The sequence below is a fragment of the Panicum virgatum genome, chromosome 1K (genome assembly GCF_016808335.1).
Source record: "Panicum virgatum strain AP13 chromosome 1K, P.virgatum_v5, whole genome shotgun sequence".
Classification (NCBI taxonomy): Eukaryota; Viridiplantae; Streptophyta; class Magnoliopsida; order Poales; family Poaceae; genus Panicum; species Panicum virgatum.
In genome coordinates, this window is record NC_053136.1 from 35,428,499 (window position 1) to 35,500,435 (window position 71,937).

The 71,937-nt window shown below is 47.7% G+C and overlaps 2 protein-coding genes and 2 pseudogenes across 4 annotated transcripts; 2 read left to right on the top strand and 2 right to left on the bottom strand.

Annotated features, from left to right (window-relative positions):
* Positions 1-1,653: 1,653 nt before the first annotated feature.
* On the bottom strand, positions 1,654-26,988 carry LOC120704408. Of its 3 annotated transcripts, none has more exons than XM_039988800.1 (6): positions 26,862-26,988; positions 6,134-6,374; positions 3,653-4,172; positions 3,037-3,499; positions 2,623-2,947; positions 1,654-2,519 (listed from the first exon to the last, which is right to left on the bottom strand). In XM_039988800.1, exons 2-6 carry the CDS (start codon positions 6,343-6,345, stop codon positions 2,360-2,362), a joined length of 1,680 nt encoding a protein of 559 aa, XP_039844734.1. In that variant the 5' UTR covers positions 6,346-6,374; positions 26,862-26,988; the 3' UTR covers positions 1,654-2,359. The 3 variants fall into 3 exon arrangements, with proteins under 3 accessions (XP_039844734.1, XP_039844726.1, XP_039844718.1); XM_039988792.1 differs by lacking the exon at positions 26,862-26,988 and adding an exon at positions 23,842-26,849; XM_039988784.1 differs by lacking the exon at positions 26,862-26,988 and adding an exon at positions 20,784-20,934.
* Positions 8,601-9,840, top strand: LOC120654781. The gene is made up of 2 exons (XM_039932429.1): positions 8,601-9,615; positions 9,692-9,840. Exons 1-2 carry the CDS (start codon positions 8,601-8,603, stop codon positions 9,838-9,840), a joined length of 1,164 nt encoding a protein of 387 aa, XP_039788363.1.
* A 16,879-nt stretch (positions 26,989-43,867) lies between the features above and the next one.
* On the bottom strand, positions 43,868-48,870 carry LOC120704424 (annotated as a pseudogene).
* An 18,471-nt stretch (positions 48,871-67,341) lies between these two features.
* Positions 67,342-71,937, top strand: part of LOC120654796 — a 6,672-nt pseudogene continuing 2,076 nt past the window's right edge.

Genomic DNA, 71,937 nt, shown 5'->3' on the forward strand with positions numbered 1-71,937 from the left:
ATCTACCAGAATGAGAATGAGTACCTGCGGCTTGGTCCCAGGCCTTGGAAGAGATGTCTTCGCCTCCCGAGGATTTTCCTCCTGGATTCATGGCTTCTTCAACAGAACTCATCTTGTAGTCTCTCTTCCCGAACTCATCCTCATCAGGATACTGTGGATCTTCGCGCCTGAACTGCCCCCGCTGCAGATTGCGATCGATTCGCTGCCAGACATTTGTACACGCCGAGTTCCATCCAGATCCCTGACCATCACGGCCAGAGCCAACTCCATCACACCGTCCACCGCCTTCCGCCATCCCCGATTCGGGGATAGGGGAGCGCACCACCTGCGCGTAGGTTTTGGATTCTTTCGGGAGAAAGTAGCTAACAAATTCGTCGATGGATGAAAAGTGTGGAGGGGCTTCTGATGGGGGAGGATTCGGAAACCCTTTATCACAATGGATTCCATCGTAGACCTGGTACTCTGATGCGGATGCCTCAGAGTCGGGATGGATTCCATCACCGCCCCAAGGATCCTCACTCCGCTCACCACCCCTAGTGATCTTGCCGCGTGTCCTGTGCCTCAGATCAACGCCCAGAATTCCTTGCTCGATGAGACATGGAGGAGGTGACCGAACCCTAGGGGGATTAGACGGAATCTGTCCATACCTGGTTCTGTGAGGGTCATAACGGACTGGAGCATCTCTCACTGACCACGATGGCCCGCCATGGATGCCGTTTGTGGTCGTGGAGGCCTTCTGAGAGATGGGGTCCTTCCCTTCCGCTTGTCTAGCATCCTCTCCAACTGGCTTCCAACAGAAATTGATCAGAAGGTCCTTGAGCTTGATCGAGTTGCCGTCTAGCTGCAAGAGGGGGAAGCGGGAGGTTGACGACGCAGGCCTGAAAGCTCGGGAGGAGACGTCGACGGGGAAGGAGATGGTGTCGCCCAGCGATCGCCCCGGAGGAAGAGGACGACGAGACATTTCTATTGCAGAGAAGCCCCTCTGCCACGCACATTTACACAGTGCATATACCACAACATTGACACCTATGATGACTGCCATATACAAGCTTTCTCGCTACGGGCGCATGGATGATCCATAGACATATTTCAACAGTCCACACCTCACACACAACATTTAAGAACCCAAATCAAATTTGACCGAGCCTGCAGCCAAACTTTATAAACACGGATCTATACATCCGTGATGGGCCTCTCGGGACGCCAACGGCGCAGCATTTTTCTAGTTCATATTTAATTTTCCTCCATCAATGCCACCACTAATTACCATGCCCTTTACCATAGATATGCCAAACGCACCCTGGAATGATACAACCACATCTTGAGGGCTTGAACCCAAGCTGACAAATTCCACTGGAAATAACCTAATTAATTGAGCTATATACGCTCAGCCCATGCAGTTTCTAGTGACTGAACTCTATAGTAGGCATATCTACAGCTCTTGCAAATCATCTTTGGTTATGCGTCCTAAAATAACTTAATATCTGGCTATACACCTAAACAAACAGCGCATACAGTCAGAGATGCAGTTATCGTAAACTAGGGTTATAAGAGATGACTGATGACAGAAGGCCAGTACTATAAGAGTGCGGTCTGCTGTTAGTGTTACAAGCATATACAAATACAGTGTGGTTTGTTGTTCACAGATCGATCACCTCCGTAACAACATATTACATACTTATTCAGATCAAGCCATCAAGGATATGAACGCACAATCTGGCCCCGCAAAGGAAACACAGCAATGCCGGCCACAAATCACTTAATCAGGCACACTAACATGGTCCAGATCAATGGTGCCCAACAGTCGTGTACATATACTACTCCCAGTGTTCTGTATATAAAAATAAAAAAAAACTGGAGATTTCACGGCATATTTAACTGATGCCCAATGACAATAATATCTGATGAAACAGCACAAGCACAACACAGTGTGTAATCGGTACTCAGTAGGAAAGTACAATGCTGGTGGACTGGATCTTGAGAGCATGCACACAATGGAAACAAACCAGCTCTTCTATTATGGAAATCTACCGAAGGTCCTGGGGTGTGGTGTGGCGCTGTGAGCAAATAGACCTCCTGGCTGGAAATATTCCAGCACGTACAGATGGTTGCCGAGCATACTGCCTCCCCCAATCTGTACCCCATCCTGCTTCTTAATGATAACCCCCACATCGTCCATTTCCACTCGCACCCCGTACTGGATCGAGAGCTGGCCAACCGAGACAAGGTTCACCCGAGAATCGGGAGCAAGCAGTACGCCGTCAAGCATGATATTATCGCCATTCAAGTAGCCAGATCTTGTGACTGCTACAGATCCAGCAATCCCTTGGAAATATCGTGTCGGTGGCTTGGTATGATTTCATAGATACTGAGGGTAGTGAAATAGAATAAACCCTTTCCATGTCACGTGCAAGGATGCGCCCGAGTCCACTAGAAATTCTTCCAGGCGTGTTGTCGTCGACGTTGGAAATGCTTCGGCGGGAAGCTGGCAGCACCGGTACCCAGTCGGGTCCGTAGTCCTGCAGACACACGCACATATATATACACACACGTCACAAATTTATCAAGAACACATTTTCCTTATATATATAATTATTAAGATATAATGCAGCATGTACGTACGCATCAAATCGCGATAGCCCAAACAATTGCTTGTTACACTCTTGATGAGATAATTCTCGGAGATAAGCTCCCCATTTTTTTTCTTTACTCTTTCCGCCGTCTCCACTTGTTCCTCGAAGCAAAGACCTTATCTGTTTTAGCTTGCTGATTGTGGATTGCATCATGCAGGTTTTTAAAAGTTGCAAGCCCAAAATAAACAGGACCCAAAATCCAGCTAGACTGTGGAAGTCCATATACAAGATTGTTACTCCTGCCCCCCAGCTTGTATACGGTAGCAGTATGCAAGCTGCAATGCAGAATATGCAAACAATCCACAATATGCAAGCTATACAAGAACGCAGTCAGAAAGTTAAAAGCAAATAGAGCATTATAAATAAATGAATATTTTGTACAATGCAGTAGTTAATTTCGTACCTAATCGTGACATGCCAAACAAGCCCGTGTGCGGTGGAGACGAAAATTGTCCAAAATTTTGCCCTCCTCTTTCTCCTCCTTCTCCTTCTCCTCCTTCTGCTTCTCCTTCTCCTCCTCCTCCTCCTCCTCCTCCTCCTTCTCCTTTGTCGTTTATTTCTCCAATCTCCTTTACTTCGTCTTTGTCGTTCTCATTCATTTCCTGGATCTCTTTTTCATCACTGTCCTCATTTATTTCGTTAACATCTCCACTAGTGGCTCCACTTCCACTGGCTTCTTCCTGGTTTCTAGCTCCAGTCTCTGTTCCTCCTCCCCTACTACCATATCTTCCACCTCCTCCACGCCTTTCAGCCATGCTATCGCCTTCTCCATTACCTTGTTCTTGGTGGTCTCTACCTCCACCACCTCCTCCATCCGCTCCATCACGGCGATTGCGTCCACTTTCTCCTCCTCCATCTCCTATGCACTGGACGTGCAAATGAAAGATTAGAATTAGCGTTACTCCACCATGCATAATGAACACATGGATGTATCAGTCAACACTAAATGTTGCTCGCAGAGCCGCAGGATATGTGACTCAAGGTCATTCGAAAAGAGATGGGGGGGCATGTGTACATACTTGGCTGACGATGCGCAGAGAATCCAGCATGTACATGCCGTTGCATAAGCGGCCCTCGCCAACGATCTGCCCGGTCTTCTTATCTTTGACGTGGCAAGACGTTGGCTCAAAGACCGTGACCAGGCCATGGTCACGAGCGAGCTGAGACACTGAGACAACATTCCTTCTTGCATCGTCCCCGTCAACAAAACAGACGCCTGGAAACTCAAAACACTCCGTCCGTACACACCCGCGGCCCTGGACATGGACATGTGGGGCGTCGTCGTTATTGCCACTCGTCGGCGTCATAGCATTTTCTTTGTTGTCTATCTCATCCTGAAACTGGAAGCCGCCGCCGTCAAGCAGGAGGCCCAGGTTGGAGGTATGGTGGATCCACGCACCGGAGTCCAGAACCCACTTCATGGCCTCGTCATCACGCTGGCGTATTAATAATTCCTGATTAATCTCGGGCCTGACCCGTACCGCCACCGGACGACGACTCGTCATGATCGTGATGAACTCAAAAAATGGTTCTAATAACCTGCACCAAAAGCAAAATTGGACCCCATAATATAATACACATGTTTTTTTAAGAATGCATAAAGACAGAACTTTTCGAAAGATCACATCAAACCCAATAGTAGGGCTATATTGTGATGCTAAGAATGAATCTGCATTCATGCAGAAATGCTGGCATTCAAACCCTCTTACCTGTGTATAGCACTATTTTGAAAACATAAGGACCATATTTGCAACATAATAATGCCCCCCCCCCCCCCCCCCCCCCCCCCCCCCCCAAACCAGGTAAGCGGGTAAGAAAATATATTTGAAAGCTATGTCATTAATGTAAACCCTAAATCCTAAATGCAAGGCGATCAAGTACTTAGATTAATTCAAGGCTAAGGACCTTTTTCTAGAGCCAAGTATGCAAAAGGAGATGGAGAATACTTCGGTAGATAGGTTTTGCTAGCTTATTGCTTGACTGATAAGTTCCATGAGCTTAATAAAGGAACCAATTTTGACTTCAAACCTGAGCAAGAATGATGGGCTCCACTCCACCATGGAACAGCTAGATTCACAACAAATCTATATAGATTTTCTTGAGTACTCCTTTTAGTCCATAAAAATCTATGTTGCACGGATACGCGGATACGGATACCGATACGCGATACGACGATATTCCGATACGCCATTTCTCCCAAAATGCAGATACGTGGATACGGCAATATATTTTAAAAATAAAAAATAATAAACCCATAAAAATTAGAAATTAGCTCACAGACCATAAAATATTACATAACAATAACATTATTCAGGACATAGCGTTCAACGGTTCTAGGTATAACGTTCAGGCCATGAAGCCATCATTCAAACTTAGGTTCAATAGACACATAACATAGCAACTAGAGCCCACCTACTTGTGCGAGGTGGCTGTACACAGCTGCACATATTGCTCTTATATGTAGCGAATGAGTACTTGTTTCAAGGTATCCCACATGTATCGGTAGGGTATCTAAGAAGTATCCAGTTTATTTTTATTATTTGAAAATCACATAACTTTCTAATACTTACAGGATACGTATCCGGAAGTATCCGTGGAGTACGGATATCCGATACCGGTACGTGAGTTTTGTGAAGTATCCGCGTATCATAGATAAAAACTCTGGAGTTGGCCCCTCAATTCCACGGTTTTTTCTAGAGCAGGGTTCGTAAAGTTGTCCCTGTTTTGGCTAGTGGAGTTTGGAGCGACGTTAGAAAAGGTGGAGTAGAGCAGTTCCATATAAGCCCTAAGTTAAAATCAAAATAGAATCATTGAACTGGTTGGACTACCCCGAGGATCTGGTTTTTCACCATGCTGGAACAAATGGAAGCGGTGTTTAGTGACATACTTGAAAGTTACTCTCTCCGTCCCTAAAAAAAATATAATTCTAGATTTGGGACAAGTAAGTTATATTTTTAAAGTTTAACTGAACTTATATAAAAAATAATAATATCAACATTCATATCTCAAATTGATTTGATTAAAAAATATTCCACTAATTGTTAATCAAATGATACTTACCCCATTATAAAAAGAATGTAATTCTAGATTTAGGATAAGTCAAACTTTTTCTGAGACGAAGCATCGTGAAAGGCCCTATTGTGCATGTGTTCAGTACCAGTGTGGTACACGCTAAGTCCCGTACCAATAGAGTGCTGGTAATATATACTATACATCAACTTCAAAAGACTATCTATATCTTTTTTCATTGTTAGAAATAGAGATTTTGACGAAACAACACCTTCCAACAGCTTCTCTAAGTGGTTATTCAAATGTAGCCATCCTCATTTCCACATTTCTCGCTAGCCAAAGATAAATAATGAAAATAGCTATCTAGAGTGTATACAAGATATAGAAAAACTGTTATAGAGTGAAAACATATAAAAATCGATTTTTATGTAGAAATCTCTTCAAATAATAATTTAGAGAGTAGAATTTAGAAAGACTCTTGAAGATGTTACCATTGCAACAGATATATTCGAATATTAAGCAGCCATTCGAGAATATTAAGCAGCCATTCGAGGACAGGCCTCCTGTAAAAACCCCCACCAACCACCTCCGGCGGTACTTGTGATGACCCACCACCTTCCGAAAGCTTAGCAGCTTGCATAGACCTCTTTCGTACGTGTTGACGCGCCCTGCTGGACCAATCTGGATTTCCGGTGAAGTACATTGCAGGCCAATCCCAATCGTTGTCGACACCTGAGAGAATTAATCAACCAAAGTAAGCTAATTAAGTCCGCGTTACTCTCTCCATACTTGAAAAAAAGTCATTTTAGACAATGACACGATCTCCAAAGCTTAAATTTGACTTCTTATTTTGACAAAAATATTTATCACAAAGTGATATATTTATATTTTTATAAAAATATTATTCAAGACAAATCTATTCATATGATTTTTGTATTTTGAAACTCAACAACTTAAAAATTATTCATGATATGTATTTCCAATATTTGATACAAACCTTATTCAAAACGACTTTCTTTTCAAATATGGAGGGAGTACATTTTCCCCCTTCTTTATTTTCGATCCTTATTACATTATTAATACGGTAAAGACTCCAACCCAGCCGGTCGTAGTTTTGCACAGCGAAACGGCCGATCCCCAGCTTTCATCAAACGGGTGTGCGAGGGGACACTGCACGACCGGGCCCACATTTACAGAAGGGGAGGAGCAGTTTTATTCAAACATCGGGGAGCTCGCCGGTTCATTTCTTCTCGGCCCCTCTCTCTCTGGGGTTCCTCTCTCTATCTCTCTCTCTCATACACCGGCGATTTTTTCCCCGCACCACCACGCAATTTCTAGATCTCCAGGGTGCAGGGGGGGTGGGATCTGAGCGGAGTGAGCGGGAGGGGGAAACCAGATTCAGGTGAGCGAATCCCCCCTTCTCTCAGTGACTCAAAGCCATGCACCCAGCTCCATCGATTTGATTCACTATTTTGTTGTTGTTTTGGGTGGAGGTTATCGCCTTATCGGCGTTTTGGATTCCAGCGAGGCATCCGCGGGCGTGGGAGGGGCGACTTGAAGCATCATCCAGACCAGGTAATTCCTACGCACATGTGCTGTGATGTGTGTGTGTGTGTGTGGAGGGGGGGTTTGGGTGCAGTTTTTTGCTTCACACTCCGGGGGTGTCTATTCACCGCGCGCGCGAGTGGAATCGATCCACTCGCAGAAGGCGCTTCGTCCTCCGCCCCCGCCCCGCGTCCTCCGCCCCCGCCCCTTCGTCCTCCGCCCCGGCCGGCGGCTCTCGCCGCCGCGCCGTCCGCCCACCAACCACCGCCGGCGCATCCCCGTCCTCCCCTAACCTCTCCGGCGCCACGCCCCCGCCCGGGACCTGGCCCGGCCGCCGGCGCCCACCACCCCGGCCGGCGGCACGGAGCGCCGCCTCGCCGCCCGCCCACACACCACCGCCCACCGCCGGTCGATTCCTCCCCCCACCACCTTCTCTTCTAGGTCCGGTGGCCATGGAGCTCTTCACCGCCGCCGCCGCCACCCCCAGCAACCCTAGATCCTAAGGCCGCCGCCGCCGCCCTCCACCACCCCGGCCGCCGGCGACCTCGCCGGCGGCCGCTCCCCCCACCAACCACCCCTCGGACCCCGGCCACCCCCCTCCCCTAACCCCGGCGCCAACCACCATCGCTGGCTCGAGATTGAAGAAGCACAGTCAGCTCGCCTCCCTTCTGCGACAGCTCGAGCTCCAGTAGCGCGCGCGAGGAATAGACTCCCCCTCACACTCCACAACAATGTTTCAATTTGGCACCCACAAGGTCTGGAAGCACAGTTTTACGATGTTGTGCGTGCGAATATGCCCCTCTGCCCACCTCTCGGTTTGTGTTTTTTGTGACTAATTTATGCACGTGCAGTTGTTCACCCCCACCCAAATTTTCCATTTTCGCCTCCATAATCTAGGATTTAGGGGAGCCGAAGGGCAGGTTCACAGAAATCAGGGATTATCGAAACCATTTTTCGGTGTGCCCTGTTGAAATAGCTCACAGATTTTTTTTAGAAAATGGACGTACAGTGCAGCGATGTGCCCCAGAATGGAAGTGCCCACACGGGGGGCAGTTTGATTTCAAACATTGTCGATTTGTAGGTGTTAGACATTGTATATGTGTGTGTTGCGTGATGGGCCCTGGCGTGTACTGCGCCTGGGCTATGGCCGGCCATTGTGGCAAGGCCCAGTTGATTAGGTCGGCAGGGGTCTGCCTTTAGGGTTTAGGCTTCCAGCCTATATATTTGTAACCCTTGTTTTACCCTAATCAATCAATCAATTCCACGCAATCTCCATTACTTTCAAGGTATCACGAGTCCGGGATCCCCACGATCCCGCTTCCGCACCCTAGCGCGCGCCCCTGCGCCGCTAATTCGCCGCGACCCCTGCGGCGCTACCCATCTCGCACCGATCCCTGCGATCGTCGTTGCCCGATGGCTGGCCCTTCTTCCCTCACCTCCGAGGCCCGCAGGAAGGCCGACACCGACGCCCAGGCGGCGCGTGACGCTGAGGCGCAGAAACAGGCGGACGCCCGCGCCGCCCGTCAGGCCGCGCACGACGCCGCCCTCGAGCGCGCCCGTCTGGCCGAAGAGGAGGCCGCCGCCGCGTCCGAGGAGCGCGACGACGCCGACGCCCGCGTGCGCGCGGCCCTGGACCACGCCGCTCTCGAGCGCAAGGCGGCCGCCGACCCTGACGACGACGACATCGACTCTGCCTCCGAGGTCTCTGTTCCTGGCGACGCCGGCGGAGACCTGCACGACGCCCTCCTCATCCACGAGGTCGCCGCCTTGCTGAATCTGCACACCCAGGCGGTGGCAGTGCAGAACATCAAGAGTCTTGTCCCCGTCGTCCTCGACATCAACTCCTCCAGCTACTCCAGATGGCGCGAACAATTCCTCCTTACTCTCGGGAGGTACCAACTACAGGACCACGTCCTGCAGGACAGACTTGCGCGCCTCTCCCCTGACTGGACCCTGATGGACTGCGTCGTTCGGTCGTGGCTCTACGGCACCCTCTCCAACGACCTCGTCCTCAGCAAGAGCGCGCACGGCTCCACCGCCCGCACCACCTGGCTCGCCATCGAGGCCCAGTTCCTTGGTAACAAGGAAGTGCGCGCTCTTCATCTTGATGCCCGGTTTCGGACGTTTGTGCAAGGTGATCTCTCCATCACCGACTACTGCAAGGTGTTCAAGCGTATGGCTGACGACCTCGCCGATCTTGGCGAGCCTGTCACTGACCGTACGCTCGTCCTCAACGTCCTTCGCGGCCTCAATGAGAAGTTCGCCTCCATCGGCCGCCACCTACGCCGGGGTCGTCCCTTCCCCTCCTTCCTGGAGGTGTGCGACGACCTCATTCTGGAAGAGATCACTTTGGCGGAGAAGGCGTCTACTCCATCCTCCGCCCTCCTCGCCGGCACTTCCTCCACCCCCTCAGCGTCACCCCCTCAGCGTCAGTCCAGCCGTGGCTCTGGACGTGGCAAGGGGACCGGGGGGGGCTGGTGGGTCTGGCGGCCCCTCTTCATCAGGTAAAGGTGGCCGCGGCAAGCACGGCAAAGCGACCAAGGGCGGCGGCCCTCCTCAGCCTGCCACAGGCGGTGGTGGCTCCAGCAGCCACAACTCCACCGCGCCCACCCAGGCGGCCAACGCGCAGTGGCCATCATTCTACAACCCCTAGACGGGTGCCATCCAGATGTGGCCCATGCAGCGTCCGCCCGTCGCTCCACCGCCTCAGCCTGCTGCTGCTCCAGCCCAACACCAGGCGCAACAGCATGCCCTGGTCGCCCACCAGCAAGCCGCGCAAGCCCAGCAGCAGGCACTGCAGGCGCAGGTGCAGCCTGCCCAGCTGCCCTACTACGGCTTCATGATGCCTCCTCCGGTCTACGGCACCATTCCGGCACCTGTTCCGCAGGCGCCCCCTGGCTTCTCCAACCCCATGAACGGCACATCTTGGGATCAGCAGTCGCTTGCTTCGACCTTCAGCACCATGTCCCTCCAGCAGCCTCCGCAGACTGACTAGTACTTCGACTCAGGTGTTACCTCTCACATGACCTCACACCCTTCCCACCCTTTCACATGTTTTACCTCTGCGGTACCCTTTTCCTTCATCAATTGTTGTCGGTGATGGGTCTTTACTTCCTGTCACTATCACTGGCGCTACGGTTCTTCCTGGTAGTCTATCTCTTAATAATGTTCTTGTTTCTCCTAGACTTATTAAGAATCTTATTTCCGTTCGCCAGTTCACTTCCGATAACAATTGCTCTGTTGAATTTGACCCCGCTGGTTGCTTTGTGAAGGATCTGGCATCTCAGAGGGTGCTCATCAGGTGCAATAGCTCCGGTCCGCTGTATCCATTGCAGTTTCCCCAGGCGCTTGCTTTCGCTGCCACATCTTCGCCTGCTCTGTGGCATCGCCGCCTTGGTCACCCCGGTCATGAGGTCTTAGCAAAAGTCGCTTCAGTCGTCCTGTTCTGTAATAAAGAACCTAGATCCATCTGTCATGCCTGTCAGCTAGGTCGTCATATACGTTTGCCATTTCAGTCATCGAACTCTCGTGCTACTAGTAATTTTGATCTCATTCACTGTGATCTGTGGACGTCACCAGTTCCTAGTGTTTCTGGATTTAAATATTACTTGCTTATTCTCGATGACTGTTCTCATTACCTGTGGACTTTTCCTCTACGTGTTAAATCTGACACTTTTTCCACATTGGCAAACTTTTTCTCACATGTCCGCACACAGTTCGGTGCTATGGTTAAAGCCGTCCAGTGCGACAATGGACGTGAGTTCGACAACTCCAGCATGCGCACCTTCTTCCTCACCCACGGAGTCCATCTGCGCATGTCCTGCCCTTACACCTCGCCTCAAAACGGTAAAGCTGAGCGCATGATTCACACCATTAATAATGCTGCTCGCTCCCTATTGTTTCAGGCTAGCATGCCTCCACCCTATTGGGTTGAGGCTCTCCACACAGCCACACATGTGCTAAACATCCTCCCAACTAAAACCTTGCAATCATCCACCCCTCACTCCGCTTTGATCGGAGTTGCACCCACCTATGGTCATCTTCGGGTTTTTGGTTGTTTGTGCTATCCTAACCTTTCAGCCACTGCAGCTCACAAGCTTGCTCCTCGATCAGCATCGTGTGTCTTCCTTGGATACTCAGCCAATCACAAAGGGTACCGCTGCCTTGATTTACAATCCAACAGGGTTCTCATCTCCCGCCATGTGGTGTTTGATGAAACCTCGTTCCTGTTTTCTTCGCAGCCTACCACTCCTGCTACAGCCGATTTTGAGTTTCTCTCAGATCGCACTGACTTTGTACCGGCTCCCATAGGACCCGTACAGTCTTTGCCTGCAGGTACTCCATTGGCGCCAGTTGCACGGCCACGTGCGGTCACGGTCGTGCCGTCCCTTGCGCCCACAGTGCAGGCTACGTCGGGGCCGCCCCTTGTTGTGGGCACTCCGGCTCCTGCCGCATCTCCGACACCGACGTCAGGCACCCCTGCTCCAGGCGCCTCCCCGACGGCTGCGGCGCCCACAGCTGTGGTGCCAACGGCTGTGGCACCCACGGCGCCTTCGGCTTCTCCAGAGGCCACCGTTGTGCCTTCACCTGCACAGCGCTCCTCGACTCCGCTTGTCTTCACCAAGCGACCGGTGCCACGCCCACTGGTCATGGCCTCGCCACCGACCGGCTCTCGACCTCTCCGGAGTTTCGTCCACGTCTACTCTCGACGGCCAGTCAACGGGCCGGTTGCTCCGCGACCGCTTCCCCGTGGTGCTGTCCCGATGCCGCCGGTGTCCAACCAGCACGGGATGACCACTCGTGCAAAGAGTGGGCTTCGCTTCCCATCCATCTACACCACCTCGTTGCTCTCTCCGGTTCCCCGCTCATACCATGGGGGCCTCGCCGACCCCAATTGGCGTGCTGCCATGCAGGAGGAGTACGATGCACTGTTGATGAACCACACTTGGGATTTGGTCCCGCGACCACTGCAGTCCAATGTTGTTAGCGGCAAATGGGTGTTCAAGCACAAGTTCAAGGCAGATGGTACGCTGGAACGGTACAAGGCCTGTTGGGTGCTTCGTGGCTTCACACAGCGCCCAGGTATTGATTTTGATGAGACCTTCAGTCCGGTTGTCAAACCTACTACTGTCCGCACAGTTCTGTCCTTGGCACTCTCTCGCAGCTGGCCGATTCATCAGTTGGATGTCAAGAATGCCTTTCTCCATGGCAATCTGTCCGAGACAGTATACTGCTCCCAGCCTACCGGTTTTGAGGATAGCGCTCATCCAGATTATGTGTGCTGGCTTAATCGATCTCTTTATGGTCTTAAGCAAGCCCCGCGCGCATGGTACAGCCGCTTCGCCTCATACATCATTCAGCTTGGTTTTGTAGAGGCCAAGACCGACACCTCATTGTTCGTCTATCACCAGGGCACCGACACTGCTTACCTGCTGCTATACGCGGATGACATTGTGCTCACCGCATCATCTCCTCAGCTGCTTCGACGTGTCATCAGTGCTTTACAGTAGTTCTCTATGAAGGACTTTGGTGAGCTCCATCACTTCCTGGGGATGCATGTGCAACGGTCTGGTGCTGGTCTTCTACTCTCTCAGCGGCAGTATATGATGGATATTCTTGAGTGAGCTGGTATGTCTGATTGCAAGCCATGTGCCACTCCAGTTGACACGAATCCGAAGCTTTCTGCCGATGGTGGTGTTCCAGTTGCAGATCCTACGGATTTTCGCAGTCTCGCTGGCGCCTTGCAGTACCTGACTTTCACTCGTCCAGATATTGCATATGCTGTACAGCAGGTTTGCCTTCACATGCATGATCCTCGGGAACCTCATCTTGCTGCTCTCAAGCGGATCTTGTGATACAGCAGGTATGTCTTCTGTTGCGACCGTCTCGTCAGGCTGATCTTGTGGTCTACTCAGATGCAGATTGGGCTGGTTGTCCTGACACTCGCAAGTCTACCTCAGGTTATGCTGTCTTTCTTGGTGACAATCTCATCTCTTGGTCCTCCAAGCGTCAGACTGCTGTCTCTCGTTCGAGCGCCGAGGCGGAGTATCGAGCTGTTGCCAATGCCGTGGCCGAGGTGTCCTGGTTGCGCCAACTCCTAGTTGAGCTGCATGTTCCTCTCAGTAAAGCTGCCTTGGTTTACTGCGATAATATCAGCACTGTCTACATGTCTACCAACCCCATTCAGCATCAGCGCACCAAGCACGTCGAGATTGATCTCCACTTTGTTCGGGAGCGTGTTGCTACAGGAGTTGTCCGCGTTCTTCATGTTCCTACCAGTTCTCAGTACGCCGACATCTTCACCAAAGGCCTGCCGTCTTCGGTGTTCACGTTGTTTCGGTCCAGTCTGAACGTCCAGGCTGCCGACGATCAGACTGCGGGGGGGTGTTAGACATTATATATGTGTGTGTTGCGCGATGGGCCCTGGCGTGTACTGCGCCTGGGCTATGGCCGGCCATTGTGGCAAGGCCCAGTTGATTAGGTCGGCAAGGGTCTGCCTTTAGGGTTTAGGCTTCCAGCCTATATATATTTGTAACCCTTGTTTTACCCTAATCAATCAATCAATTCCACGCAATCTCCATTGCTTTCAGTAGGTAGACCTAGCTCATGGGTACGTTTGATCACTTTGGTCAGATTGGTCGCTTTTTTATTTATTTTCGGAGTGGCCTGTAGTAGCGTGTGGTAGGTGCTAATTGTGTAGTCGCATCAAGAAGCGAGCAATTATACTAGTAATATAGGAACAATATTTACTAAATTTGTTAAACCTTTTCACCTAATTTGCGGAACCAGCTTGATTTACGTGGCCTCGAATGGAAGTGTAGACACCGGGGCAGTTTGATTTCAAACATTGTCGATTGTAGATAGACCTAGCTTAGGGTCAATTGATGGGGGGGGGTACGTTTGATCACATTGATCAAACATGTTGCTTTTTTTTATTTAGGAGTGGTCACTAGTAGCATGTAATAGGCGCTAATTGTGTGGTCGCATCGAAGAAGCTAGCAACTATACTAGTAATACTAGCAACTATGTTTACTAAACCTATTCAACTAAATTGCGGAACCAGTTTTTCTTCGCAGGCAACTTTTTTTTTTTGCATTCTACCATATGATTCATTTGTCCAACATTTTTTTCTCTCTCTGGCTAATGTGTTTCTATGCATGACTACCCCCCTTCTACAGGAAAGGGCTACTCATTACAGTGCCAAGAGGACACAAGAAGCAACAAGGCTACGCAGCTTCAACAATCATGGTACCCCCCCCCCCCCCCCCCCCACACACACACAAACTGTGTCATTTTCCTTCTTTTTAAATTTGAGCAACAATCCATTTTTTGGGGGCACGAGGCAATCCATGTTCTTTTTTTCTGCAGGGTACCGTAGTTGTACAGTTTATTCATATATTTTTTCTCTTTTTCAATGAGTGCAGTTTCAAAGAAACAGAGCTTCACCTTCAAGGCTAATCAAGCTATACAAATACATGTCTAAAGATCAGCGCGAGATGGTATGCAGAGTGAATTTTGATGGGCTGCTGAACATTGCATGCCCCACAATCCCAGCAAAACTTGCTAGTTGGCTCATGCAGTGCTTTGCATCAGAGCTTGTGTTTCCTGGAAGGGGGTAGAATTTCAGTCACTCCAGATGCTGTCGCTGATATACTACACTTGCCAAACAATGGTGGACAAGTCAGATACGAGCTAGACGTTGACGCCATCAATTTCATGCACATGAAGTATGGTATTGTTCAGGGGTCAGCACCAAAGATTGAAGAAATCATGGAGAGGTTAAAGAAGAACAAGGAGGCAAATGAAGATTTCCTGAGGTCTTGGATGATGATTGCAATGTCAACGTTCTTGTGCCCACCAACTAGCTTGGGAATAAGTCCTAGATGTTACCCGGCACTAATGGACCTTTCAACTGTCAAGAATTTGAATTGGTGTCGGTTCGTGGTTGACCAACTGAAGGATGCTGCTAAAAAGATTGACAAGAAGAATTCTATTAGGGGCTGCATCCTGTTTCTTGTTGTAAGTCTTTTTTCACACACTCTCTGTTACCTTTTTTTGTGTTTCAGGAATTATCCATTCATGTTCCTACATTTTAATATCACATCTCCTCTCTTTTTTCCTATCAGATTTTGTATGCAGATTCATTAATGGTCCAGAATGTAGATATCCCCACTACCAGGTGAAGGATCACTGCATGGACAAGGAAGCTTTTGGATGAGGTTATCAAGCATGACACAAATCCTGATGGATCATTTGGCAAACTAAAGGTATGGCAAAAGACAATATTTTTCAGGGCTCTCTCAAAAACAGTTTTCTAATTTGCTAAAAAAAAACAGTTGTCTAAACCCCCAACACCCTATTCTAATTTTTTTCCAGCTCAAACCGTCGAGATACTCAGTGGTGCAGGAGTCATTATTCCAGATGGACGACATATTCAATTTTGTTACATCAAAAGGTAATATAGTTTACTTCATTACGCGATATTATTGGACATGGATTTTCAGTATGTTGTATAGAGATAGCAGCATTCCCACTAGATCTAAAAGCAAGTTCTTTAGAAATATTGTTCAGTTTCTAAATCATGATCTGAACAATTGTCACAAAGAGTAGGAGCATTCCTACTAGATCCCATCTGTTGCTCTTTTCATTAGACATGTACTTCCTTTTTTCTGTATGGAGGCGTTGGAGGGGTAGCAGGCTCTTTGACAAACATTCATGATAGCATGGATACATTTAATTCACACTGTCATACTTTTATTTTTCAAGCGCGCTTCCTAATTTATATACAAAATATAATATTGTTAGACTAAGCAGCCTTATTTTCTTTTTCTATACACATTATGCAACCAGCCTACTCGGCTCTTTTTATCCATACCACTTCCCTGTAAAACTGCAGCTACTAATGCACATTGGCAGTACACCTTTTCTCGGTAATTTTAGAGGTTATGGTCACAATTTTATGCAGTAACAAAGTAGTTTAATAATAATATTGAATTTGTATTTAAGTAGTACTGAGATAGTAAGTTAATAATATTTGATAAGCAATTTTAAAATGGTCAGACCAAGCATTTAAATAGCACTTAGCTATTCCCTGCTCAATTGAACAATTGTATTTCTTGACTCAAATAATGCACTTGTATTGTTTATAGATGCTCTAATTCTGTGCATATGTGCACAAATGTCCTCATAAAGGTGCTTCTTGTTTATTCATCTACAGGGAAGGAGGCTGGCCAAATGATTTGTGAATATTTAAAGGACGAACCATGGTTTACATTACTCTGCAAGAAGATGCAAATGCAGTAAGACTTGATTTCACTCTTAGATTATAAAAAGCAGCATTTCTTTTCATGTCCATACTCAAGCAACTAATTTTTGTGTTCTTGTTTTAGCAACCTTTGATATGTCGATGATGTTTTCTATTTTGGTTCTACCAATCAATTTCTAAAGCAAACATTCATTTTTAGTTAAGCATATTTTCTAGTTACAACTAAGCATTTTACTTATAGCGCTTTAGCAACTTTTAGACTAATATATTGTACTCTGCAATTATAGCATGGGACTTTAGCATTTCTCCAATAACAGTTAAGCAATTTATATATCATGGTTTACCATTTTTTGCAATTGAGCCATGGAGGTGAACCTGATCAAATATTACTAAAGGTACTTGTTAGGATTCCCTCTGCTAAAACTGAATGTCATTAAGTCCAACACTCTAGCTACCCTAGTTCCTCTGAGTAATTTAAAAAAGACTCGTAAGCTTGTTTGTGCAGTTCTTTGGATCTTTAGTATTCTGCAGGTTCGGCAATCATATAGGTTTGTTTTCTAATTGAGTTCAGCATCTTGGTACAACACATTTGTTTGCAACTTCTCATTATTAAAATACCATATTTCATATTTTGTGTATGGTTTGTAAAATTCAGTTGAAAATGCTTTTGCCCATGCTCTAATTTTCTCACATTTTCTTAGAACTTTGCTTATATGGTTCCAAAAATTTGCTTATTCTGCCTAGGAAATTCACAATTATTAGTTAGCCAAAGTAATACTTTTAGTTGAGCATTTTGTTGGCTACGAAACAAGCAAATGCATATGCATGTTGGCAATTTTTACGATATTTTATTTTTTTGAATGCCTCTGTTGATAATTAGGATACACCAAATAGTTCTTCAGCTTATCCAACTTACTTATGTGCCACATGCTATCTGATGTATTTCTATTTTTTTCATTATATGGCAAGTCATGAAAGGAGCTCATAAGTTATACAAGTATGAAGTACATTAATGTGCATTTGTGATAATATGCTTATAGTTCTTTCTTGTCAGATGCATGTGCAACACCACAGAGTCATGAAAGTTTAATATTCAATGGAGAGGCAAATCTATTTGTGTAAATAGACTTCTATAAACCAAATTGCTATGCTTGTGACATTTGGCAGTTATGTATGATGTGTGTATAATTAATTATATGTATTCTAAATAAAATTATATATTCTATGCATACAATTTTTTCTATTTAGGAATCACCCGTGCAGTGAAGCTTTTGTTTTTTTTCCAAAAAAGAAAGGAGACAAAAATCTAATATCCCAATTGCCAAAAAGGGATTTTGCTCCAGTGGAAAACATCACAATCTGATCTACTATTTTTTTTAAAAAGGAAAATTGGGGTGCTCTATGTGGTGATTATTCACTATACACGAGTATTTACTGGAACAAACCTCAACTTTTATGAAATAGATTAAGCAAAAAACTAAGAGGTCCACCACCAACCTATGAAACCTCTCGACACTTCCTAAGCACCGTTCAATGTTTTTTCCTTTCAAAATTACCATTGCAAAAATCCACTTTTACTGGTGTCCTTCCGTTTGTAACCGGCGTTCCTCGATCTTTTGTTTCCAACTACTACTAGCGGATGGTGCAAAATTTTGTGTCTAGAACTACTGCATGTGCAAATAAACAGGGCCATATCTATAGCCGGGCCCGCTCACACTTATGCTAATTAGACCCTGTTTGGTTCCTAAAAGTCCCTAGACTAATTTTAGTTCCTGGGCTAAAACAAAAAGTCCCTTCATGTTTGGTTTGAAGTGCTAAAGGGACTAAAGAAGTGGTGAAAGGACTCAAATACCCCTGCATTCAAGGGCAACGACACAGCGCTCGAGCCGGCGGCGCTGCAGGCGGCCGCGTCAACGTCACCACGGCGTTGGGCGTGACCTCTCTCCCGCGGCGAAGCGGCAGAGGCCTGCGGCGGAGGGAGCTTCGAGGCGTGTGGGAGCCTAGGCGGGGCGGGGGAGCCTGGGCGTGGAGGCCGGCGAGCACCACCGCCTTGTCGAGCTCCAGCAACAGCTCCAGCGAATCCCTGCTGGCCGCCTCGAGCTCACCGGCGCTCGGTGGATCTCCTCGACTCGGCCACGCGCGGATCTTCTCGGCCATGGCGGCGACGGCGGATCTTCAGGCCATGGCGGCGATGGCACGGCTCGCCTCGGCTTGGAGCGGCGGAGGCCCGGGCGCTGTGGCCTCGAGCTGGCGCGCCTCCCTCCACGGCCCAAGCTCGAGGCCCGCCTTGGCCGCCGCCGCAATGGCCTCCGAGCTCGATAAGGAGGCCGGCCGAGCTCCGCCGCTGCAGATCCAGTCAGGCCGGCCGGAGCAGCACCGGAATGAGGGAGGGGGAGGGAGCAGGCCAAGCTCGGAGCGCCGCCGCCATGGCCCCGCGGCCCGCCGGTGAGGGAGGGGAAGGGAGCTCCGCGGGGCACGCACGAGCGCCATGGCTGCGGGCCCGAGCTCGGAGCGCCGCCGCCACCGGACCTGCGTGGATCTGCGGGCACGAGGGGGCGGAGCGTGGTCGCCGACGGCAGCCCTTGCGCGGGCGGCGTACCCGGCGGCGCGGACTGGGAGAGGGGAGCGGGAGGGGGTTCACGGGGAGCAGAAGGTGGGGGGTGAGAGGTTCACGGGGCCTCGCGCTGGGGGGCGCTGGGAATCATGCGTGGACCCAAAGGGTAGGGTGGAATAAGTCCCAAAAAGTACCTCTTGAGAGACTTCTCAACTTTTAGTCCCCAACAGACTTTTAGCCCCAAAAAACCCGCCCTGTTTGGTTGTTTAGTCCCAAAAGTCCCAGGGACTTATGCAAAAGTCTCTCAAACCAAACAGGGCCTTAATCACATCCGAAGTCGTCCTCTATCCATCGTCGTGTGGTGGTGGTGGTGTGGGTGGGGTGGGGGATCCTCCACAAGTCGAGGGAACTCGAGCGGCAAACATTGGGTGGGCAGATTACCCGAAACCCGAACCCCGAACCCGAAAAACTCGAGCCCGAATCCGAAAAACCCGAGCCCAAAAAATCCGAACACTAATTCGGGTTTCAACCCACGGTACCCGAAATTATTACAAGTAATTCGGATTTTAAGCCACGGTACTCGAACTACCCAAAAAAAAATCCGAACAACAGCCCAATCCAAATATTTTTCAGCCCAGCCCATCAAATCCTTCGCAATTGGGTCCTTCCCAATTCCCACATCCAGTAACCCTAGCCCCCACCCCCAGCCCCCACAAGCACAGCGTGGGCATCTCGAGCGACTCCCGGACGCCGCCACTGCGACTTGACGGACAGCACCACTGCCCACCGGCCGGCCACCGCGGCACCGCCCAGGCGTCCACCAGCAGCGTGATGGTGCAGGCCCCTGAACACCCAGCCATAAATCTCCCTCTCCCTCCCTCCCTCCCTCCCTCCCTCTCTCTCTCTCTCTCTCTCTCTCATCCCTTCTTCAGATCCAGCACTTGCAGGCAGCATGACGACGGCTGGCGGCGCGCGGGTGGCAGCAAGCCAGCGAGGGAGCGACAGCGTGGAGGTGGTATAGAAAGCGCCATCTTGGAGGTCCTGTCTCTTCGATCTTTGTCCGCAAGCTGCCTCCTGGAGGGCCCATTCATTGCTCGCCCAGGCGGCCAGACCCATGGTGATGTTCTGCGTGTGGTATTGAGAAAAGTGTACTTGCTAGTTGGTGCTTGATGCTAGTTCCTCTCGAGGGAACCGATGATGCTGGGACCTGATGGAGGATTCAATGGATCTGTTATTTCATTTTTTTCCCCTTTCATCTGCTTCTTTGATCTTTCTTTTCCGTTCCAGCTAGCAGGCAATCCTGATGGGGATCGATGCAAAGCTAGCAGCATGTGATAGATTTTTTTAGAATCTATATTTTGTTTCCGTTGCTGTTCTTCCCTAATTTATCTTCTCATATTTTTCTTGCTGATTTTTAATCGGGTATTGTGGGCAAATCTGAACCCGAACCCGAACTTTTGGATACCCGAAATATCGGGTATTAATCTTTCAAAGCAAATTTCGAGTAGTATTTTTGAAAATCCGAATTTAATAAAATTCAAAATACCCTACCCGAAAAATTCAGGTAAACCGAACGCCCAGACAAGACCAGCATGCAGGCGGGTCTGGCCTGCAAACCACGACGCCGGCGGCTACCGGAAGAGGACACGAAACGGCAGACATGATTTAAAACGGCGCCCGCTCCCAACAAAAAGCCACCACCAAACGGGTCAAGCATTAATTACACGACGCCATAGCTAGCTACAGTATTCTACGCAGGGAAGGCTGGGTAACTCACCAAGAGACAACGGCAGACGACGACCAAGGTCGGAGTTGCGCGGCGACGGCGAGGTGGGGTGGAGTGAACAGCGGATCAAGAGCGCAGACGAGACGACTGCGTCGAGGTCGTCGGAGGGATGTGCATTTGTTTCCTGCCCCTACCTATATAGTACACCGCCAAGCGCCTGTGCTGGCCTTGGTCGGCCCCACATGTCCGCGTGAGATGTAAGCGTCGAGGCCCCAAGCGTTGTCTTAGCGCCACATACCTTGCTGGCCTAGTCAGCCCCACATGTCCGCGTGAGATGTAAGCGTCGAGACCCCAAGCGTTGACTCATCGCCACATAGAACCTTGGCAGCTTTGTCAGCTTTTTTCCTCTCAAAATATCTCACCTTTGTCCGTTTGGTTATTCAATCACTAGAACTGTTCACTACTTTGACCGCTAATTAGAAATATTAAATAAAGACAATTAATAGGACCACCTTCAAAACCTTGTGTCAATTCGTGAGACTAATCTAATGAGCCCTTCGACCGCATGATTTGAAGATGGTTATTGTAGCATCACTGTAGCCAATCATCAATTAATTACCATTATTAGAGTCGTCACAAAAAATTACACTCATCTGTGAAGAGATTTTACAAAAAATTACACGCATCGGGTTAACTTATTATACTCTAGTCAATATAACTTTGATCACTATCTTTTTGCTATAAATTTTTTTATAAAATATAGTCAATATATACTTTTGCACAACTACATTTCAAGATAAATCTACTTATATCGCTTTCATATTTTCAAACTCAATACAAAAGAATTTATTTATGGTCAAAGATTAAAATATTTGACTTAAAACAACTCAAAATGACTTTCTTTTCATATTCGCAGGGAGTATTATGGGTGACACATGTTGAGGAAAAATACAATCCCAGAAATTTATTACTAACAAAATATCTTATCATTGGCCAAGCGCGTGCACACACTCATATCATTATCCTGTATTGTAATGGTTATAGCAGTCTCAATACCACTTGAGATCCTGAGTTCGACTCCTCGTGCAGCAAATATTCAAGTATTTGTCGGCTTTGTGCTTTCATTGACAGACGTCATTTTGATCGACAGCAAGATTCTTGTGGTGACTTCGTCAATCTCAAAAATTTGCCGACCAGTCTTTGGAGGTGCTCATTAGAGTAGGATTTGCGTACGTAAGTTCACAAGGAGTTAGTATGCATGCATTGTGAATGTGTACGTTGTACCGTCTAACCTAAAAAATGGAAAAGCTATCCGTCACTTGAGTATTATTCTACACTAGTAGTATGCCCCTGCTAAAAAAGAGTATTATATTTTTGTACGAACTTAAACTAAATCTCTCCATAATGCTAGCCCAAAGGTAACAACTCTTGGGCTAAATCGGCCTCTAATGCTAACCCAGGCCTCAACCTCCTCTTGGGCCGAAATAACCCTGCGCCAACTGGTTCCCTCTCCCGGTGACGGTGGATGACTACCACTAGCAGGGATTCGTGGGAACCTAAAACGACCCGGGTTTCCGGAAGGAGAACCCGAATCCCTGTATCGTCGTGATAGTCCCTGGATCAGTAGCTATCACATACAAAACTCATTTCAATTAGATATCACAGATATACAATGTTGAAATTTATTACATGGATTTATTTATTACATAACTTAGAGAGTTGAGGTACGAAAATTAGAGTACAAGCCCCTTGGGCTAAAGGGAAACAAACAGAAATCGGAAGCTGTAGCTAGTCTTCTAGGCATTCTCCGCCTTGATATCTCTTCTCCACAGGCAGCACTTGAGCGTAGCACGAACCGTCCCTAGCTTTGTCCTTCGTCTTCGGACTTGATCCGCGAGTTGAATCCTGCATCTACCAAGCTATCCCCAAAGACGGGATAGGTTCACGTCACCATCCGAATGCAAGATTTTAAGTGGATGCAAAGGTATAAAGTGTAACCAATGGATAGGCTGGGGTTTCCTATGCAAGCATATACATATATATCCATAATCATGTCTCTCACCCATCCCAGGACGGTGCAGAAAACTCACTCTCCCTGCACCTCATCTGACTCCACAGGGGGAAGTGGACTAGAGGGAGATAGAAATACTGGGGTTCACTACTCTATGAAAGTGCAGCCGGATCAAGAGATGTACATGACCGAATACGCGGTTATACATATAGTTTTCACCCTTCAGGGGTTGTACACCTGTACCCACTTGGGCTGCAAAGACGGTCGTCGCCATCTTGAGACACAGCCCACAACCATGACTCCCTAACCATGACGGTATCATCCTGCATTCCCGGGGTGGGATACATTCACCGCAACGAATGTTTCGGGGCTGTGGATCTCTAGCCTGGCCATGGCTTCGAGAATCTCGGAGACTGGGGTCGAAGAACCCGACCGGGCCCACGCACCCCGAATTGGGCGTGCGCGGTCTACCCTCTCCTAGAGACTAGGGTCGGAACACCCGACCGGGCCCGACGCACCCCGAATTCCCATGGGCGTGCTCGGCCTACCCTCTCCTTAAACACAGCCACAGTCTGGTACCGCACAGCTAGAAATGGCTGGAACCCCTGCCCATAGGGGGTAAGTGGTGTGCACGTTTGACATAGTTCCGTCACCAGGGGCACTATCTCGAGCTATATTGCCGGGGCAAGCATCTTCTCGCGCAGTCCTCCGCAAAGGTCCGCCAAAGGCACCCATAACAGGTATCGCCTCTCCTTGGGCAACCACACATGTACACCCCTCCTCATCCCGCACCCGCCACAGGTGCTCCTTGGGATGTGCCCAGCACACATCCCCGGCCAATCGCTTGCCCCCGCTAAAAGCTCTATCTCTGGCTCCTCACAAAGTGGATCTCATGCATGCCAAGACTATCATATCATGGAATCCCATACCTAATCACTCTCATAGTAGCCAAAGCATCCAAGAATCAATCAAGGTATAGGGATGCAAGGAATACGGTATAAGTAGGCCATGCAGGCTTATCTCACACACACAAGTAAAGCAATAGCAATTCTAGCAAGCAGTGCCTAATAGAAATTCAAGTCGTAGATGGGCGTGAACCTAGCAGCTCTTCGTAGTCTTCCTCGGTCTCTGACGTCTTCTAGTCGTCCGGTACGTCCTTATGGATCCTCCTGGTGTCGAGGTAGTCCTTCTGGATCCGCTGGTTGCTCGAAACATTGATCAACTCCTTCTCATCAGGACCTAATCGTAATTACGTATAAATACAAGGGCTAAAGTGCAAGAATGCACAAAACTGCTCAAATAAGACCCAACTCACAACAAGACCTATTCTAACGCGTAGTTAATGATTTTAGAAGAATTATGAAACTGGTTTCATAATTTTCGGAGCTCTGGTTGAATTAATATGAATTAACTAAGATTAAAGCATTTTCTGGAATTAACAAATGATTATCGTAAAAGGAAAACACAGAGGTGACACATGGCAGCACCGGAGCGTGCCACGTCAGCACGATGACGTCAGCATGACGTCACCAGGTGGGGTCAGCTCTACTAAGGTTAGCAGTGGGCCCTGCTGAGGTCAGCGTTGACCAAGTCAACATTGACCGTTGGCTGGTCAACCGGGTCAGTGGGGTCCGCGAGTTAGTGGTCCCACAGGTCAGCCTCTCATAAGAGACTTACAAGCGGGGCCCGCGTGTAAGGGTTAAACCAGAAAAAGAAAAAGGGAAAGGTTTACGTCGTTGTCGGGCCGAAAGTGTGCAAGTGGCCCAACAAGGCTCGGCTTGGGTTATAGGGTCGGCTCGGGCGGCGGCTTGAAGGCTGGCTTAGGTTTGGCTCGATCTGCGGCTCCGTTTAACAGGCCAGCTCGGACTGGCGGCTGGGGCGACGAGGGGCCGGCTCGGTTCGGCTCAGTTAGACGGGCTGGCTTGGGTCGCTGGCTCAGCAGACCGGCTCGCTCGGATCGGCAGGCCGGCTCGGCTCGACTAGTAGACTGGGCCTTCGGGGCATTGGCGGCCCATCTCTTCTCTCTTCTTTTTCTTCTTTCCTTTTTCTCCTCCTTTTTTGTCTTCTTCTCCCGCTGACGCTGACCTCCTCCTCTTTCTCTAGCGTGCCGGACCACGACGGCGGCGAGGGTCCTCCTGCGGCAGCGACGCTGCTTGGTTCTCCTCCGGCTCGGGTAGGGCAAGGGCGGTTAGCTGGACTGAGCAAGCATGGCAAGGCCGCGGGTGTGCATGTGCTTCCTCTGCGTCGAGACGGGGCCGGGCAGATCTCCAGGCGGTGGCGAGGTCGGGTTCAAGGCATGCACGCGCGTGAGCACCTGGGAAGCCAGGTCGCGACACGGCGGCGAGACAAAAGCTCAACGCGGGTTACGGCTAAGGCTGGATGTCGAGCCGCCTCGGCTCGGCTCGGCTCAGCTCGAGCTGGCTCGTTATGGTAACGAGCTGGCTCGGCTCGGCTCGTTATCAGGCCGAGCTGAAAGTCAGGCTCGGCTCGGCTCGTTTGGCAGCTCGAGCTGGCTCGTTTGGCTCACGAGCCAGCTCAAAAAAAAACCCAGCCAGCTAGCACTAGCAGAGCCAGATGCCTCCATGGCTGCGGGCTGGTGGCGCAACAAGATGTCCAGGGTCTTCCTCCATGGCTGCGGGGAGAGGGGGCCTGCAGCTGGAGGAGCCGTCGTCGCGCCGAGCGGGTCCAGCGGGGGGTGAGGGCGCAGGGGCGCCGGCCGCGAGGCCGCAGGGCAAGGCGCCGGCCCCCGACCGCGAGGCGCACAGGGGCGCCGGCCGCGAGGCACACAAGCGCGCCGGCCCTCGGAGGCGGGTCGTTGGAGGGGCGGGCCGGGCTCCCGGGGACGACCGGACGGGTGAGGTCGGGGGAGGCGACGGGCGAGGCGCCGAGGCCGTAGCCCGCAGGGAGGGCGCCGGCCCCCGGCCGCGAGGCGCGCCGCGCGCAGGGGCGCCGGCCGCGAGGCCGCAGGGCAGGGCGCCGGCCCCCGGAGGCGGGTCGTTGGAGGGGCGGGCCGGGCTGCCGGGGACGACCGGACGGGCGAGGTGACGGGGGCGAGGTCGGGGGAGGCGACGGGACTCGCGAGTCGCCCAGCCGCCGCGCAGAGGTGGGAGTGGGAGTGTGGGACTGGGAGAGCCGGAGAGGTAGGCTTTGGGTTTCACTTTCATCGAGTCGAAGCTGGGCTGCTGGGCCGGCTAGATTTGAGCGCTGGCTCGTTGCGGCTCGCGAGCTGCTCGCGAGCTGGCTCGATAAGAGACCGAGCCAAAACTTTGGCTTGGCTCGTTTATATTTTTCTATGAGCTGAGCCGAGCCGAGCCACTAATGAGCCGAGCCGAGCGAGCTATCGAGCCAAGAGTTTTTCGTCCAGCCTTAGTTACGGCCACGCACGTGCGCAGGAAGCTGCGGCGGCGTTCGGCCAGACAAGGCAAGGCGGCGAGGCGGGTCTGCTCCGGCGAGGCGAGGGCGAAGCGGTTCGCGCGTGAGCTCGGCAGGGTCGGGTGCGTGGCGAACGCGACGTCGTGGCGACGACAACGCGCGACGTGGTGTGCGCGCGTGGGCGTCGGCTTGGTTTGGCAAGGCCAAAATCTTGGCCTTGCGACCAGCACGAGTGTGCATGTGTGCGTGCGATGTGCCATGGCGGCGGTAGCTATGGTTTCGTGCCCGTGGTGAGGCACGCGTGAGCAGCCAGGCATGAAGGCTCGGCCTTTGGTTGGGGCTCGCCGTGGTGCGTGTGAGTGTGCAGGTGCAAACCAGCGGCTGGACGTGCGCGCGGTGCTCGGCGATTTGCCGTAGTGGCACAACACGACGATGGGCGAGGCTAAGGGCAAGGCTGTGGCCGGTGTGCGTGTGCGTGCTCACGAGGCGTGCGTGTTCGTGGTGCACACAGCCGTGACGTGGCCAAAAGCTCAGCCTTTGGCTTGCTGTGGCAACGGCGCGTGCGCGCGGGCGTCCGGGAAGCCGGAGCGCGGCACGGCCGTCGGGTCACTCGGCGATGAGGGCTCCTGCACAAAAATGGGGACGGGAAACCCATGGTTCCTACAGGAAGTGTCATCGGCGGCTTTATGCCCACGCCGGACAGCAAGGCACAAGGGGGTTCGGGGAGCAAGGGAACGGCGACCTACCAGTGGAACGCGAGGAAGAAACGGGCACTGCAGGGGTGAGGCGAAGCCGTGGCGAGCTGGTGCCGTGCAGTGCCGCGCAGCCACGGCGAGGTCGTCGTACGGGCGCAGGGCTGATGAAACGGTTCTGATGGCAGCGGGCGTCGGCGTCGTCCTCCTCATGGTTGACCCAGGCTGCGGCGGCCGGTGCTCCTCCTCGGCTTCCTCTCCTCCAGGACGCCGGATTCCGGCGGCGGGCGTCCTCCTACACGACGTGTCGGCGGCACTCCTTCGTGGCGAGCTTCAGGCGCTGCGGTGGCGGTCCCTGGACGGCGGCTCCTCCTCCATGGACCTTCTCGCCGTGGACGCCGACGAGCGCTGGTCCTTCTCCTTCTCTCCTCTTCTCCTCCTCCTCTTCCTCTACACGCCTCTATCCCTCACGGCTCTCTTCCTCTTCCTCTCTGGAATTGGTGGCGGCGCCCAAAGGAAAAGCAAGACCGGGCTCTAGGGTTCCCAGCGGCGGCCGCGGCGGGCTATATAGGCGGCAGTCTAGGGCACGGACGCCGATGGACGGCTGGGGCAGCTCGGCGCGGACACTCGGGACGCGTGGCTCGCATCTAGCCGCGGCGCGGGGGATTGGGCTTGGCGCTGGGCGAGCAGGCGGTCAAGGGAGCAGGGGAAAAGCAAAAAGAGGCGGTTCAGGCGGACAGGTGCTAGCTGGGTGGCGCCTCCACCGATTTGGCGTGGAGTGGGGAGGGCGCGCGCGCGGTGCCGCGCTGGCGGCGTCGAGGAAAAGGCGAGACGGAGGAGGAAGAGGAACAGAGGAGGGCGGCTGCCAGGTGGGGTCCGCCTGTAAGTGGCTGGAAGGGGGAGATGGCGCTGGCTGGGCCTGAGGGGAAAGGGTGGTGCGGTTTGGGCTGGTTGGATTGGGCCGGTGTGGAGTGAAGGGCTTGGGCCGCGCGGGTTGGATCACAGGATGGCAGGCCAGGCTGGTTTGGAGTGTGCTAGGCCTTTTGGCCTTTAGGGCGGCTTTTTTAAGTTTATATTTTATATTTTCATTTTTTACAAAAATATATTTTCGTTTTCGAAATTTACATAAATATACCCCGGCCGCCCCGATGCCGGGCGGCCGGGACCTGGTCGACCCGCTACGGGGTGGCATATGCTTTTCAGCAAAAATTTCGCGAAAATTTTTGCAGAAAAGCCCCTGGAGGACCGGTCGCCCAGCAGCGGGGCGGCCGGCCCCGGCCGCCCGGCAGCAGAGCGACCGGCTCTCCCGCCCTTATATAAGGGTTGGCTGGTCCCCCACTCCTCATTTGCATCACTAAAATTCCAGAAACCAAGAAAAGAGAGGGAGGGAGGGAGAGAGGTGAAGCCCTGCCAGATTTTCGAGCCGGCGACAGCAGGTAACCAAAATTCTTCTACGCTTTACAAATAGATTATGTTGTAATTATTTTTGTTGACACAGTAGATTAGCAATCATTTTGTGATACAATACATTAGCAATCAGTTTGTGATACAGTACATTAGCAATCTGATTGCGCACTTGTGATTGTCAGAGCTCAACATCATGGCCTCCTTAGGATCCACCTACATTCCACGGAGTTAGGTGAGGGAAACAGTCCCCCAAGGAGTCCAGGTGCCTATGTGCTTTTGCGGATCCTTGTGCAAGTTAATGAAATCCAGGGTTTTGGGGGACGATTTTGGCATGAGGTTCTTCATGTGCGAGAATTACGAGTATGATCCGCCCAAGCATTACGGCAAGGATCGAGCAAAGGTACTACAAAACACTATCAGAGTTTGCCACTTTCAGATCTGGTAATGACTTCTAACATGATTTGGGGAAAGACTCCACCGCCTCTATGTGATTTCGTACAGTGGTTAGACACCGAGCAATCTCAGCAGGATAAGGACCATGTTGAGCGTCAAGCAAGGTGGGCTGCACAAAGGTGGCAACGAATGCTGCATGAAGAACAGATGGAGGAAAAGTGCAAGAAAGATCAGGAAGAGATTCAGAAGAGGATTGCAGAAGTGGAACGTCAAAAGGCAGAGGAACGTGAAGCTGACAGAGAGAGGAAGCGAGAGAGGACCCGCCGTGCTAAGGAAGTAGGGCCTGAAGCTATTAGGAAGGGAAAATATCCCCGGTGCACTCAGTAAAGCACCATCATGTAATCCCGGTATTTTACATTTCCTAAGGCATGTCAGGTTTAGTCACAACACGAGGTTACCGTGTTGCATATGCCACTGTTTTTCATTGTTAAAGTACCTAGTTTATAGTAAAGGTCTCAACATTATTTACCGTAGTAGTACGAACGCCTTAGGCCTCTGCTTTGTAATCGTAGCATTGTTTACAAAATTGTATTGCAAGCCGGGAATTTATGGTTCGTAACCTACCTTATCCTTCTATTTTCAGTACACTACATTCAGTTAGCAATCTAATTCAAACAACCTACACATTTAGAATTGCAACCAAGAAACCTTACTACACAAATACCTTCGTATTGTTACATACTACCATCTGGTTCAAATACATATCCATACGTAACGAAATGTAATTATCACATACAGGTGGGAATACATATCCATACATCTGGTTCAAATACATATCCATACATAACGAAATCTAAACGTGACGAGTTCCAAAATCCGGAGGCAATCCATCGGTGGGATTCCCAGAAGGTCCAACCTCGGCACCAGCATTATCTTCATGCATTTTAGAGCACTTCTTGTAAATGTGCCCGTCTGCTCCACACAGGTTGCATCATTTTTTCTTCTTTCCTGCCTTAGACTCATCCATTCCGTTACGGATACGAAGTGTCTGCCGTCGACCTACCCCTCTCCTAGCATCTAGATTGGGAATGTACATTGGAGGGATATTTGGTGTAGTGAATGATCCCAGACTGCCTATGCCATATATCTCATGGCTCCAAGTGTGCACAGCGGTTTCTTTTCTGTAATATTCAGAAACAAAAATCCCAGCTTCCAATCCAGATTCTGAACATGCCGCAATGACATGGGAGCATGGTAAGTGAAGAAGTTGTGGCTTCTTGCATCTGCAAAACACCTTGTCTTCCGGCGTTATCAAGCAATCCTGAACCACCCTTTGTCTGCGGACACCCTGACCTGTCCGCATAAAACCTCAAACATTTGATCCTTTGTGCCCATGGAGACCACTCTGTGATAGTGAGACTTTTCAATCTTTTCTTTCATGTATTTAGTGACCATATTACAAAAAATCACTCGTGGATCATTAAGTAAGACAGCTGCTGCCTGGTACCGCTCTCTGAAGTACCTTGTGCATCCGTACATGATGAACTCAACTATGCCAACAAGAGGAAATCCACGAACATGACGCATTACCATGTTGTAACACTCTGCGTGATTGGTTGTCTCGATCCCATATCGACGCCCACCAGTGTCGTATAGAATTGACCACTTCTCCTTAGGTGCATCTTTGATCCACTGTGTGAAAGGTCCGCCACCTGAACGTCTACGGCTGGAGGTTGAGGCCTGTTCCTTTAGCAGCTCGGCGCACATATTATCTAGCACCTGCCACAAAGCATCGAACTTCCACTGCTGATTCTGAGTGCACAACCTCTTGAACAAATTCATAAGTTCCTGATTCTTGAAGCGCTTATAAAAGTTTGCACCCATATGCCTTATGCACCACCTACTCATAACATCTGGCCATAGAGGAGGTTGTCCTCGACTTCCTTCATGTAGTTGCCTTATTGCTGCTAGAAGACCTGCATGCCTGTCACTAATGAGGCAAACATCAGGCCTTGCAGCAACAACGTGAATCTTCACACGTTCAAGGAACCAGTACCAGCTCTCTGTGTTCTCATTCTCAACAAAAGCAAAGGCGATGGGAACCACCTGCTTGTTGCAATCAACTCCAATCGCTGTCAGTATTGTCCCTTTATATCTCCCTATCAAGGATGTGCCGTCGATACACAGAACAGGAAGACAATATATAAATGCCCTCACACATGCACCAAGGCAGAAGAAAGCACGGAGCAGAAATCCAGGTCCCCCATACAAACTCGGTACAATGTAGGTACTTGCCCAAAGCTTCACAACATCCTTCACAGCTTCAATGCTAGGATACTTTCCCCCCTGCACAACCTTATTCTCTTTGTATTCGTACTCATTACTCCTAATATCCTGTATCACTGGATTTCCAAAACCCTTGTCTCGCCATTCACCTAGCAACGGGTAGTCCTCATCATCTGATGAGTCCCCACATTCTTCCATCATTCGAACCTCCTGGTCTTCATTCTCTACAGCTTCTACTATTCCAAGTATCCGCTCCCCCTCATTAGCTAAACCTTGCGGCTCAGGTTGAATGACGTGCATGTTCTGATCTTCTTTTTCTCCTACCTGATCAGCTATACCTTGCGGATCAGGTTCTATGACATGCATGTTCTGATCTTCATTTTCTTGTTCCACTGCTTGGTTCATATGAGATGATGAACTTGTTGACCCTTCACGGAAATGAGCTGCCTTCTGGTGAATCTAAATTAGCATTGCAAGAGGCTACCCGCGGTCAAGAGCTGCTTGCATGTAAGTCCTCCATTCTTCGGTATTTGTTATAAGCATCAACTCTCAGAAATCCCCTTCAGTTGCCCAATTCGTTACAGTCTGAACGGTTAGGAAATGGGTCTTTGGATTCACATTGAATATCTCATGAAGGCATTTGCGTATGGAACCAAAACTCCTCTCTAAGGGTTTATCTATTCCGCACTCTCTGCGTTCAAAAGCTGATAGATTTACTCCATACGCATCATGAGAAATATAGTAGTCACCATAATGAACTTGAAAACGAAGCTTCCTCGACATATTTGGCCACATAATAATGATATTAAACTAATTGCTAATCTACTGTGTCAACAAAAATAATTACAACATAATCTATTTGTAAAGCATAGAAGAATTTTGGTTACCTGCAGTCGCCGGCTCGAAAATCCAGCAGGGCTTCGCCTCTCTCCCTCCCTCCCTCTCTTTTCTTGGTTTCTGGAATTTTAGTGATGCAAATGAGGAGTGGGGGGACCAGCCAACCCTTATATAAGGGCGGGGGAGCCGGTCGCCCTGCTGTCGGGCAGCCGGGGCCCGCCGCCCCGCTGCCGGGCGACCGGTCCTCCAGTGGCTTTTCTGCAAAATCTTTTACGAAATTCCTTTAAATTTCGAAAATGAAAATATATTTTTGTAAAAAACGAAAATAAAAAATAAAAAATCGCGGCCTTTAGGCAAGGGTTAAGCTTTATCTGGGTTTGGGTTGGACCGGAGTTTGGGTCTAAATCGCGGTCTGGTTCACGGGTCGGAACCGGGGTTAGGGTCGAGGGCTTAGGTCTGAGTTAGGGCAGAGGTTTTGGATTTAATTTGAATGGTTCAATTCAAATTAAATCCCACACAAGTGTTAGAGGCTGAAATTAAATTGAGGGGCACACCTGAATTTAATTTCCATACAATTTTCACACAAGAAAATAAACTCGAAGTGAAATCGAATTAAACAAGGGAGATGTAAAATAAATCCGATTAACTCCAAATATTTCACACTAGCAAAATATTAATCCTTAATTCAAATCAAAGTTTTAATTTACTAGGAATTTAGAGAGATAGAATTGCTACTTAAATGAGTTTATCACAACACTAACACAAAAATTTTTGAAATTCACATTTTTTGACTATTTAACATTCCGGGAAAATCCGAGATGTTACAGAACCCACGTTTAGAGATACGGCCAGCGGATGAACATGCTGTAAACTCCTGCAATTGCTTGTGAAAGAATAAAGAACACACAGGGAATTTTTTCCCAGGTTCAGGCCTCCCGGAGGATAATAGCCATACGTCCTGCTTGTCTGTATATTTTGCGGTTGTATATGAATCAGAGAGTACAAGGGCCGAGCTCGTGCATCAGCTCTGTAGTCTTTTTTTGGAGGAGACGAAGCCGTCCCTTTCCATGCCCCGGGTCTCCTCTTTTATAGTCCAAGAGGGATCCCCGCATTGGGCTGTGCCTTTGTTGAAAAATAAGTAAGGTGTCATCCCTACAGTTGATGTGCCCTTCATGCACGCCCACAGCCTGCGCCGACCACTGACGGGTGTCATTCCCTTCTAGGGTGCCTTCTGTTGGCGTTTCTTAAGTACCCATTTTATTATATAATTAGGAATGGTTTTGGTAATTTCTTCGGGAAGATTCATGTACTAACCCGCCACTTGGCACCTGAACTTGACCGTTTTCGATTTTGTCTTGGATTTTGGAGCATGTTGCATTTTGGTAGGAAATTGGACATTTTAGGAGATGTTTTGATGCAGGGTCACAACACGTGGAGGAAGGAGAAAAATCACTAAGGGATTATGCAAGCCCGCGATCGGAGGACTTCGACATGCAAAAATCAGATTCGGTGTTGCGAGCCACCGAGTACGAGATCAAGCCTCAAATCATCAAGATGGCGGCGGCAAACCCCTTTAGAGGAGATGACACGGATAACCCATATAGACATATCAAGTGGTTCACAATACTATGCAACACGGTACAACAAGACGGAGTTCCGCTAACTTGGTTTAGATGGAATCTTTTCCCATACTCGCTTGCGGAAGAAGCGAGAAGATGGTTTGCACTTGCATCCTTCGAGGTAAAAGGAAATTGGGATGACTTGATGAAGAAATTTTGCGAGCAGTTCTTTCCGTTAAGCAAGGTTCAACATATTCGGAAGCAAGTGATCAACTTCGCGCAAGGAGAAAAAGAAGGGATAGATCAAGCATGGGATAGATTCAATGGATTGATTGAACAAGGACCGAAGCTCGGATTTTCCGGTGATGTACTCTTGCATACCTTTTATTTTCCCCTAACCCCCGAGTGCATGCAATTTGTTCAAATGTGTGCAGGAGGAGATCTCATGGAGAAAACACTCACAGAAGCCGCCCAACTCCTACAAAAAATAAGCAAGGGTGCGGCCATGCGAAGAGATTGGGAAAAACGATGTTCGGCAAGCTCCGAGGAAGAATCTCAAGTGCGGGTGCTTGCTGGAATTTTCAGAAAAGAGATATCGGAAGTGAGGGAAGAACAACCGAAGCATGGAAAAGTCATAGAGATAAACCACGATGAAGAAGCATCGATCCGGAGTGCAACGAAAGACGACCCGGAAAAAAAAGGAAGAACCTTGGGCACTGCCAAATCGCTAAGGGAATTCGAGCAAATGGATTGGATACCAATTGACTTCGGAAGATTGTTCGACAAAGCAAGACCGCATCCAAATCAACGAGGAATGGCGAAGGTGATAGCAGAGGACTTTCCGCCGGATAATCACATGGGATATACATTTGGCAAGTAATCGGCCGGTGATATTATTCGGAAACTTTTTGAAGAAAAAGAGGAAGAGATTGACTTGGACGAAGTGCTGGAGGTCAAAAGAATCATGGAAGTGAAATCGGAATCATCACCCTACACGAACATAGCCCAAGTATATGCGATTGGAAGCAATCAAGGCGAAGGTAATCCATCACCCACACCTCGTGTTGATTGCATGATAGATGGAGTAAAATGTTGCAATGTTCTATGTGACGTTGGCGCCCATGTTAGTGTGATGAGTTCCAAGGTTTATGTTGGGCTTTTTAACAAAACACCGAATCTAGATGCTACAGTCATTAAATTGATCATGGGAGATGGTAGATTAATCAAACCGCTAGGAGTGCTTAGAAATCTAAATGTTGCCATAGCGGGTAAAGATATTCCTACCGACTTTTTTGTGATTAATGCTAGTGATGATGAACATGAAAGCATAATTCTTGGAAAACCCTTTCTCAAATTAGTAAATGTTATTCTATATGTTGGGAAAGGGATTGTCACTTTTGATCTAGATGGAGAGAAGCACACTTTCAAATTTTATTCAAAACAATCTCGTGCTTTACCTCTACCCCTTGATAACGAAGGGGTAGAGAGCATTCGTTTCATTGATTCTTTCAGGGATCCTCTCCAACGCGCTCTGGAGGATGAGGACGCTCAAGATGATCAAGATGGAGAACTAGTAGAAACAATGGAAGAGTTGAAGCCGCAACACGGGAATTTGGAGGAAGAAAAATTTGAAGACATTGGAGAGTTAGATCAAGAAGAGGATGGTGCGCCCGATGTTGAGATGAAGCCGCTCCCCAAGGAATTGAAATATGAATTCTTGGGAGATGGCAAGACTTTTCCGGTGATTGTTAGCGATGAATTAAACCCGGAAGAGATGGAGAAGTTACTGAATTTATTGAAGAAACACAAAAAGGTGATCGGCTAGTCGATTAATGACTTGAAAGGTATTAGCCTCGCTTTTTGCATACATCATATACAACTCGAGGAGCAATACAAGCCGGTCGTAGAGCATCAAAGAAGGTTGAGCCATGCTATGCGTGATGTGGTGAAGAAGGAGATTATCAAATTGTTGAATGCCGGAATAATATACCCCGTGCCACATAGTGAATGGGTAAGCCCCGTGCATTGCGTTCCAAAGAAAGGAGGACTCACGGTTGTGAAAAATGAGAAGGAGCAATTGATACCGCAAAGAACCATCACGGGATGGAGGATATGCATCGATTATAGAAAATTGAATAAGGCAACAAGGAAGTATCATTTTCCACTACCATTCATTGACGAGATGCTAGAAAGGTTGGCAAAGCATTCACACTTTTGTTACCTTGATGGATACTCGGGATTCTTCCAAATACCTATTCATCCAGATGATCAACATAAGACCACATTTACTTGCCCGTATGGAACTTTTGCATATCGGAGGATGCCTTTTGGATTGTGTAATGCGCCCGCTTCTTTTCAAAGGTGCATGATGGCTATATTTTCAGATTTCATAGAAGAGATTATGGAGGTATTCATGGATGATTTCTCGGTGCATGGTACTAACTTTGAAAATTGCTTGGCAAATTTGGAGAAAGTTCTTAAAAGATGTGGGGAGGTTGATCTTGTGCTTAATTGGGAGAAGTGTCATTTCATGGTGAAAGAAGGAATTATCCTCGGTCATGTTATCTCCGAGAGAGGGATAGAGGTGGACAAAGCAAAGATAGAAACCGTGGAGAAATTGCCACCACCTACGGATATCAAATCTTTGAGGAGCTTCCTCAGTCATGCCGGATTCTATAGTAGGTTCATAAAGGATTTTTTCAAAAATCACCAAGCCATTGACACAACTTCTCCAAAAAGATGTGGAATACACCTTCGATAGTAATTGTCTTCACGCCTTTCGAACACTCAAGCAATCTCTCATAAGTGCTCCTATCATGCAACCTCCGGATTAGAATCTACCTTTTGAAATCATGTGTGATGCAAGCGACTACGCCGTAGGAGCCATTCTTGGACAAAGAAAAGAAGGGAAGGTAAATGCTATCTACTACGCAAGCAAGACTCTCAATGAAGCCCAAGTTAATTATGCAACAACGGAGAAAGAATTGCTTGCCGTGGTATTCGCCTTTGAAAAATTTAGATCATACATAGTAAATTCAAAGGTGATAGTTTATACCGACCACGCGGCAATCAAGTATCTCTTGTCCAAGAAAGATGCTAAGCCACGCTTGATTCGATGGATCCTATTGCTACAAGAATTCGATGTGGAGATAAGGGACAAGAAAGGGGCGTAAAATGTTGTGGCCGACCACCTATCAAGGATGTACCATGGAGATGATAGAAAATAACCTATCAAGGACCAAATGAGAGATGATCACCTATATAGAATTCTCGACAAAGATGGTTGGATGAATGATATAATAAGGGCAATAAAAGGGATGCCCTTAGATCACTTGGAAAAGAATGCAAAGAAAAGAGTGATCGCGGAAAGAAGAAAATACTATTAGGATCCACCATACTTATATAGATATGGAGAAGATGGAGTCCTAAGAAGATGCATACCGAGGGAGGAACGTGAAGAAGTTCTAAGAAAGTGTCACTCATCGGGATATGGAGGACATTATGGGCACTTTAGAACTCATGCTAAGGTATGGGCTAGTGGATTCTATTGGCCCGAGATGCATGAAGACGCAAAAAGATTTGTTTCGACTTGCCCGGAATGCCAAAGGACGGGGAATATCTCGCAAAGGAATGCCATGCCGTTGAACTACAACTTGCAGATAGATCTATTTGATGTATGGGGAATCGATTTCATAGGACCATTCGTGAACTCACATGGGTTTGAGCATATATTGGTGATGGTGGACTTTGTTTCAAAGTGGGTTGAAGCTATGCCATGTCGGAAGGCATCAACGGAGGAGTCCTCACACATGATTAAATCGGTAATCTTCCCTCGATATGGCATCCCGAGAATCTTGATAAGCGATGGAGGAACACACTTCACGGCCAAAGACTTTGGTAAATGCTTGAAGAAATTGGGAATTGAACATAGAGTGTCCACGGCTTATCACCCCCAAACAAACGGACAAGCAGAAACTTTGAACAAGCAATTGAAGGATATTTTAAAGAAGACCGTGATAAAAGGAGGAAAAGATTGGTCGAAGAGACTAGATGATGCGCTATGGGCATATCGTACGGCACACAAAACCCCGATTGGTATGGCTCCTTATCAATTTGTTTATGGAAAAACATGTCACTTGCCGGTTGAGCTAGAACATAAGGCGTATTGGGCGATGAAGGAGATGAACTTTGATGCGGAAGCCGCTGGAATTAAAAGAAGAATCCAAATAAGCGAATTGGAGGAGTTAAGATTGAAAGCGTACAATAGTGCAACAATTTACAAAGAAAGGATGAAGAGATGGTACGACAAGCGATTACAAAACAAGGAATTCAAAGAAGGATACAAGGTCCTACTCTACAATTCAAGGTTCAAACTCTTTAGCAAAGGAAAATTGCAAAGCAAATGGGACGGACCATACGTCGTACACTCGGTTTCACCTACGGGAGCGGTGACAATCATGGATACGAAAGGCGACCAATATGTGGTGAACGGGCAGCGACTAAAGGTATTCTTGGAGCCCGACGTCGTGCCCCTTCATTACATCGACATATACACCATGGATGAGGAACCGGAACGTCAAGCCTAACGACGTTAAGCAAGGTAAGTTTGTAAATATTCTCTTTTAGATTTTATTTTCGTAGTTTTATTTTTATTCTGGATGAACTTCGAGTAAAACATAGGCTTAGAATTTGTTGGTGGGCACCTCGGAAAAAGTTGGAGTCCAGGGGGCAGAAAAACCCCCTGGGCCGGCCGGCCCAACACCCCTAGGCCGGCCGGCCTGAGCCCTCTCGTGCACATCTCGGTCTTGATTTTTGGTAGGTACGAGATAAGGAAATTTTAAACCCGTGCTTTATAGATTTCGCATGCCAAAAATGCAGAGATATTGGACTTCTCGTCCAAGTCTTTTCAGGACTTAAATGGAGGCGCAGTTTAGATCAATTCTCTCATACTTTTCAATCTACACCACCACCTCGTGAGAGACATCGACAATAGCCGTTCCAGCGAGCGCAAGAGCCATGATTGCAGCGATGGAGATCAAGGAGGGGGGGGCATGGCGCCCGACACCCCCACGCCAAACCAGCAGATGCATAGCTCCACCTCGGCAACCGGTGCGCCGCCCCTCCTTGTCGAAGCAAAGTGATGTGAAGCGAAGCTCCCTCCGAAGAAATTTAATACCCAAGCACGGATGAGAGTCGGAGGGAAGGGCCCTCTGTGGCGCAAGGAGAAGCTAGCTCAAGGCCAAAGGGTGGTCGTCGTCATTAGCGACGAGGGCGAGGACGAGAAGCGACAAGACAATGAGCCACCCGCACCTAGGCGTTCCTTGCGCCTTCTCGGAGTTAAAAGAAAAAACTACATCGAGCACACCCCGGAGTCAAAGGACTATGCGGGGGACAGCGATTGGGAGAGCTACATGAGCCCCGGTTCATGGGGCGCCGCCGGTCGAGACTACGACGATGATTGGCCGGGGTGGGCCGAAGAGGAGAAAAGAGAGGATGACGACCCCTCCAGAGGTGACCGCGATAAGGGGAAGAAGAAGGACGACGACGAGCCCGAGGACGACGGCCCCAACCGCGGCGGCCATCACTTCGGGTGCTGTTTCAAGTGCCGCAATGAAATCGCGGATCTCTGCGCCACCATCGATAGGTGTCACGATCAACTCGTGGCAATGGATAGAAGGATTAACGACATCGAGCGCTTGGCCGAAAAAGATAACAACTTCCTTCTCCGCAACATAAGGAAGTTATTCGGGATGGTCGGAGATCTACGAAAGCAAGGAGGAGGAGGGCGCCCTAGGTGCAATTGCCCTAGGTGCCGTTGAGAACACCGACGAGCGTCACACCCGTCTTTTATATCATTGCGACGAGGGCGCCGCATAATCTAAGCATGGGGGAGAGGTGTGACGGCTTGTAGACTGAATTTTGTTAGTCTTTGTTTAGTCGAAAGTTCTTCATCTTTAATTTTGTTTGTGTGAGAGTCATAGTCTAGCGTTGTGTGCTTTATTTTTTCGCATGTGTGAGAGTGAGTCTTAAATTAGTGTTGAGTCATGAAAATGAAATAAAAAGAGTCTTTGTTTTTTTGTTAAATTGTTGGATCATGCAATTTTATTTATGCATTCAGTTTTACTTTATTTTCTTTAAAGCAATTGTTCATGAGCGTTGTCATGAAAATTAATTCTTATTTGTGGAGCTTAGTAAATTATTCGTCCATGTTAATACCCACACTTGAGCTTTAATCTAGCGCTTGGTTTTGATTACGCTTATGAGTAAGGCATGATTTGGAGGACTTTAATTTCATAAAAATAATAAAACACCTACAAACATAAGGTTGATCAAGTTCTTGACAAGTCGAGAGTAAAAATCCTATCATCCACAAGCTATATTCGTTCCACCATAAGCATTGGATGTGCATTGAGTTGAGTTAGGATTTCTTTCTCTTGGGAGTTTTAATTTCGAGCAATGATCATGTCCGTATTTTTCATCTCTGAATTGCTAGCCCCGTCAATATTCGGTAATGAGAATTCCTCATTAGAAGAACTCATGAGATCTACCGGATTCTAAAACCCGAACCCGAGATTATCTTGTTTATTATCCTTTTCCTTGACCACAACCCAATTATGAGGATACATTCTGTTCCTGCGCATGAGTTGTATAAAAAATAATTTTGGGATGAAGAAAGGAAGGAGTACTAGAAAGACGGACCGAAGCCGAGCTGGGAAAGCCCCAGGCCGGCCGGCCTACACCCCTTGAGCCGGTCGGCCTAGGCCCCTCTGGCCTCGGCTCGGGCTCCAAAAATTCAGGGAGCCACTTCGAAGATTTGCCTATCTATGTTTTATAGAAAGTGTCCTATGAAAAGGTTCGGAAAAGAGAAAGAAAATTCGGGAGAAAGAAAGGGAAAAAAATGTATGAGAAGAGAAGAAAATAATAAATAAAGGGATTCTATGGTTAGAGAAGTGCAAATCACTTTGTTGTTTGAGAACAATATCCTCAATTCCAACCATGTGCAATCCGACAACGAGGACGACGCTTGTGCCTTGAAGTCAATCTTTTTGTATGCCTTTGCACATGTCCACCATTCTAAATCTTCTTACCCTTGAACCCCTTACATTATGGAGAAACTCTCATGATCATTGGCTCGGAAGGTAAGCAATCATTAGAAGGTTTTCTTAATTTGACAATATATGTATATACTTTGCTAGCCTCACCTATAGCCCCACTTTATACTTGAGAGACTTTTGGGAGATGAGAGTTTGCAAATAATAATAGGATAGCCACTTATATCGAGAGACATGAAAGGACTTGTGCAAGAATTTTTGGTCTAACCTTTGTTGCAGGGTATTTTGCTTCTAAAAACTAAAAAACCCTCCGAGGATGGCAAGAAAAGCAAGTGTTGTTAATATTCAAGTTGCCGGCTAAAGGTAAGAGTCGTGGAGTAATATTGGATGAGTTTTTAAATGCCCATGATATGATTACCCTCGCTGCTCCTCTGACCTTTGTTTGAAGAAATATTGTTAGACTTGTTTGCATAAGTAAGTTTTGCAGTTTGAGAACTCTCGAGCAACCCATGGAAGGACTTGATGATTTGATTTGCTCTAGGACGAGCAAAAGCTAAGCATGGGGGGACTGTTGGCGCTCCTTAAGTACCCATTTTATTATATAATTAGGAGTGGCTTGGTAATTTCTTCGGGAAGATTCATATACTAACCCGCCACTTGGCACCCGAACTTGACCGTTTTCGATTTTGTTTTGGATTTTGGAGCATGTTGCATTTTGGCACGAAATTGGACATTTTAGGAGATGTTTTGACGCAGGGTCACAACTGGGCTAAAATGAAGAATAAGGAGAAGAGCCCGCACGCGAAAGATGGAGCCGAAAGGGGCCAGAAGGAGCCCAGGCCGGCCGGCTTGGAGCCCTTAAGCCGGCCAGCCTAGCCCATTCCAGGGCCCAATCGGCCTCAACTTTCTTCAGCGTGAAGTACTCGTCAACCCTAGCCGGTGTTTTACCAAAACCATCGATCAGAGCTGCCTATATATGCCCCGAAGCCGCCATCAAGAAGGGAGAGAGCATCCAGAGACGATTTCCAGAGATCCATTCGAGTTAGACACAAGAGAAAAGCGACACCGGAGGCCTCATCGTCCCTCGGCGCCGCTGCAAGTTGGAGGACAGCAAGGGATCCATCCCTTGCCGGAGATTTCGTCACCATGATCGACTACGCTTCGCCTAGCTTCATGGGGTAAAGTCCTCGTTTGTTCATGGGGTTGTACAGAGATCTTGAGTTGTAATTGCCGAATCCTTTATGAGATTGATCTATCATGATTCTTGTTGATGATGCTTTGATGCTTAATAGATCGCGACTTGGCTTTGGGTTTGCTTTGCTCTTGCATGGTTTACTTAGATTACATCAACTATCGTGTTCTTGTTATTCGTTACCGATTATCCTCCTGTAGTGACAGTATACGGGAGGGAAAGGTTTTGATCTTGGAACACACTTTTGGTAGATTAGATCCGTTCTTTGTTGCTCGGCGATTACATCTCTAGTGATCCTAGACCCTATGGACAAATGCTCTTCATATCTTGTGCACACACCTATCATTGCTCACTAGTCTAGATTAGATTAGATTTGTTAGATTAGATCTATTTCACACTCAATCACTCAATATAGATCTTTTACCAACATTATTAGTGCTTAGTTAAGCATAGTAGAATGTTTGTTCTGTGGATTGATAAATCTTAGGGGAATACTCTAAGAGAAAAACTACACGATCCGTGCGCTTGCGGTACATAAATTGGAGCTCTAAGGAGCGTCAACACCTTCACACCTCCTCCTCTTGATGCAGTTACATGTATTTGGATATGAGTGGCCAGAGTTGTCTCATTGAGACCCGTGACCAAGTGGGCTGGGGGGAGAGAGAGAGAGGGGAGTACTTTTAATGACCCAGGATGGTGGTGCGTGGTGCATGCATGCATCTCCATTAGTGGGCATACATCTGCACCCCGGGTGTGCATGTTGCCTGCGCCCACATTAAGTGGGGAGAGAGAAATGAGAGAGAGAGCACATGATTGCCCTCTCTTTTTATGACATGTCTTGTCTTGGGCTATCCTGACGCATGCATGCGGGCATGCTATCCACCTGCACGTTTGCAGGAGCTATTCAGAGACGACTGCCCTGGGTAGGGGCTACTAGTGCTCCTGTATTGTCAATTGTTGCCTTCATAGCGAAGGAAGCTCCTCTGCGACTCCGAGGTCCTATCCCGGGACCGTCCCTGGGTGGCGAGCTGCACCCCGGGGTCACCTGATACGGCCAGCTCCGGATTATCCAGAGCTCTTGGGATCTGTGAGTTAGGTGGCCCCACTCCAAGGGCCACCCCCTTGCGTAGTCTTGCGTCTCCATAAATCATCTGCCAAGGGGACTCCCGTTTCCTGTACGCCGACACCCGGTGTCCATGCGTGGACCCCGTGACTGGATTTATCTTCTCGCGGAATTTAAGCTTCTATACCTTCATGCAAACAATCATATCCGTTGGATCTATATCCAAATCCTTCCTTCCCCTTCTTCTCAACATGTATTGTAATGGTTACGGAGCCTCAGTACCACCTGAGATTCTGAGTTTGACTCCTCGTGCAGCGAATATTCAAGTATTTGTCGGCTTTGTGCTTTCATTGACAGACGTCATTTCCATCGACAGCAAGATTCTTGTGGTGACTTCATCAGTCTCGAAAATTTGCCGACCAGTCGTTGGAGGTGCTCATTAGAGTAAGATTTGCATACGTACGTTTCGAAGGAGTTAGTGTGCGTGCATTGTGAATGTAGCAAACCTGCTGTACCGAGCACGGATCGTAGAGCGGCAGGGTCGCGTGCGGCCTGGTACCTGTAGGACTTGTGTACTTCAACGCATCTCTGTTTGCCGGTCGCATCCAATATTTAAATGCTTCAGAAGTATTAAATGTAGATTAATGATAAAATATATTCCATAATCTCTAGACTATTTTGCAAGATAAATCTATTAAGCCTAATTAATTCATAATTAACACATGATTACTGTAGCATCATATGGGCTAATTATAAACTAATTAGGCTTAATCGATTCGTCTCGCAAAATAGCCGGAGGTTCTAAACTTAATTATATAATTTTAAATTTAATCCTCCCAAATAGCCTAAAAATATCACAGGGTTAAACTTTAGCCTCTAGAATGCGCTCATGACATGCAGTGGAGCTGGTATACTCGATCCTAAATGCGCTGATGACATCTGCTGCTCTGCATTCAGATCTCCTCTTCAGCTAAATTGAAATGGTGTCTCATCTCTATTTTCTGCACTTCCGCTACCACTGTACTCATTTTATGGTAATCAGTAATCCAATTTTTCTATGAGCTAAATAGCAAGCAGATATAACATCCGTCACTGAATAAGCCACAAAAGAATGAGGTAAAACGCACAGCTTCATGTATACTTCTCTAAGATTTCTTAAACTTTGCTGTTTTCAGTAGAGGCATTAAGAAACTGCAAGCTCGATACACTTGTGCACCTGTTTTCTCACAAGTAACTTTCAGTAGAGGCATTAAGAAACTGCAAGCTCGATATGAGGAAAACTTTCCTATTTTCTCACAAGAAACTTCATTGGTTTGCTGAATATTGGAAAATGATGTTGTGTTGTCACAGAATCAGTGTCAGTTGCATCCTTGCTGCAACCTAACCAATCTAAAGTAAGTGCCGGAGGGACCCTTGCCCATGAGGGCCGCATGTGTCCCCTCCTCCACAATCATTCCCCTATCAAGCACGGCGATCATGTCGCAGTTCATGATGCTGGTCAGCCTGTGCGCCACCACTACAGTTGTCCTGCCGATCATCACTCGGTCTAGCGCCTCTTGAACCACATTTTCTGAGCTGCTGTCCAGCGCACTCGTAGCTTCATCTAGTAGCAAGATGGAAGGGTTTTTCAGGATGGCGCGAGCGATCGCGACGTGTTGTTTTTGCCCTCCCGAGAGCTGAAAACCTCGCTCGCCGCACCACGTGTCATACCCATCCTTGAGGTTGCTGATGAATTCGTGTGCATTTGCAGACCTCGCAGCATCCTCGATTTCTGCCTCGCTTGAGGTTTCCGTACCATACACAATGTTCTCTCTAATTGTGCCTGCAATTAGTGTTGGCTCCTGGCTAACCAGCCCAATGTGTCGCCGCAGTGCCCTGAGATTATAAGTTTTTATGTCTCTACCGTCGATCTTCACCACCCCTGCAAGTGGGTCGTAGAATCGCTCGATATAAGTGCAATGATGGTTGACTTGCCAGAACCGCTTTGCCCAATAAGTGCCGTTGACTTGCCTTGGGGTATGCTCAAGGAAAATCCTCTGAAGATGACTGCATCTGGCCTTGATGGGTATGCGAAATCAATGTTCAGAATTTCCACCTCGCCTTTGATCTTCTCTGGCTTGCATCCATCAGGACTGTCAGGGTCGATTTCTGTTTCCCGGTCAAGAATAGCAAACAATGAAGCAATTGCAGCCGAGCCTTTAGCAAGATCCGTTGTTGTGCTACCTGCTTCTGCAATCACACGCCCTGTGGTCACTAAGATCATGTAGGTCTGCATGGGCTCCCTAGTGTTGATGTGGTGCTCGGCCATGAGCTTGCCGCCATACCAAAAGTAAAGTGCCCATGAACATATCATAAGGGCCAAGGAGGTGCCCAGGCCAAGTCCTGAAAACCATGACTGCCGAATGCTTTCCTTGCGTGGCCCACTCTGTGCTTGCTTGAAGAGGCGTAGGATGCAGGCTTGGGATGAGAAGGCAATGACGGTGCGAACGTTGGACACAGCTTCAGCAGCCAGCTTGCTACTCTGAGACTGTGCTTCTACTGACTTCTTGGACATGCTCTTTAGCAAGACATTCCGAGTATAGAAGCACATGATGATTAGAGGCTGCACTGCTAACATGGCAAGCGCTAAACGCCATGCAATGGCCAAGCCCATGGTGCAGGCGATGAGCACCGCAGAGCCGGCTTGGACAAGCAGAGCCATTCGGTCACCCACGAGTGACCTCACCTACAACAAAAAATTTACAATGCTTTGATGAAGTTTGATTCTTTTTCAAGTACGATCACAAACTTTAGCCATTGCCTATGTACATACCGCATTGGAATCCTTGGCTAGCTGCGAGCAGATGGCACCAGTAGAGTTCTCTTCACGATCAAACCACCCAATCTCAAATGTAAGGACCTTTGCTAGCATCTGTTCCCTGATCCGCTTTGTGAGGTATTCGCCCATGACACCAAAGCTGTAATGCTGTCCGATATTGAGCAAGAACGAGAGCACCGCAAGAGCGACAAACAAGAGAACGAAGACCCTAGTTTTTTCCTTGATCTCGGCATGATCTGCCAAGAAGTAGACTGAAAACATACTCCCCATTCCATATGCTTGCACGGGCTGGATGCCTCCAAGCACAACAGCACTGAAGCTCCCGATTAGCATCTGCTTCCACTCCGGCATGTTAATCGTAAGCAGCCAGCCTTCTGAAGGATGGGACAGGAGGCATTGATGATGACTTCTCCATGCTGTCATCGTTTCCTGCATCTCCCATTAACCGTCCTGGGCCGGACCTGCTAGCCAAAGATAATTCCCTGCTCATGTTGTTGTCTCTGTTGGATTGTCCAGCAGCAACAGATGTACTAGCGATTCTGCTGATCTCATGGGCCTCATCATCTAAATCTCTGGTCTGCTGAAGACGAGTGAGAGATGTGTAGAGGCCATTCTCAATAGCACTGAGCTCATCGTGGGAGCCCAGCTCTTTGACTTCACCGGACTGCATGACAGCGATCATGTCAGCACTCCGGATGGTGGAGAGGCGATGCGCAACAACAATAGCTGTTCGACTCGTAGAGGCCAGGTCAAGCGCCTCTTGCACGATGCGCTCCGACTCCGTGTCCAGTGCGCTCGTGGCTTCGTCGAGCAGGAGGATCTTGGGCGACTTCAAGATTGATCTGGCTATTGCAATCCTCTGCTTCTGCCCGCCGGACATTTGGACACCACTCTCACCCACCTGTTGTTATTATTTCTGAACTGGTTAGTACTATTATCACAGTAAGAACATGAGCTCATATTTCACAGTAATCACAGTAAGAACTAAGAAGTACTTCCTCTGTTTCAAATTGCAGGTCGTTTGACTTTTTTGACACCAAGTTTGACCGCTCGTCTTATTCAAAAATGTGTGCAAACATAATCAAATTTAAATCATTCTTGAAAAACTTGTATTCATAAAACAAACCACAACAAAAAAATAATGTTTTGCATAAATTTTTGAATAAGATGAGTAGTCAAACTCAGAGTCGAAAAAGTCAAACGACCTATAGTTTGGAATGAAGGGAATATATATCTAGAGGCTCTTTTACGGTGCACAATACTACTATTTGAAATCATTTATCTAGAAAGGCAAAACAATCTATATTTGAATTTGAAATCGAAAAAAGTAATCACTAGTAATAGGTAATTAAGTAGTGCGCGATGAAAAGATACATTACTTGTGTGTCGTAGCCCTGCGGCAGCTGGGTGACGAAGTCGTGTGCGTTGGCCGCCCTGGCCGCTGCGATGACCTCCGCCGCCGTGGCGTCTTCCTTGCCGAACCGTATGTTCTCCATTATCGACGCCGCCAACAATGGCGGCTCCTGGCTGACGAGCCCCATCTGCGAGCGCAGCCACTTGAGCCGCAGCCGCCGAATGTTGATGCCGTCCAGCAGGACCTCCCCGGATGACGGGTCGTAGAAACGCTCCAGCAGCGCGATCACCGTCGACTTCCCCGAACCGCTGCCGCCGACCAGCGCCACCGTGCGCCCCGCCGGCACGTGCAGGCGGAAGCCGGCGAGGACCGGGCTCTCCGGCCGCGACGGGTAGCGGAACCCGACGTTCCTGAACTCCACCTCCCCGGCGACATTGGGCAGCTCCTCGCCGTCGTCGCTCCCCGAGTCGATCTTGGGCACCCGACGGATCACCTCCCGGATCCTCTCCGCCGCCGCGCCCGCCTCGGAGAAGTACTTGACGTTGGATAGCCCGCTCCCCAGAGCCCTGCACGCACGGACGGTTGATGCCGCTGGTTCGTCAATGCCAATGGCGCCGCCGCCATTGTCGATCGATCCTCACCGATGAATACTATTCACGTACGTACAGGCCACCGTTGACGATGGCGTAGGAGACGGCGAAGACGGTGCCGCCCGGGTAGCCGTGGTGCACGACGAGGCGGCTGCCGTACCAGATGTTGAAGGCCCAGATGGCGAAGGTCACGCCGGCGCTGCCGAGGGCGACGCCCTTGGCGAGCCCCTGCCTGACCCCGAGCCGCACCGGCTCCTCGAGCGCGGCGGCGAACCGCGCGGCGGTGCGCCCCTCCGCTACCGACGCGTACACGGCGCGCGCCGACGACACGACCTGCTCGGCGATGGCGCCCGGGCGCCCGTACCGGTCCCTGATCCGGCGGGCGGTGCCGGCGAGGAACCGGCCGTAGACGACCCCGGGGACGACGAGCAGCAGCGCGGACGGCAGCGCCGCCAGCGTGAGCCGCCAGAGCACCGCGAACCCGAAGGCGTAGCAGCCGACGAACAGGGTGGCGTTCATGGCGAAGTTGGGGAGCTTCTCGGCCAGGGCGTCCTGCACGGCGAGGCTGTCGCTGGAGACGCTGGTCACCACCTCCGACGTCGTGCCGGCTGCCCGGAGGTCGAAGTACTCCATGTCCTGCCGGAGCACCGCCCGCAGGTACCTCGCCCTCATCCGCGACGCCTGCCGCTCCGCCGTGCGCGCCCAGCAGTAGCCCTCTGATGAGTGACACATGGAAGATGGAACGAACCGTGCCTCAATAATTCAGAGTTGAGACTGATCGATCCTCCTAGCTCTGAAATCTGAAATACCTAGGAACGCCATGAACCAGGAGACGCACGCCAAGAAGACGAGGTTCCTCGTGCTCTGTGATCGATCATATTATCAGGATCCACCGATCGAGTGGGATGCAAGCGATAAGCAAGCTTCCTCGTCAGTCTCCGGTGATGCTGACGAGTACCTACCTACCTCGTTGATCCTGGATGTGAAGTCCGGGACGAGGTCGGGGCCGCGACCCAGGTCGTTGGTGAGGCGGATGTAGAGGAGCAGCGTCGCCGGGAGCGACATGCCGTCGCCCATGGCGCCCACCAGGCCCAGCACCATCAGAGCCACGTCCGCCGCGTCCGCGTGCATGAACACCGACATGAACGACGACGGCCGCGCGCGCGGCGCTTCCTTCTCCCCCGCCGCCGCCGCCGTTGCCGCACTGCGGCTACCCATGTCCGGCTCCTCCGGCGAGCTCGCGCGCATCGCTACTAGCTAGCTAGGCTGGCGGCTAGCTTGTTGTGCTGTGATGACGCGCGCGCGGGCTGCTTGAGCCGGATCGGAGTTGACTTGAATTTTCTGCGGCCTCGATGCGATCGATGCGGGAGGATTTCGATCTTGGCGTGGCGAGTCGCGACTTGCGTGAGCGCATCTCGATCAACTGCTCCCCAGTGGCATGTCTCGAGTAAATAAAGTAGTAGATGACTCACAGGTCATCACGACGGAGACATGGACGGGGTCCTAGCTAGCTGCTGCCTGCATTTGCGCACAGGTAATAAGGTGAACGAAATCGTTGAGGTCGAGCTAGGTAGTACTGACATCTCTCTTTTTTTTTTTTGAGCGAACGGGCACAAGAGTGTGTCTATTTCATTATTTTCATTGATGAAGAAGGAGAGTATAGCCGGAAGGAGAGTTAGCTAGTACTGACATCCATGCGAACTCGAACTCTATAGTTTTTTTACTAGCAGCATTGGTCAAATTATACGCAGGCATGTACCGGGGTTATGTTCATCTTGTCACGATTCGGTCTGTAATTGCCTCACTAATATTCACGCGTGTGTGCTAATTAATAAGAACAATGACCAACCCCTGTGTTGAGATACATGCATTGTGACTTGTGAGGCCAGTCTCAGTGGAAGTGTCATCGACACGGTTATCAAGACTGAAAATCTGAGAACTGTACCAGTGGAGTGTCATGGTGATGATACTCTTCTCACATTTCATGACACTCATCTCTCCTCATATTATTGGTACATGCTAGTAAATTTAATGTCCATGACACTCATATAACACTTCTACTGAGATTGGCTTGAGTCTCACTAGTACAGTGCTGGCACCTTATTTTTTGTGTGCTGGCGGTTCATTGCCGACCATCAGCATAAATGCCACGTATTTATTTTGACAGTCGACATAAGCAACTGCCAGTACAAATCGATTTGTACTGCGGTTGGCTTAAGCGGCCGCCAACACAAATACGAGGCATTTGTGTTGGCAGTCGTTTATGCCGACCGCCAGTACAAATAATTTTTTAAGAAAAAAATCAAATAATTATTCATATGAAGTTGGATTCGGATGAAGACAAAATTTATATGAAATTTATAGAGATCGATGAAATCTAAAACTTTGTAGTTAACAATATTTTTGATCAAGGCGGTTTACTAGGCCAAATATTTGTTACTATTTCTTAAATCAAATTTTAAACCTTGTATCCAAGTTATAGACAACCTAAGATGAAAATAAACTTTATATCCAAGTTATAAATTTTGATGAGATCTAAAACATTTAGTTCATGATTACGTATTTACTAGGACAAATGTTCGTTTCTGAAATCTAATTGTAGAAACAAAAATTTGAATCTTCAAAATTTTTAAACAATCTCGGATGAGGATGAACTTTATACCAAAATTGTAGTGCTCGACGAGATAAATTTTTAATTTAAGATCATTTAGAGTGTCAACAAACACATAATATAAGATTTGAAAAATCGATATTAAAAGAATAGCATATGGTGGGAAGACAATTTAATGCGTAGGTGAGATTGTAAAAATGTAGTACTGGTGTCAAATGATGGAACCGTTGGCTGTAGATGCCTACTAAAATATAAAATTATTTTTCATTTTAGTTTTGCATTTAAAAAAAATTAAAATGGTCGGAATTGATTTGTGCTGGCGGGAGATTAAAACGACCGCCAGTACAAATGCATTTATGCCGGCGGTCGTCCACCCGTCATCTCAAATATTGATTTGTGCTAGCACAAGATTGCTGGCGGGTGTTAAAACCGCCAACACAAACATATTTTAACCGCCACTACAAACGTTATTTATAGTAGTGCTTCTTTGTGTGCTAAGCTCAGTACTTAAAGTACGCTAAGCTCAGTAACTCTGTTCTAAAAGTCAAGTATAGTCACATTAGTATCTGCATGACACTTTGGTGGCAAGCAGTACCACTGAGATATGTCTTCATTGTGCTAGAGCTATAGTAGGTATCAACCCTTTTTTAGCGTGGGCGAGCGGGCCATGCGGACAAGCGCAGGCTAGCGCAGCGGGAAGGGGCCTCCAGTGGAGTTTTTTTTAACCTATTTTTAAATCATTTTAAAAATAATCCACGAACAAATATTTGCAGACTTAATCCTTTCGGTCACGCCGGTCTGTGTTAGCTGACAAAAATATGCTATCGCGCCACATGCATTGGCGTGACAAGGTATGCCATGTTGGAGCGTGCACGAAGTGTCTCACAACGCATAGTCCACATGTCAAATTTGTCACGCCATTCCCATCAGCGTGTCAATACAGTTGTCAATACAGTTCTGTCACGCTACCCCCACCATCGTGACAAGGTCCGACCTTAAAAAATTATATCTTTTTCATACGAATTCGGATGAAAATAAATTTTACAGAAAATCGTAGCTCTCAACAAGATTTACAGCTTTCTAGTCTTGAGTTTTTTCATTTAAATTTACTAACTATTGAAATAATTAATTTAAGATTTAGACAACATACTAAGCATTTGTATCTCTCTCGGATCATGGTTCCACCAATTAAGCTCTAGATAATATTTTATATATGAAATGACATAGAATAAATAATAAAAATGAGAAATTTATATAAAATAAATAATCAACTATGGTTTGATTTCTCATAGACTAGAGAACATTTTCAGTCGCTAGAAGTGTCTTTTTTTTTCAATTATCTTTCGTCCGTCGTCCGACACCCCCCTCCCCATGTTTCATCTCGCGGCTCGCGGCTACTCGGTTTTCGTTCTGCCGGTTTTCAATTTCAGACTAGGGAGTCTGGTCTGCACGGCTTTGATTGTTTGTGTGGAGAATATCTTATACTTGAAAATGATTTGTTTAAGCCCTCCTTTACCCCCTGGATCCTCCTTATAACTTTATAGAGTATAGAATGATTCTTGGTGGAAGGATCCTCGTTGTCCACACAATCAACCAGAGTGACATTTTTGTACTGATCATTGATTTACAGCTATAAAAACCTGAAGGCTGAACTTCTTGCACCATGAAAACCCATGTGGCCAATCTGTTCTTTTCCCCACCCAGTTCTGTTCGTTCATGTTTGATTTCAATCCACATATTCCACAATGTTTACCTTTTGTTGCCACTCCAAAGTAGAGGAGGCTCAGGCTGATGTGTTATGCACATAGTAGGAGAGGTGACAGAGGAGTATCACTAGGACTTGGTCCTTTTGGTTTGGTGGTATCTTGCTGTGCAGCAATTCCACAAAAGCAACGGCTTGGATTCATAAAGATGCAGAGTACCTTTTCCCAAAAAAGAAAAAAGATGCAGAGTACTACCTGCAAAGCATAACAGTCATTAAAGAGTAAAGTAAAAAGTTTGCAGGATATGCCCAAACATTAGGATTCGGTGCTGTGCAATAAGGTCAGTCTCAGTGGGAGAGTCATAAGAGTGTCATGTATATTAAATTTGATAACATATACCAATAGTATGAGGAGAGAAAAGAGAGGAGTGTCATGAAATATGAGAGTAATGTCATCACCATGACCTTCCACTGGCACAGTTTTTAAGATTTTAGTCTAGATAACTGTGTCGATGACACTCCCACTGAAACTGGCCTAACAGTTATTAAGATTCGGACTAAAAGCGAAACAGTCATTAAAGAGTGATGTGTCCGGCGTTAGCAGCGGTGCTGTGCAATTTGCTGATTTCTATCCTTTTCCTCAATTGGAACCTGAGTCTCGATCTCTGTCCCTCCCGTCTACCAAACAACAGTGACTGGGATTTGCAATCAGATTCTGAACTTATCTTGCCCGCATCCGCGACGCCTGCCGCTCCGCCGTGCGCGCCAGCAGGAGCCCTCTGAGTGACACATCGAACGGACAGTGCCTCGATCAGTTCAGAGTTGAGACCGATCGATCCTCGTAGCTCGGAAATCTGAATTACTACCTAGGAATGCCATGAACCAGGAGACACACGCCAAGAAGACGAGGTTCCTCGTGCTTTGTGATCGATCATATCAGGATCCACCGAGTGGATGCAATGCAATTAAGCAATAAGCAAGCTGCCTCGTCAGTCTCCGATGATGTATGCTCACGTGTATGTGTTTGCACCCTTATATAAGGGTTGGCTGGTCCCCCCACCCCTTATTTGCATCACTAAAATTTCAGAAACCAAGAAAAAAGAGGGAGGGAGGAAGAGAGGCGAAGCTCTGCCGGATTTTCGAGCCGGCGACTGCAGGTAACCAAAATTCTTCTACGCTTTACAAATAGATTATGTTGTAATTATTTTTGTTGAAACAGTAGATTAGCAATCAATTTAATTATTGTTAGGAGTGATTAGTGGTACATTTAGGTGCAGTTACTTGTAATGATTAGCGTTGATACATTACATTTAGTGTTAGATTAAGTATTAGAAAGTACTAGAAAATTGTTAGAGAAATATTAGAAAGTCTTAAAAATTGGAAGATAATATTAAATTTTTTAGAAAATGTTAGAAAATTGTAGAAAATATTTTGTTGAAACAGTAGTTTAGCAATCAGTTTAATTATTATTAGGAGTGATTAGTGGTATATATAGGTGTAGTTACTGATAATGATTAGCGTTGATATAGTATATTAGCAATCTGATTGCTCACTTGTGATTGCCAGGGCTCAACACCATGGCATCCTCAGGATCCACCTACATTCTATGGAGTAAGGTGACGGAAACAGTCCCCCAAGGAGTCTAGGTGCTTATATGTTTTTGCGGATCCTTATGCAAAGTAATGAAATCAAGGGTTTTGGGGGACGACTTTGGCAAGAGGTTCTTCGTGTGCGAGAATTATGAGTACGACCCGCCCAAGCATTACGGCAAGAACCGAGCAAAGGTACTACAAAACACTATCAGAGTTTGTCACTTTCAGATCTAGTAATGACTTCTAACATGATTTGGGGAAAGACTCCACCGCCTCTATGTGATTTCTTTCAGTGGTTAGACACCGAGCAATATCAGCAGGGTAAGGACCACGTGGAGCGTCAACCAAGGTGGGCTGCACAAAGGTGGCAACGAATGCTGCATGAAGAACAGATGGAGGAGAAGCGCAAGAAAAACCAAGAAGAGATTCAGAACAGGATTACAGAAGTGGAACGTCAGAAGGCATAGGAACGTGAAGCTGATAGGGAGAGGAAGCGAGAGAGGGCCCGCCGTTCTAAGGAAGCAGGGTCTGAATCTATTAGGAAGGGAAAATATCCCCGGTGCACTCAGTAAAGCACCACCATGTAATCCCGGCAATTTACATTTCCTAAGGCATGTTAGGTTTACTCACAACACGAGGTTATCGTGTTGCACATGCCATGCTTTTCATTGTTCAAGTACCTAGTAGTACGAACGCCTTAGGCCTCTGCTTTGTAATCGTAGCATTGTTTACAAAACTGTATTGCAAACCGAAAATTTATGATTCGTAACTACCCTTCTATTTTCAGTACACTACATTCAGTGAGCAATCCAATTGAACCAACCTATACATTTAGAACTGCAACCAAAAAATCTTACTACACAAATACCTTCGTAATATTATATGCTACAATCTGGTGCAAATACATATCCATACATAACGAAATATAATTATCACATACATGTTGGAATACATATCCATACATCTGGTTCAAATACATATGCACACATAACGAAATCTAGACGCGACGGGCTCCAAAATCCGGAGGCAATCCATCGGTGGGATTTCCAGAAGGTCCAACCTCAGCACCAGTATTATCTTCTTGCATTTTAGGGCACTTCTTGTAAGTGTGACCATCTGCTCCGCACAGGTTGCATCGTTTTTTCTTCTTTCCTGCCTCAGACTCATCCATTTCGTTACGGATACGAAGTGTCTGCCGTCGACCTACCCCTCTCCTAGCATCTGGATTGGGAATGTACATTGGAGAGATTTGGTGTAGTGAATGATCCCAGACTGCATATGCCATATATCTCATGGTCCCAACTGTGCACAGCATTTTCTTTTTTGTAATATTCTGAAACAAAAACCTCAGGATCCAACCCAGATTCTGAACATGCCGCAATGACATAGGAGCATGGTAAGTGAAGAAGCTGTGGCTTCTTGCATCTGCAAAAAACCTTGCCTTCCAGCGTTATCAAGCAATCATGAACGACCCTTTGTCTGCGGACACCCTGCCCTGTCCTGTCCTTGCATGAAACCTCAAACCTTTGATTCTTTATGCCCATGGAGACCACTCTGTGATATTAAGCCTTTTAAATCTTTTCTTTCATGTAGTTAGTGACTCTATTACAAAAAATCACTCCTGGATCATTAAGTAAGACAGCAGCTGCCTGGTACCGCTCTCTGAAGTACCTTGTGCATCCGTACATGATGAACTCAACTATGCCAACAAGAGGAAATCTACGAACATGACGCATTACCATATTGTAATACTCTGCTTGGTTGGTTGTCTCGATCCCATATCGACGACCACCAGTGTCGTATAGAATTGACCACTTCTTCTTAGGTGCAACCTTAATCCACTGTGTGAAAGGTTCGCCGTCGGAACGTCTCCGGCTGGAGGTTGAGACATGTTCCTTTAGCAGCTCGGCGCACATGTTATCTAGCACCTGCCACAATGCATTAAACTTCTGCTGCTGATTCTGAGTGCACAACCTCTTGAACAAATTCATAAGTTATTTATTCTTGAAGCGCTCATATAAGTTTGCACCCATATGCCTTATGCACCACCTACTCACAACATCTGGCCATAGAGGAGGTTGTACTCGACTTCCTTCATGTAGTTGCCTTATTGCTGCTAGAAGACCTATATGTCTGTCACTGATGAGGCAAACATCAGGCCTTACAGCAACAACGTGAATCTTCACACGTTCAAGGAACTAGTACCAGCTCTCTGTGTTCTCATTCTCAACAAAAGCAAAGGCGATGGGAACCACCTGCTTGTTGCAATCAAGTCCAATCGCTGTCAGTATTGTCCCCTTATATCTTCCTGCCAAGAATATGCCGTCAATACATAGAACAGGAAGACGATTCATAAATGCCCTTACACATGCACCAAGGCAGAAGAAAGCACGAAGCAGAAACCCAGGTCCCCCATATAAACTCGGTACAATGTAGGTATCAGTCGTGCTTTCAGGATTTCTCTGCACAATTGCTGACAGCATGTGAGGCTGGTTCTCATATGATGCCTCATATGTGCCGAATCTCATCTCAAACACCTTTCGTTTTGCCCGCCAAGCCTTTACATAGCTGATTTTGTATTGAAAACGGTCGTCGATGTCCCTAATTATCAATTTTGGCTCATAATCAATTTTGTCTAGAATCACCACATACATCTTCTTGGCCACGAAAGTGGATGTGATATTACGGTGAGTTTGCGCAACAGCAGTTAATCTACATGTATGTGGAGTAACAATTGAACACTCCCAGTGTGTCTTGTACTTGCTCTTGTAGTCATGTACTCGCTATGTACAATCGCCATTGACACACTTCACCTCATATTCTTTGCTGCTAGACTTCACAACTCTGAATTCCTTCCTTAACGATATAGCCCAAAGATTCACAGCATCTTTCACAGCTTCAATGCTAGGATACTTTGCCCCCTGCACAACCTCATTCTCTCTGTATTCGTACTCATTACTCCTAATATCCTGTATCACTGGATTTCCAAAACTCTTGTCTCGCCATTCACCTAGCAACGGGTAGTCCTCATCGTCTGATGAGTCCCCACATTCTTCCATCATTCGAGCCTTTTGGTCTTCATTCTGTACAGCTTCCACTATTCCAGGTATCCGCCCCCCCCTCATTAGCTAAACCTTGCGGCTCAGGTTGAATGACATACACGTTCTGATCTTCTTTTTCTTCTACCTGATCAGCTATACCTTGCGTCTCAGGTTCTGTGACATGCATGTTCTGATATTCATTTTCTTGTTCCATTGCTTGGTTCATATGAGATGATGTACTTGTTGACTCTTCACCGAAATGGGCTGCCTTCTGGTGAATCTGAATTAGCATTTCAAGAGGCCACCCGCGGTCAAGAGCTGCTTGCATGTAAGTCCGCCATTCTTCGGTATTTGCTATAAGCATCAACTCCCAGAAATCCCCTTCAGTTCCCCAATTCGTCACAGTCTGAACAGTTAGGAAATGAGTTTTTGGATTCACATTGAATATCTCGTGAAGTCATTTGCGTATGGAACCAAAACTCCTATCTAAGGGTTTATCTATTCCGCACTCTCTTCGTTCAAAAGCTGATAGATCTACTACATAGGCATCATGAGAAATATAGTAGTCACCATAATGAACTTGAAAACGAAGCTTTCTCGACATATCTGGACACACAATCATGATATTAAATTGATTGCTAATCTACTGTTTCAACAAAAATAATTACAATATAATCTATTTGTAAAGCGTAGAAGAATTTTGGTTACCTGCAGTCGCCGGCTCGAAAATCCGGCAGGGCTGTAGCGAAAATGGCCTCTCATGCCATATTTCAATATAATGTTTTGGCGATTGATGACACACACAACACTTGGACTAATATGATTGTTAAGATAAACATTTTGAGGCTTTTAGGTTCAAGTGATGACAAAGAGAAGATATGCGTAGCTAGGCCCGAAGGGCCGCCCCTACGAAGATAGGCGTAGCTAGAATTGAAGAGACCGTGAAGAAATCCAAGTCGAAAAGATCAAAACAGAGACAATTTACTATCACCGGTTGAACCGACGATAGGGAAATTGTACTCACTGGTGCAATAGACTCAGAGAAGGCAAAATCAGCAGAGTACACCGGTTGAACCGACGTTGGTTTCTGAAACGTCGGTGCAGTTGTCCAGAGACTCCATTTTTGGGGGTTTCTGAGATTACATGCACCGGTTGAACCGACGTTGGTTTTGAGAGCGTCGGTCTATTGAAGATTACATGCACCGGTTGAATCGATGTTAGTTTTGAGAGCGTCGGTCGATTGATCAATTAGCCGTTGGAGCAGTAACGGCTAAGTTGCTGGGAAAATACACTCACCGGTTAAACCGGTGATGACAAAAAGTGAGCGTCGGATCAACCGGCGTTAAGGGATTTTGTCAGCCTTTTCCCAACGGCTAGTTTGAGGGGTTGGGCTATATATATGCTACCCCACGGCTCATTTGAGGTTGCTGGAGACCAAGGAAGCATACAAGAGTTCAAGATCATCTTCAACCACCATAGAGCTTCATTGTACATCATATAGGCTTAAGCACACTTGTGAGAGTGCTTAGTACTTGTTTAGGCTTAGTTCTTGAGAGAACTAACTTGAGGGAAAACCTTGCTGCGGCAAGCATCTTGTGATCCGTCGTGTGACCCTCCGACTTGGTGTGGAGAGGCAATGACACTTTGTGCGGGGGAAGAGGAGACCCCCTCCTTGGTGGAGAAGCTCCGTAGTGGATTTCGGCCGGGTGACCGAGAAATACGGTGGCGGTGCACGAGACTCGGTGTCTTGTGGGCACTTGCCTTTACTTGCCGGCAGCGCCTTGGTGGTGTAGTGCAAGATGGTGATCGGAAGAGCCTCGGTGTCCTGTGGACGTAGGCTTTTGTGCCGAACCATGTTACATCACCGTGTCCTCTCGGGAGTTTGTATATTCTCTCCCTTACCTCTTTACTTACCGTATTACGTTTCCGCATTTACTCTTTCTTGTGTGCCTTTACTTTCCTAGTTAGTTTGATTAGAATTGGCTATAGGTTGCAAGTCTTTTAAGGGTAAGTAGAAAGTAGCATAGATAAACCTTAGTCATAACTAGCATGTGTATGATGTATTATGTTTATTTTATGTAAATAGATTTAGCCCTAGAATAAAAAGCGATTAGCGACTCTATTCACCCCCTGCCCTCTAGGGTCGGACACCCCGGTGATCCTTACAAGGGCTTCGCCTCTCTTCCTCATTCCCTCTTTTTTCTTGGTTTCTGGAATTTTAGTGATACAAATGAGGGGTGGGGGAACCAGCCAACCCTTATATAAGGGTAGGAGATCCGGTCGCCCTGCAGCCTGGCGGCCAGGGCCGGCCACCCCGCTGCCGGGCGGCCTGGGGGGCCGGCCGCCCCGCTGCCGGGCGACCGGCCCCCAGGGACCTGCGCGCAATTTTCTCCGCAAATTTTTTTTCAGAAATGCCCCTGCCGCCCCGCTGCCGGGCGGCCAGGTCCCGGGCGCCCGGCAGCGGGGCGGCCGGAGTATATTCCTAAAAATTTTGAAATCGAAAATATATTTTTGTAAAAAACGAAAATAAAAAATATAAAAATAAAAAACCGCCAGAGCCAGCGCTTGCAGGCCACCAGACTTCTGCCGTTGGTGCACATGGCCCGAGAGGGCACAACCAGCCCAAACGAGACCACCAGGCTGCAGCAGCGCACGGTTTGCAACTCATCTTTGCACATTAATATAAAAAAAACTCATCTTTGCACATGTTATTTAATTGTTTCTCTCTTGCTTAAGTTAATTATTTACATTCTTTACGTCACTAGCACTGGATAATCTTTTCATTCTTAATTAAGTACCTGTTCTTGCCTCTGCTAGTTCCTTGTATGCTTAACTAGGGGCCTTAGTGTTCAGTCCTAATCTTTTTGGTAAGACCCTTGATTGGCTCGTTGGTCAAGCTTTGCTACCACTTGATTTTGAGTTTGGCTAATTTTTGTGGAATAGTTGCATGCCTTTTGCAAATCTTTTTGAAAATATTTTTTCGACACTGATAAATTGTTACTTCGGCATTTGTGATGTGTCATTTTGAATCGCTTTACTCTTGCTTCCGTTTTGCGTCGAGTTTTTCTTAACCGTTTCGTACCTCATCACGAGTTGCCTTGTGTTATCTTGATATTAATAGAAAGATGTGTCAGGTAGAATTTAGAATATAGACCTTATTCTTATCAAGATGAATTTTTAAACGTTCCATTCACTCCCCTACTCTTCCGTCCTTCGTATTTCGATTTTGGAGTGGCGAATCGCGACTTGCGTAAGCATCTGAACTGCCCCCAGTGGCATCTCTCGAAGAAAGAAAAGTAGTAGATGATTCACAGGTCATCACGACGGAGACATGGACGGCGCGCTAGCTGCTGCCTGCATTTGCGCACAGGTAAGGTGAACTGCTTGAGACCCTGTTTGGTCTCTTGACTTTTTTTTAAGCCCCTATCACATCAAAAAAAAATCTTTCTATTTACAAATATAAAATAAAATCTGTTTATAAATTTTTTTTGACAGCTGAGTGCTAATTCGCGAGACAAATATAATGAGTCTAATTAATTCATGATCTACTATAGTGATGCTATAGTAACCATCCGCTAATTATGAATTAGTATACTTTATTATATTCATCTCGCAGTTTAACCCCAGAGTTTTGCAATTAGTTTTGTAATTAGATTTTATTTAATATTTTTAAATACTAAGATTCTCTTTAACGTGACATGGTCTAAAGTTTAGCCTCCGGATCTAAACAACCCCTGAGATTGAGCTAGCTAGTACTGACATCTATGCAAAGTTGGACATCTGGTCAGCAGCTACCTCACTTCGGCCACCGGCGTGCTTGCTAAGTCGGGCATCTTGTCGGTGAAGGCGTAGACATTGGCGAAACTAGAGCAAATTGGAGGGAGGTGCGCTTGCTTGTGGGTGCATAAAGTTGAGTCATAGGGGTGCAAATATGGTGAAATTTTAAGCATAAGAGCAAGTCCAACAGGTTCTGTATCCTGATGTGTTATCCAAAAAATGGAAAAACTTGAAAGCATCCGACAGCTTGGACAAAGCGTTGTCTTCGCTATCCACCTTGGCAAACTGCCCCTGTCATTCGGCAATTTTGCCGAAGCCTTCCGCATCGCTATCTCGCCCTCCCACCCTTGATTCCCTCAGCGCCGCCCCGCATAGCGTTGTGCCCGCAGCCATTCGCACCGCCGGCCGGCTCCCTGCTGCGGCCATGCATGCCACCGTGCCCCACCGCACCTACCGCCATGCGCGCTGTGGGCTGGCTCCGTGCCGCCGGCCATGCCCGCCGCCTCCTCCCCCTCCATGCCGTCCCTCCTAGCCGCCCCGAGCTAGCTGGCGGACCCATGCGCGGGTGTGGTGGCCGAGGCACCGAGGCCGTTCGCCGCTGTGGCTCCCAGAACCGAAGCAGAACGGAAGGGGCAAACTCGCGCCGCCGCCCTCTCTGCACCGGTGCCAGCCACCGCCTCCGCCCTCTCTGCGCCGGTGCAGGCCACCGCCGCCTCCCCCAATCCCCATGTGCATGATGGGTGTGATGGCCGGGGTGCCGAGGCCGTTTGCCGCCGTGGCTCCCTGAGCCGAAGTGGAACGGAAGGGGCAAACTCGCGCTGCCGCGCTCTCTAAGCCAGTGCCGGCCACCGCCGCCGCCCTCTCTACGCTGGTGCAGACTGTCGCCGCCGTCGTACCCAACACGGGCGACACAGGTTGGCCAAGGCCTGACTGGGCCCACTTGCGGAGAGAGATAAGTAGATAGGTAGATCTGGTTAGGTGAAAAATATATAGATCCAGGCCTATTCAAGGAGGTCAGCCAAATTTGGCTAATCTGTTGGAAAGAAGCGCAATATAAAGATGAAACTTTATAAACGACTAGCTAAAATGGAATTTGGAGGAGCTCTTGGAGATGCTCTAACCACTATTTTTCATTTTTAGGGGTTGCATTAGCACCCCCTAATGACTATGTAGCTTTGCCCCTGGGCATAGAGGACCGCCGCCACTGCCAAATAATGAGGGGGTCCAGTGGAGCACGTCGCCATCAGTCGCGTAGAGCGGAGGGGCGGCCGCCATTGCCTCCCCTGGCCTTCCCTTGCGTAGTGGCCATGAGTGAGACTAGCAGTATGCTCCACTCTCCGAATCAGTTCGGCTGGTGGAACGCTGGAATCTTGGTAACTGTCATTCATTCGGCCGGCAACACGTGGCCACCACCTTTGGACCGGCCGGTCTAAGGGAGGCCGGCCGGCCCCACTTGGCAGTCACTCGAGCTCAACTTCGCATGCCAGTTATGCCTACTGACCTACCTGCAAGACATGCAACCCTTCAAATACTTAACTTGAAGTGCTATAAATAGCTACTCACACCTCCATCTCAACACACACCATTTGGAGAGAAAAAGAGTCTCAAGTTTAGTTCTCTACCTTAGTGTAGAATAGGGAGAGTATAAAGTGAGAGCTTGCGTGAGAATCAAGCTAGGAGCGGAGTCGAGTTCTCTCAGCCTTACTCCAACTTTGTAGCCACCTCGGAGGAATAAAGTTTTATTAAGTAAGTTCCTCGCTTATTTTCAGTATCTCGTTAGTAATACTTTTTACTTTAGTAGCTTTGTAAGTTTGCTTCCTTTGATCTGCAGGATCCCTAATCTGTGTAAGTAGCAAGTTCTACTTATTTGAGGTTGCTTTCTGCCTAAGTACACAGTAGAAGCAAGTGACTCGATAGCTATAGGCGTAGTGTCTAGGCTTGGTTAGTTACCTCGGGTTATGTTTCACCCCATAGTACCCTAGTGGTAGGCGGTAGGTGGTGATAGTTATATCCATCATTTGTAGTCCACCACATTCGGATGTTTTCATAGCAGTAGTAGCAGACTGTCGTTGGACTCCCTTTTCATTTCTTTTTGGGTCCTTCTCTGAGGCCGGCGAAGCAGATCACGTTAGTGAGTACCAAGTTGTTATCTAGATAATAAGTAGGATATCTGCTGAAGTTTAGCCCTCTTCCCTCTTATCTCTTCTCTCCTGGTGGATCCGGTTGAATAGTTCTAGATCTAGTCACACTTATTATTCCTTGGATTCGATATGCCAGTTATACTCTCTGGTAAAAGCTATATTAGTCTCTGTGCGCTTGTGGAGTAATTCGTTTTGGTTAAAGAGTGCCAACAACTGCCCAAAAATCTTAGGATCCTCGAGGTTTTTCTCCTTCCAGCCACCGCTGCCAATTCGAGGAGAGGAGGGAGAGCTCGTAGAAGAGGATGAGAAGGAGAAGCTGAGGGCGACTCCGAACCACCAGAGCACAATGCCGCCGCAAGCAAGGCGCGGGATGAGGAGGAACCAAGAGCCGAAGAGGAAGAGCAAGGAGGAGGAGGAGGAGGAGGAGGAGGAGGGAGCGTCGTCGCCGCCAGAACATCCATGTCGCGCCAACACCCACGTTCGACTACGCCGGTGACCCGTTCAGCCTGCATGGCCCCTATGCGAGACGACCGCGCCTCGCCATCGTCGATGATCCCTCTTTAGCAAGCCTTAGGACACCCCATCCCGTTCTGTTGCAGGAGCCTCGCACCGTCCTTATCCCGTAGCCCCGCCGTTGTTTACCTCGCCGCTATTCCATATCCCTGCCCGTGCCATGCACGGTGGCCACGCCCCAAGCCGATCCGGCCTTGAGCAACTCCAACAGATTGATCTTCCCCTTTTCTCTTTCCACTTTTTCTCAATATAGAAGATTGTGTTGAAAAAACCTACTCCAGCAGATTGATTTTCCATCTTCCTTTCTCCTTTATTTTTTCTCAATCCCCAGTAATTTCTCTCCAATCCCCAATAGAAAGGAGAGACATCACTTCTCCCTTTCCATATAGAAAGGGGTAAAATCAATCTGCTGGAGCACTTCTTCCATATATGTTGAAATTAAGAAAGAAGATTTCCCTATATAGTGAAAAAGAGGAAAGGGGAAGATCAATCTGTTGGAGTTGCGATTTTTCCATATCTCTTTTCTCATCTTATAGGGGAATCCTCCATCATAATTTTAGTTTATTAGAAAGATATGCTCCAGCATATTGATTTTTTCCTTTCCCCTTTAATTCATGAGTGGCTAGGATTTTCTCATGCATGTGGATCTTGTGGCTAGAAAAAAATAAATAGAAAAGGAGAATGAAAGGGAGAAGATGGAATTCCCCTTTAAAAAAGGGAGAGGGAAGAGAAATATAGGGGAAAGAGGAAAGGGGAAAGGAAAAATCAATCTGTTGGAGCTAAATTTTTTTCCCTAAATTTTCTTTATGGCTAAAAAATGAAAAGAAGAAAGGAGAAAATCAATCTGTTAAAATTGCTCTAACCACCGCTCGCCACAAACCGCGCTGGCCGCGAGGCCACCTTTTGGCTTGACCACACTAGAACCGAGCCCAAACGAAGAACTAGCACAGCAGATCCGGACTTTTTTTTAGAAACAATAGGAGATCCGGACATTTTGGTTTGTTGCTATCCGCACATGACACGGGCTGCTCCGATCCACGCCTGCGGGGCTCTTGTGGTGCTGTCTGAAAGCGACCAGAGCTGTACGCACTGGCAATTAGACTGTGTTTAGATGATGAAAAAATTTGAATTTTGATATTGTAATATATTTTGTTATTATTTGATAATTAATATTCAATTATGAACTAGTTAGACTCAAAAATTTTATCTCGTCTAAATCAGTTAAACTGTGTAATTATTTATTTTTCAACTATATTTAATGTTTTATGCATGTATAAAATTCGACGTGACGAATACTGTAGAAACTTTTTTTTGGCAACTAAACAAGCCCCTACTAGCCTACTCCATACATAAATAAAACAGTAGCCTTGTACTCATGGCAGGAGGAAATACTTCCCACTTTAAAAGCAGGCGATCAGGACCCCCTAACCACTGCATAGCCGTTGAAACCTGTCCAAACCTGGCTTTCAACGGGGCCGATGGGTCGCTGAAACCGTATCTGAAATTTCCAACGGGGCTACCCATGTCGACTTCTATCACCCTGTTCGCTACGTCCAGTCAATAATATTTTTCTTTCACACCAAATCAACATCAGACAGCAGCCAACTAGTAATATTTTTTTCTCACAATAAATCAGCATCAGCTATCAGCCACAGCACAGCGAACAAAGTGTATATTTGTCGATGCACAGAGAGATCGGGTCCGGCCTGTACAATTTTTATAGCATAATAAAGACCTTACGCCGAGAGACTCGCAAGTCCTTCACATTTAATGGATCGGATCGCGAATAAAAAATGGTGGATCTTCGTGACTCGCCCGGTGCTACCATCCCGGCGAGCTTCCAAGAAAGAAATATGCATGTTATTGAGCTGGAAGCTGGGGCCAATAATTGGGGACGATGCCAACTGAGCGCAGCTTGGCTTCCAAGATTTCTTGCAGCGAAATCCGTCCAACAGGATTCGAGTCATCAATACTAATTTAACCGGTGCTATTATTTTAGTGATAGGTGATGTGTTCGTCGATAGCAAGATGTCAGTGGTGACTTCATCAATATTGATGATGTATCGGCTCAGTCACTCAGAAATGCTCACAGGGGTAAAGTTGTGTGCGTGATTTCATAGAGGTGAGTGCACGTGCGTTTTATGATTGGAAACGTACTGTGTTTTCACAAAAAAAACTAATTAGGGGTGATTTTCTAGGACTTTGTATCATTATACAGCTATATATATTCATCAATTTTTTTAGGACTTTGTATCATTATACAGCTATACATATTCATCAACAGATTATGGCGACAAGACATGATATGAAGAGCACGGAGGAGCTCTACTAGATAAAATAATAAAGTGCCTGATTGAACAAGAAAAAAGAATTCGACGGCAATGTTTCAGGTATAGCTGCTATTGGTGTTTTTAAACTGAAGTTCTATTTAAATTCCGCTCAATGTTGAACTCTATTAATTTATTTTAGACTTAATTTGTAAAGTCCTTTAATTTATTTTAAACTTAATTTGTAAAGTCCTGCATTGTAATTTAATTTGAGAATCTTTGTATGCTTATCATCTGTGCTCGTCTTCGCACGAGACTTCAGGTATAGCTGCTATTGGTGTTTTTAAACTGAAGTTCTATTTAAATTCCGCTTAATGTTGAACCCTATTAATTTATTTTAGACTTAATTGTAAAGTCCTTTAATTTATTTTAAACTTAATTTGTAAAGTCCTGCATTGTAATTTAATTTGAGAACCTCTGTATGCTTATCATATGTGCTCGTCTTCGCACGAGACTTCCGGTGTTTCACTACAAGAAACTTGTTAACATGTGACGCTCAATCCCTAACGGTATCTGAAAACCGTCAAAAAAAATTTCAAGATGTCCTGACATTTTCAAAATATTGTCATAAATTGAGGGTCACAGATTAACAAGTTTCTTGTTGTGCTTGTTTTGATCCATGGTCATCGTGGTTTATCAGGATTTACCTGAAAGTCTGCCAGATTACACCGTTTTAAGTGTGTGGTAATTTGATTAACTAGTGAAATAATTGAAGGTAGGGACCCAGAGTCCCCCCAACAAAGGGACTATTTTCCCCTTGCCAGAGCCCAACATCCGGCCCAAGAAAGGCCCAGGCAGACTGTAGCGGCAGTACAGGGCGCCCGGCACCCGACCGACCTGAGGGGAGGGAGGACACGCGGCAGCCCTCCGACCGCAGGAGCAAACAAAGGCGATCCTTACCAAGCCACCCGGATCTTGCTCACCAAGGAGACGACCCGGGCCAAGTGCGTGGTGACCACACCTACTCCCCATGTCGCCGTACGCACAATCCACTCCCGCGGAGCGTGTCTTGCATCAAAATAGGGCTTCTTGATGGGGTCACAGTGCGAACTGTGCCACCTACCCGTATCCGCGGCAGAAACGGAGAGAGGGTATCAACTCTTCCGCCTCGCACGCCGTCATCATGACCGCCCTGACGCCGCACCATCAGCACCGGACGATCGCGACCTGGCAAGGCCGCTTGACAAGCTCAGCCCGTCAGGAAGCGTGCCATCCCCTGGTCAGAACTCGTTCAGAGAAGGACGCGCGGAGTACGTACGGATGGATTGACGACAGGACGACCGCCGAGCCATCCTGACCAACCAAGGATGGGACGGGAGAACGAAGACCCGTTGCCCAAAAAAAACTGACCAAGAGGGCTGCCGCCACTCCCGACCGACGGAGCGGGGCCCCCCGACTGACAAGGGCGAAGAGTCAACCACGGCGAACAAGCAATACACGCTAGTAACAGAATTGTGTAAATTGGGGGTCCCACCTTGAAGTATAAATGAGGGATCCAGCACACGTAGGCAAGACATAGAACCATTCCTTCACAACTCGAAGGCTTGTAAAGCTCCCCGGCAACTTTGAGCACCTGGGCTCGAGCAATACAGAGAGAGCACCACCCCTCACACTGGACGTAGGGCATTTCCGGCCCGAACCAGTCTAAATCCCTCGAGTCATTGTGTGCTAGACCATTCCATGCGCGAGACATGAGCAAACAAGTACTTTGGTAGTCGCCCAATTCCGGCTACGACAATAATTGTGAGCGCACTTAAGCCGGTTTAATTTGAGCGGTTCTGCCACAAATGCAGCAGCCACTCAATGGTCTCGCCATGGTATTTGTGGCCAAGCTCATGGGTGAGCTGGAAAACTAGCACCGCACACAGCTTTGGCATCTAAATCCTCCTTCCGCGGCCGTCCACCTTTGTGTGTGGCGATCCATGGACGGTCGCTTCGCCACCACAGGACCCGCTGCATAGGTCGCCGCAAGCACAAGCGCCTTCTTGTTGGCCCTGCATGGATGGGTCTCATCCGTGGCTCAGTCATGGCGACGGACGGGGCGACGACGAAAGGGGTAGGGGCGCAAATCAGGTGGTAGAGGCGCTGCTCCACGTCGAGGAGCGCGACTCACGGGTTGGCGGTGCTTGTCGGGTTGAGTGAGGGTAGGGGCGGTGGCATAGCTCCGGTCTTGAGAGGGTAGGGGTGGCGTCATAGATCCGATCGTAGAAGGCAGGGGCTGTCTGATTCTGCTGGCCGGTGGGGCACAACAGAGAACGCGGAGGGGAATGCAGGAGACAATGCAGAAGGTTGGGCTCGGGGAGACGGGGGGAGGCAGGGGCAGGCGAGGAAACCGTGTTGGAGGAAATCGCCGTTTCACGTTGTTTGCACAATTCTCAGGTAATCCACTTCCCAGATAAGCGAAAAATAATCGAGACGTTTGGTTAAGATTTTTGTTATTTCCACCGATAAGCGGATTATAAGCTTATCCAAATAGGGCCGCCTTAGTCCCAAGTGCTACAACTAGGACCCAACCATTAGTCCCGGGATTCATTATCCTTCTAGTCTCGGACTTCCCAACCGGGACTAAATGCAGTTTCTCTAGTAGTGCAGGCACCACATAAAAGGAGTGTGCCTAGAGCTAATGCTGGTGCTCTTAGCGGTTTCTCTTTCCCTAACAATACTAACATGGTTGGGAAAAAATGTACTCCCTTTTTTTTTAATATTTTTGTCATAAGAATATTACTACACGTCAGCGGTCTCATAGATCGTGCAAGTCTATATAGGATTTTTGATTAGGTAGTGGAGAGAGAGAATAAGATGGTTGTTTCGTGAGACGACCTTATGAGCCCAAATTTAGGACTATGAGACCAACTTCTTATTATTGTACGAGTTGTTGTGTTGCCATACAATTCACATTATTTCTTTTTTCTATGCAAAAAATATGAAATTATGTATTACTATAAGACATCTTATAAGACAACCCATTATATGTATTGTCTGTTACATCGTCTCAAGATGACATGGTAATGTATGAAATCGCCTATTAGACTACACCAATATACTCTATTTTATCATACCTCCTTTCAATAGCACGAGAGTTCTCTTCTTCTAGTACGGTAGTCGTGTGTGATATAATTATTCGGAAAATGTAAAAACATCTTCGAATTATTTGTTAGGAAGGTTTATTAGGGATCTCAGGAGATGCTCACTAATAGTTGAATGAATTACTGATTTGGCAGCTTACTCCGTGCGCACGTGGTCAGCCCTGGGCCCTGGCGCATGTGGTCAGTGCGCACTGATTTGGCTGACAGCCCTGGCACTGCTTATCCTACTGCCTAACCTTTGGCCGTCAGCCAAGCCAAAAACTCAGAAAGCTACGACACGCCGTGCGTGGATCAAGGCTGCGAGCCTAGCTAGCTCGCCGGACGCACATGGCAACCACCAGGAAGACACATCTTCGCCGGCGCCAAGGTCGTCGTCGTTCATGTCAGTGTTCGCGCACGCGGACGCGACCGACGTGGCACTCATGGCCCTGGGCTTGGTGGGCGCCATGGGCGAGGCCCTGTCGTCGACGCCGGTGAGGATGCTCATCTTCAGCCACATTGCCAACGACCTCGGCAATGGCCCCGACCAGCTCCAGGAGTTCAGCTCCAAGATCAATGAGGTATCATCAGGTTAACAATTTCGGCGAAATTTCGGTAAAAATTTCGTTTCCGCTAATTACCGGGAAGTGAAATTTCGGTATTTTTCGGTAAATTTTGTTTCGAAATTCAAAAAATCAAAAAAAAATTGTAAAAAAATATGATAAAAAACTATGTGCTTTTTTGAGCGAGTAGCACTTGAAATCGTTCAAATATAAGTTAGTTTGGTTGGTTAAAATCACTAAATGGGTTCGGACCCGTTAACATTGAGTAGACCCGAGCGGATTTCGGTGATTTCCCGGCGAGAAACCGGTGAAATCGACCGGATTTCGCCGCGGCTCCGGGAACTTAAGGTATGAGAAGTTTTTTTTTATGTTGATGCTTGTTGATGTCGATCTAAGTTAGTTGATTTGAGATTCTAGAGACCATGTGACATAGAATGCATAGAAAAAATCAGTTAGTTGATATGTATGAATTTTTTCATGTTAGTTGATATGTATGAATTGCTAGTTTTAATGAATTGTTAGTTTATGTGATATTCATGGATTGTTAGTAGGTATTCATAAAAAAGAACACGAGTTGCTACTTCATGTGATATTCATGAACTTACACCTTGCTATTCATGAACTTCATGTGTTAAATGGTGTATTTGTCATTGTTTTGTGGAGTTATATATATGTTATGCATTATAAACTGTCAATATACACATAATTAGGGGAAACTCTGCCAAAATTTTCAATTTTTTCATATATACATAACACTGACACCATTTTATGTTAATATGCATCATTTTTTCGTAGAAAAACCACGAATTTCGGTCGAAATCACCGAAATTTCGCCCGGAATTCATCGGAATTTCGTTTTTGAATTCAAAAGCCCCTTTCGTTCGGAAATAGCGAAATCCGTCGAAATTTCGGCCGAAATTCCGTTTCCGGTGATCGGCGGGATTTAAAAAAAACGGAAAGGTTAACCCTGGGTATCACTCACCTCCGATACTAATTAGCTAATTAAGCTATTTTGAACACCGTCACTGACGACCCGGTCGATCGATCGATCTCGAGCGCAGAACGTGAGGAAGCTCCTCTTCTTGTCCTTGGCCTCCTCGATCATGGCGTTCCTAGGTAAGCACACAATGCAAGTACCGTACCCTGGATCGAAAGATGCCACTGCCGAGGCCGTGCCTGATCCTGACGCCCCTGCGTTCGTTGCAGAGGGCTACTGCTGGGCGCGCACGGCGGAGCGGCAAGCGTCGCGTATGCGGGCGCGGTACCTCCGGGCGGTGCTCCGGCAGGACATGGAGTTCTTCGACCTCAGGGCGGGCTTGGCGTCGGAAGTGGTGGCCAGCTTGTCCAGCGACAGCCTCGCCGTGCAGGACGTGCTGAGCGAGAGGGTGCCCAACCTGGTGGCCAACGCCACCATGTTCGTCGGCAGCTACGCCGTGGCGTTCGCGCTGGTGTGGCGCCTCGCCCTCGCCACGCTCCCGTCCGCGCTGCTCCTCGTCGTCCCGGGCGTCCTATGCGGCAGGGGCGGAGCCAATTGAGGTGCCTGGGTGTACAGACGTACACCCAATAATTTAGACAAAAAAAATTTAGCAAGTATGTATATTAGTGTATATATATATAACTGAGTTAGATCATGTTTATTTGAGCCCAAATTAGAGAACTGGGCCCGTGGACTAGCCTACTATCTCAGCTACACTGCCTCACCCTCACGCCAATCCCCTTCGGGGCTCTCCATGAGATCTCTCCTCATTCCTCAATTGACCACTCCTCTCCTCTTCTATTTTCTGCTGCTGCTAGCTAGGGTTGGCCCTTGCCCTTGGAGTTCGGCGGCAGCCGGCACCTCGCTGCTGGCTCTGGTAGCAGATCTGACGGAGCCACAGAACGGAGGGCGAATCGGCATCGGCGGCAGCTGCAGGGCCATGCCTGCTGTTGCTGCACAGCCGGCGACTGTGGCAGCGGAGTGCACGGCGGCCACGGCGGGCGCGGAATCTGCGGATTTGAAATTAGTGTCGTTGCTACCAGTTGCAACAGCAAGTGTTGAAAGGGCATTTTCAGCTTTGAATTTTGTGAAGAACAAGCTAAGAAATAGCATGGGGGATCAATACTTAAATGATTGCTTGGTTTCATTTATTGAGAAGGAATTTTTTCTATGTGTTGCTGATGAAGACATCATCTCCCATTTCCAAAAGCCATCTCGTCGAGTTAATTTGTAACTTTTTTATTGTATGGATAATAGATTAAGAAACTATTTGTATTGTATCATGTAAATTTAACCTTATTTTCATGATGCTCTATTTTTTATGTGCGATGATTGTTCGGTTTCGATAATACGTATGTACACCCAATCTTGAATTCCTACCTCCGCCACTGCTATGTGGCCGCGTCCTCACCGGCCTCGCGCGCCGGATCCGGGAGCGGTACGCGCACGCGGGCGCCGTGGCCGAGCAGGCCGTCTCGTCCGTGTGCACGGTGTACTCGTTTGCGGCGGAGACGAGCGCCGTGGCGCGGTTCTCCGCCGCGCTCGACGAGCCCGTGCGACTCGGGCTCAGACAGGGTCTCGCCAAGGGCGTCGCCGTCGGCAGCAGCGCGTCACCTTTGCCGTATGGGCGTTCATCGCCTGGTACGGCAGCAGCCTCGTCATGTACCACGGCTACCAGGGCGGCACTGTCTTCGCCGTCTCCACTGCCATTATCGGCGGCGGCACGTACGTAACCCAAGCTACAACTCGAATTTCGTTCGCTTCATTGTCTTATGCTTCTTTTAAGTCTCCATACGAAGAAGCCTAGCATCATAGGTGAACAGTATAGAAAAATCGAGAAATTTTAGAAATTCTCACAAAAATTAGAATTCAATCATCAATCCGCCAACTCCATCGTAATAGTCATTGGATTTATTATCTTTCCTAATAAATTACCCACCTCTATAATTATGAATATATACAAAAATAACATCTAAACGTGTATCTAAATTACCCACCTCTTCCATTATAAAAAAATAAAGTAATCCTCTAATATTTATGTAAATTACTCTCGTATGCCATTATAAAAATAATGCAGATACCCTCCTCTAAATTTGCATATAAATTATCAAATTATGTCATTATTAAAAGTTAAAATAACACCTAAATCTGAATCTAAATTATATAATTATGACAAAATATTAAAATGCAATAATATAAAATTCTAAAATATTATTTCTATTATTATTAATATATTATTTATGTTATTGTTTATATAAAAATGCTATCCAC

Bases quoted from the DNA above. Each gene is read 5' to 3' on its own strand.
- LOC120704408 (XM_039988800.1), bottom strand. From the start codon at position 6,345: ATGTACTTCACCGGAAATCCAGATTGGTCCAGCAGGGCGCGTCAACAC. The intron at 2,948-3,036 runs GTACGAAATTAA...GTTCTTGTATAG, and splicing joins GTTTGGCATGTCACGATTAG to CTTGCATATTGTGGATTGTT. The intron at 2,520-2,622 runs GTACGTACATGC...GTGTGTCTGCAG, and splicing joins GGGCTATCGCGATTTGATGC to GACTACGGACCCGACTGGGT.
- LOC120654781 (XM_039932429.1), top strand. From the start codon at position 8,601: ATGGCTGGCCCTTCTTCCCTCACCTCCGAGGCCCGCAGGAAGGCCGAC. The intron at 9,616-9,691 runs GTCAGTCCAGCC...CCTCTTCATCAG, and splicing joins CTCAGCGTCACCCCCTCAGC to GTAAAGGTGGCCGCGGCAAG.